The 71,840-nt window shown below is 44.8% G+C and overlaps 1 protein-coding gene and 1 long non-coding RNA gene across 4 annotated transcripts; one reads left to right on the forward strand and one right to left on the reverse strand.

Moving 5' to 3' along the window:
- Positions 1 to 5,317: 5,317 nt before the first annotated feature.
- On the forward strand, positions 5,318 to 31,045 carry LOC112546860 (uncharacterized). Its single transcript, XR_012902117.2, has 3 exons — positions 5,318 to 6,605; positions 28,211 to 28,266; positions 30,917 to 31,045. It is a non-coding gene; the product is annotated as an uncharacterized LOC112546860 (long non-coding RNA).
- INSIG1 (insulin induced gene 1) lies at positions 30,661 to 53,826 on the reverse strand. 3 transcript variants are annotated; one of them, XM_089776783.1, is made up of 6 exons: positions 53,605 to 53,826; positions 52,600 to 53,015; positions 46,820 to 46,944; positions 45,084 to 45,250; positions 44,108 to 44,207; positions 30,661 to 31,265 (listed from the first exon to the last, which is right to left on the reverse strand). In XM_089776783.1, the coding sequence occupies exons 2-6, from the start codon at positions 53,006 to 53,008 to the stop codon at positions 31,149 to 31,151; spliced, it is 918 nt and encodes a 305-aa protein (XP_089632909.1). In that variant the 5' UTR covers positions 53,009 to 53,015; positions 53,605 to 53,826; the 3' UTR covers positions 30,661 to 31,148. The 3 variants fall into 3 exon arrangements, with proteins under 3 accessions (XP_089632909.1, XP_006129389.1, XP_075778882.1); XM_006129327.5 differs by lacking the exon at positions 30,661 to 31,265 and adding an exon at positions 34,974 to 35,092 and having other exon boundaries at positions 53,605 to 53,818; XM_075922767.2 differs by lacking the exon at positions 30,661 to 31,265 and adding an exon at positions 35,109 to 39,813.
- Between the last annotated feature and the right edge of the window lie 18,014 nt (positions 53,827 to 71,840).

A 71,840-nucleotide genomic window follows, 5' to 3' on the forward strand; every position in this document is an offset into this window, starting at 1 on the left:
CTTTTACAAATTCATTTGTCGTGTGTTTTGAACACGGCCGCTGAGATGATTAAAGAACAAGTCACCTCTTGACAAAGTTACATACAGATCAGTTATTGTCCTTTCTGGATCCCCCACGTATTGTAGGAAGTAATTGCCTCAAACTCTTATTTTTTTTAAAGCCTGTATTCAAACCATTTCCCTGGGCTAGTATAAAGATTGGGTTTAATTCATTGAATATGCATTGTAAAAGTTTAACAGCAGTTGCAGCCAAAGGTTCAAAATTGCAAAGTTAAATATTTGTTTTTAATTTTCTGGCTCAAAAATTTTAACTAACAGGCATGATTTCTCCTGCTCTAATGTGCTTGCATAAATGGTTTTGTTATTACTACTTTCCTGCTGAAACAACATTTGCTTCCCATCCTGACACATCGTGTTTGAAATGCTAGCAGGCAGGAGAAATCTCCCATCTAATATGTAAAAAATGAAATGAACTTGCTACGCAGTAGGAAAAAAAAGCTTGGTTCAGCTATTTATATAGGCAGTTAGAAAAATTAACAAAACATGGCACTTCTATTAGTTTTTAATTAGATTTTCTGATTGTGGACATGTTTAAAGGACAAGATTGTATGTTTATAGAGTGAGATTTCCTCAAGGGTCTATTTGCTTTAATGTATTTACAATAACTCTGACGTTTAAACAATGTCACATTTTTTAGGAATGGCTAATGAAAGAATAATTTTAAGATTCAAAAAAGTTACAGAGAATAGTGCATTTCAATTTATCATTACGTTTTGCCCAGACATTAGAGCTATAAATATAGATCAATCCCTATATAGTTACGCAAATAATTTGTCTTCAGTACAAATCCGTTATGTAACCTAAGTTATTGAGCCTAGTATAAAGAATAGATTTTATTTGTTTGTGTTGCGTTAGGAAACAGACTATTTGTTCTTAATGTATCAAATAAACCCAAAATATACGAAAGAATAAACAATGATATTAGTAAACAAGTGGAAGCTGTAAGGGGTGAAAATAAGGTATCTCCAGACGATCCGATTTGCAAATAATTAACTTTAATATCCGGAGTATTGAAGTTAACACATTATTACTTTGTATTTAGCCGTAAACGAAATGCATTCATTTTTAAACTGCTTCCTGGGACAGTTTAATATAACTCTTGGAATAGTAAATGTTTTAGAGCGGCTCAAGGTGGTGCCTCCCCCTATCAGCTTGTGTATTTCAACTCTGAGGATTACCATACAGTGGTAATAACAAGTGCACTGGCGGTGTTCTGGGAATAAGTCAATGGCAAAGTCAAACTGAAGGGAGTTACATCAGTCAGCTGCATTTTTCCTGCATTCCTCTCAATATTTCCCTGGAAGATTAAGTACAGACTCTGATTTGTTCCAGACACGAGCTGCCGAAACGAAACCATTTGCTCCTCAAACTCAGTACTTGAACCAAAGTTGGGGGGGGGGTGTTGGATATTTCTACTGTCTCACGTTGATATATGTCCGGAGACAGCATAAGAATAGCTGTGTACAGTTAACTTCCTACTTACACTCTTTAGGCACATGCCACTTTTCCTGCAATGTCTATGAACAGATCATTAGACGTGTAGAAGGATATTTACACACCTAATAAACTGTCGGTCCAAGCCTCAAGGTCGAACAAACGTTGTCATGTTTCTTTTCGTTAGAGAAGGGTTTGGTTTACCCTGTGATTGAGATGACAAGTCTTCATGGTTTCAGTGTCACTGGGGTTTATGTACTTATTTTGACTAAAAGAAAACACTGGTATGGGTCAGGCGCTTCCTTGTGGTGTCATCGGCTAGTATGGTGGCTGAATGTTTTGATGATGCCAATGGTGAAATAACCAACAGCTGCATTAAAAGTTCCGAGTGATTAAAGCCCACAGACTAAACCACTAGAAATTCTGAGCCAGGTAAAGAGCAGCTGTAATTTGTGGAACTAGCTGGATACAACTTGGCAACCTATTCTTCATTTACCACCACTTTTTATATGCCATTAAGAGCTGGAGGTGGACTGGACATGGCTTTCTGGACCGGAGTAAACACAAACACGTGGCATTTAAATAAAAGGGGATCTCGTTTCTATGCATTGTCTTAACCATCGCCGCACAAAGAGCTGGCGAACTATCCCGCTCCAACTGCTCTGTGCTTCACAGTTCATCGGGCACCATGTTTGTTTTACGTGAGCGTTGTTCAATTCGTTTGCACTTCGGCGCTACATTCAGCTGAGCCGCCAAAACGAAAGAGTAACTCTTCTCCATCGCCATTCCTGCTAAACAGAATGCGGGCGCTGGGGCACCGTAGCGTGTAGACGAATATGCCGCTCCATTTGGGTTTACACGGCGCCCTGTGTGCTTATAAACAGTATTTCTGGTGTAAGCCCCTTCCTCGCCCAATCGTATTTCCCACTGTCGTTTGAAATGTATGTTTACAGTAAGGAATGAAAAAGACAATCTCTTTATTACCCCCAAAGTTACAATGACCTTTGGGTGGGAAGGGGAAGCAAAACAATATTGATTAGCTCCCCCCACTCCCCTTTCCGGTGTCACACTATCATATTTCACTGTGCAAAATGAACCATTAGTGGACACTATTGATTGAACATCGTGATGGATTCCTGGCCCCATTCACATGTCCCCGTGTAATGAATTCATCCATTTAAAAACATTACAAGGAATATTGGAGATTGACTGGGAGAGGAAGTGACACTTGACCCTCAGATCCTACACCCCAGAGGGGAGAGCCGGCTTTCAAAATAGCAGTCCTGCCCTGCTGCTAGTCTGGCTGGAAGCAGGCTGTCTCCGCCTCGCTCCCTTCCCCTCTCCCCCACCTTCTCCCTGCAGCGTTGCAGCCAAAGCCACTGAATCGGCAAAGAGCAGCAGCGAGACGAGAGCCACCGTAACAACAACCAGGCATAACAGCCCCCGCCGTCCCTCCCCCCGCACCCAAACAAACGCCCGGCTCCCGGGCAGGCAGCAGAACACGGGCTGATGTCAAGTAGGCGAGAACTTAGTTCTCTCCCCCGCCGCCACTCCCTGCTGACGGAGGGGTGGGGGTGGGGAGCTGCAGGCTCAGCGATTGCTTCAGCGCGGTCCCTAACACAAATCCAGCCGCGATGACCTCGCACAGCCAGACCTCCACCCAGCCCCTGCCAGCTCTCCGTGTCAACACTTGTCCCAGTGCACAAGGACGGGGCTGCCTTGGAAAAGTCCGCTCAGCGACCATGAATTCACTTCTCCCCCTCCCCATCTGCTTCCCACCTGGGACTTCATTCGCTCGCTCTTCTTTTCAGCTACATGAGCTCCGCACGCAGCGGATATTTATTGGCGTGTCATGAACAGCTCCCTCCCTGCGCCTGAGTGTTCAAGAATAAAGCAGCTCCCAAGGATTTGAACGAATCCAAGGCTTGTAAAGCTCTGTAATACTATTAAAGCCAATATGAGTTTAGGATGCAAAATTCATTAGTAGGAAATTACAGGAATGTCACATTTTTGCTTCCTAATTCCCTAGGTCTAAAATCCCCAATTACTTGTATTTCCGAGGTGGATAATGTCAGTAATCTCCTCACTATAGAAAAGAGTTTTCTTTCTTATAGACGAATGAAACTCAATCAGAAAATACATTCCCCTTTTTGTCTTGCCTATTAAATATAATTTAACATAAAACGCCCGTTATAATTGCTGATTATACAACAAGGTGGTCTCTTGTTTTTTTGCAAGCAACTAACAGGATTATCTAACAAATGATAGATTTCAAATTAACCATAAACATTACAATTTGAAAATCATTTAGCTTCCCATTTATCATATTAAAAACCTTAAACAAATGAATTTGTGGCTAGAGAGGATGGAAAGGCTCCTGAGAACTTGTTACTACTTTAAACACACACACACTTACTATTTAAGATCTATCTGGAAAGGTGGAATATTAGTTCTATATAATACTTTCTGTATTCACAGCGTCTTCGCACTTAGGGAGTGAAAAGTTTCCTCATTTTGTAAGTAAGGTTCCACAAAAAGAAAATTTTGCCCCTGGAGTATGTGTAAATATCTTTTTATGAAACAGTACTAAAGAGTGGAATTGTGTAATGGAAAATTGATAAGCCCTATTGAATACGGACTGAGAAACAGACTTTGTGCTGCAAGGAATAGTTTCCCAAAGCTGAAACGATAGAAGCTAAGATATGAACAGCCCTCGCTTGACATCATATTGGAAGAAATGAAAAACACATTAATCCATTTAGAACAAAACCAAAAGGGACAAAGCCCTGGTAGGTTCTAATCTGGTTTTTTCTTATTAACCACCTGTATTTGTTTTTGTAGCAATAATTTAGCAAGCCAACATGGATTTTGGGTGAGGGTTTTTTATTTGTGTGTTTGTTTGTTTGTTTGTCTTTAAAAGTCAATTAGAACCTTAGAGACTACTAGGGAGTTGCGCGTAATTTTTTTAAGCCAATCAACAATGAGTGTTGTTAGGATACGTTTTAATGACTTGCATCGCTGCAAACGCGTTTTAATTTCTTTATTATTCAATGGACAGAAAGAAGAGTGCTACTCGGATCTAATTATACATAGGGGTAAGTTACACGGCAATTTTGAGAGTGTAGACTGCTCATTGATAGGCATTATACACTTCCTCCCCACCCACACAATAATAGGATTGCATTATTTAGCAACATTACATTTCCCTTCACTGAACTCCCTGTCCACGAGTTTCTTGTCCCTCAAAGAACCCCGTTCTAAAAGTGCTACAGTGAGTAGGTTATAATTCCCTCCTTTCTCCAGCAGGGGACGGACTCGAGTCGTTTGGGTGTCCAGAGGAAGCCTACTCAGCTCAGCCCAGGACAAAGGTTGAATGAAGCACGAGCGACAGGCTGGCGAGAGAACAAACAGGCTAATGACCAGGCTCCATCGTCTGCTGGCATCTGATGGGGATACTCTGGTTTACTTGTCCTCACTCCTTCGCTTTCATGTGTGGCAGCCCTCTAGATTTCTGCAAAAGGGTCATGTAAACAGCTGGAAGAAACGCGATGGGTAATGATCAGGGTGCTCCCTTATTTATATGTTACAATCAAGCTAAGTGACAGCAGGATATGAAGTAGCCCCATGACTATGGAGCGCGTGCAATATCTTCAAGAGAAGAGAGCCGTTTCTGTCGACAAGAACTCTGGTTTATTTCTGTAGTCACGTCGGATTTAGATCAATGTCCCAGAGCTCGGAATCTGACCCAGGGTTCTTGTGGAGTGTAGAACCGGCGACGCATTCAGAGCTGGGGACTGTCGTGTTAGCACAAGCATGACTTACCAGACCAGATTTCTGATCATGCTGGGACAATTAAAAGGAAATGGAGAATTATAAAGTATCAAGTTATTAATAATTGGACCAGCGACTTTAAAATCTTTCCCCGCAAAAGTTTGTTTAAATGCTATTAAATAATGAAATCGCTCAGAAAAAGACCTTCGAGGTTTTGGGGTTTTTTTAACTGAAAGGGGGAAATATCCCTCACCCCACTAAATCAGTCCCGCTCCCGGAGAGAACAAATCCAAGTCCTTGCGCGGTAAGAAGCGTTTTTTAAGGAACGCCTGTCTGGGTGTGGCTGAGCACGTCTCTTATGCAGCCTTTCCACAAGCTCCCAACCACATAGCTTTGGAGCGTGGTGCAAGCTGGGGATGGGGAGAAACTTCTGCTTTTCCGGCCTCGCCTTCACCTCATATAAACCATCGAGCGCTAGGAGGTGGCGACCATTATCCGGGGAAGTGCCTCTCATTTTCTCTGCCATTGGGTTTCACTGGCTCGGGATTGTTCCGTTCTGTATTCATTGGGAGGGCGGATTTATACACAAACGGGGCAGTAAAATGGAGAAGCTGCTGCCTCCCTCAAACAGCCCAGGGGGGAGAGATCCCCACAAGCAGAGCTTTGCGGGCCGATCGGCACCGCGCTGGCTGCTCAACCTCTCCACAGGCTGACACATCCCGCGGGGGGATTTTAAGAGCAGAGCTTCACACGAGCAGTTAAGTTTGTTTTCCAATTCCCGCGCAGGCTGCTTCGTCGGGACACCGCTGGGAGGGGCGCTCCGGGAGTTGCGAAAACTTCCTGCCTCCCCGCGGTGCGTTTGGTGACTGGAGCTTTTAACCTGTCATTTGGTTTCCTTTCCGCGCTTTTCCCGGCTTTGCTTGATGCCAGCGCAGAGTTCTCGGGTCCGCTGCAGCAAACAAACTACCCGGGGAATCGTGGGGATGAGGTGCCAGGTGGCGGCTGTGCTGTAGCCACACCCCGCATAGCCAGAGGAGGGGAAGAGACTTTCCACCATCTCTTGGCAAAGGCGCCCCCGAAGCTAGGCAGGAGCGCTGCTGGGCAAGAGAGCCCCCCTGCCCTGCTGTGTGTGGACACGTGCGCTTGGCTCGCTTCCCGCGAGCTGAATTGTGACGCAAGCGTTCCAAGTTCTCTTCTCCGCCCTGCTCAAGGGGCGCTGCTCTGCTGCAGGAGCGCTGTAGCCCAGAGGAGATTCTGCGACAGCTGTGGCAATGGCGCTCGGAGGGGCTGCGGACCAGAACGGCTCTGTCGCCCGGAGCAATGATAAATGAATTGTTGGGGTGAGCCCAGAGCCGGTGGGGGCTCGCAGGAGACGGTGAAAGGAAGCGGGGTGGTTCTCGTGCAGTCGCCTGGAATAAGAACAAGACTGATTCAATTAGAAAGAGTTCCCGGGAGCCATGGCGATGGCAAAGATGGCGTTAAAATGGCATAACCACCTGTGCGAGAGGATGATACCCACCTGTGTGTACACAGGCACTCACAAGCTGCACAACACCCCACTGGCTCCTGCCAGACCTTTGGGTTGTCCTTGTTTTAGAAACTTTCCAGGGGCTTGCTGCAATTTACCTCACTCACCTTCTCAACTTGATGCCCCTCACTAGTCCCCTCAGCTGTTCTGAGCCCCACAAGCCCCTCCAAAGCCAGGGTGGTTGTCCAATGGATGAGATGGTGAATGCCAGTTGCCTTCCCCTTTCCCTTCCACCCCATGGTGTTTGGGAGGCCTACAACCAACCCTTCATGCCCCCATGCTCAGGGGTGTGAATAAATCATTCCTTCAATGACATAAATTACACTGACACAAGTGCTATTACACTGAATAGCGTTATGTCGGCAGGAGAGCACCTCCCCCTGACAATAATTCCATGGGTCACAGGGGCTGGAATAGATACGCTGAGAGCCCTTACATTAGAGAGCTTTCAACAGTGCAGCTGCATGCAACTGTGCTGTTGTAAACTCTCTAGTGTAGTAGTGCCATGAGTGAAAGTTGGTTGCCATACACCAAAAATCATAGATTCTGGTTGCTTCCAGTTCCACAAGACCAGTCATTTATCCCAGGTCAACTGGGATCTCAGATCTCACACCAAAAACAACATATGCAGCCAGTCCTGTAGTGAATTAATTTAGGATTTAACTAGGAAAAATAAACTAGTTATTTACTGGTTAAAGCAAGTAACACCTATACACAAATGTGTTGCAGTCTGTGGTTCCAAAAAGAGACACAGCTGTAGTATCCCATCAGCACTGAATGTCCTTAGGACTAACCTGGGTTTCCCAAGTGATCTCTGCTTTTATTTCCTAATCTGAAGTATTCTAAAATTCCTGTATTAGCTGTTTAAGAGCAATTAAAAATATAGGGAGATATGGCCTGTAGCCACATTTTCTTTTGAAGTTAGGGCTTTAAAAGTCTTCGCATTTTGCAACTGGTTGGGCTGCTACTTTTACAAGCAAAATTTCAAATAGCTCATGTTTCCCTTTCTGAAGTGAAATTCAAGCTGACCAGCATCCTGCTTGCCTGCAAGGAGCTGAGGAGCAGAGTGGCAGGGTTTCTGTAATGAAACCAAGGGTCATGATAAAAATAGGGAAGCCTATTATAGTAAGGAAGATGTCCATTTTACTGCTGAGCTCTGTTAATATTGTTAGCTGGCCTGGCATTTCCTATTCGACAACTACCACTGTCAGTGATTTGGGGCAGGAAATGCTTTCTTTGCTACTTGTCTGAAAGGTGCATAACACAGAGGGGCTTTGATCCTTGACTTCTATTTGTTGTAGCTATAATGTCAATACTAATACAGTAGAACCTCAGAATTACAAATACCTTGGAATAGAGGTGGATTATGATTCTGAAATGTTTGTAGCTCTGATCTAAACATTACCGTGCGTTCAAAAGTATACAACTCATCACTAACACAATACAGCTTTGGAACTGTATGTATGCAAAACAAAAGGCTGCTTTTAACCAATCTCATTTAAATGAAACAAGCACAGAAACAGTTTCCTTATTTTGTCATTTTTTAAAATTTTCCCTTTTTTATTAGTTTACATTCAACACAATACTGAACAGTATTTGTTTTTTAGTTTTTTATCTCTGTTGCTGCCTGATTGCATACTCCCAGTTCCAAATGAGGAGTGTGATTGACTGGTCGGTTTGTAACTTTGGTGCTCATAACTGTGGTTTTGACTATTTAAGAATATGTGTCTCTTGATAAAATAGTGGAAAGAGCATGAGGGGAGGGGTTTGAAGGGTTGTCAGTGTTTCACCAAAAGATATCACAAACGGAAGGACTAGTGTCATTAAAACAGCATGTTTTAAAGATCCATCCATGCTAAAGTCTTCAAAGGGATCAAGAAGGAAAAGGCCAATGAAGGCCTCTGTAATGTTCTTGAGTGCTTTGTCTAGCGTAAAATGTCTAATGAGGCAGTCCAACAGACCTCTGATATTTTTTCCCTCAGTTTCATCCTATTTTCCCTAGTGCCCAGATGGATCTGTATGTGGAGGAGTCCTCTGTACACGGATTACTCTTTTCTCTGTGAATGGGGAGCTCATCCTTTCTATAGCCTTGTTTTCCATCACCTCTCCCTGGACCCAGGAGACCTCTCCATGCTGGCCAATGGCTGTGGACAGAGTGGAGACGGGATGGACTGTGAGGTGTGGGAAGATCAGGGATGGAGCCAGAGAGAATGGACACCACTTTCATTGTAAAGAGAACCAGTATGTTACACAGCATAATATATTTGCAGCTACCAGTACTATTCCATGAGTCAATTCTGAGGGCTCATTCAGAACATACTCAGCTACTGTCTCTCTTATTGGATCAAATTATCTACTGTAGCTTATTAAAGTCTTGATCCTGTGAAGAATAACTTAGGTGTTTAACCATAGACACAGTCAGCAACTCCATTGACTTCAGGGGTATTGATTACTCACGTGAGTAAAGTTAAATACAAGTGTCAGTCTTGGCAAAATTGGATCCTAAGTGTAAAAGTCATGGTGGTGGAATAGCAAAGCAGAGAGGAATATAAAATCACTTTGCTGTTTCCAGCTTGGGAATAGATTAGCTCTTCATTCCCTCAGACAAGCAATTAAATCAATTTCCCCAAGTAGTTCCCACCCAGTCAAGAGTCCCAAAATATTAAAATTCTTTCCTCTCATATTATTTTCCAGATGTTCATTCTGTGCTTGCCTTTATTAAGGCTTCTCTTACCAGGGTGACTAATTTAATAATTAGCTCAGGTACAGGGTATAGCATCTGTTACACATTTTACCTGTGCCTCTAAGGCAAAGCTTCTTACCTTAATTTTTTTATCCAGCTCTCTTTTCCCTTAAAGGATTTAAAGGTCTTTAAATTAATGGAAAACCCTGATTCCTCAACCAAGTCAACATATGGCTCATTTGGACCTGCCTTCAGTTCTGGAGTTGGAATGTATTAAGAGAGAGATGAGCCAAATCCAGTTGTTACTTCCCTGAGTCTCACTGAAGATCTAACAGGAAAGATACGTTCATCTTTTCCTTTAAAAATATTTTCAAGATCTTCCCCTAAGCGTCACATTAGATGAGATGTATGACCCCTTGTATGCAAATCTCAGATCCAGACTTTGAGTTCTAACAATGCAGGCATTTTGGTAACACCCAGACATTGGCTTTAATATTGCCAGGTCATTTGCCATTATTTGTTGTGTTCTTCAAATCTGGAGCTCTCTTCTTTTTCTTAATCTTTAAAAAGGGACATATACTGTTCAGATTACAACTATACTGAGAAATCATATCATCTAGTGGATGGGGCATTGGGCCAGGACTCAGAAGTATACTGAATACCAAACTCCACCACAGACCTGCAATGTGACCTTAGGCAAATAACTTTTTCTCTCTGGGCCTCTGTTTCCACTCCCACCTTTGTCTTGGCTGTTTAGATCAAGTCCTTCAAAGCAGGGACTCTCTTACATATCTTTGTACAGCACCTAACACAACGGGACTATCTCTCTTTGGGGCCTCCAGGAGTTATTGGCATACAAACGATAATAACAATAAACCCAAATTAAACATATTAAGTCCAACTTTTGCCTTCAGTTACACCCATGCAGCCATGTTGGCTTCCATGTTTACTTCTAGTCTTTGATTACTGGGACAAATCTTGAAGTCCTAAATCTTTTTTCAGCCCAAACTCATTGAAGTCACTGTGCGAAAACCTCTTTTTTGGATGCTGAAATCAGCCTTAGTCCCACGTTTTCTGTACCTGATGTGCTTTAGAATTTTGTATTGACAACTCACAGATGTATTGTAGAAGTTATCAGGGAAGAAGCTGAAGGTTTTGACAGCAGAATAGGGAACACTGGGATTTTTGGGACTTGGGCTGGCATCAGAAGCTGTTTGGGATAGGGTAAATACAATAGCTGAGCATTTTATTAAAGTGAGCAGAGATGAAATAGTTAATGTTAATACTTAAACAATTAGCTGTAGGATTCAGAGTAAACAACCTATTGAAGTGAGAAGCAAAGATCACGCTTCTCCAGAACTATAGTTTCAGGCTATCTGCAGCCTCTTAAGGATAGCACTGTGTTAGTTACACACAGCTGACACTATAAAGCTGTTATTCCCAGCCATAAAGGCTAGAAAGATTTGGGTTTTGTTTGTTTAATGGATATTTGGCTTCTGGAATAAAATTCCGAAGAAAAGTGGATTCAGTTGCAAATTCTACAGCCAATTTCCCTGACTATTCCGCAGGGGAATTGTAATAAAGTGAACACTGGTCACTTAGGCTATGTCTAGACTACAAGTTTCTTTTGGAAGAAGCTTTTCTGGAAGAGATCTTCCCAAAAAACTGTTTTCAAAAGAGTGTCTACACAGCAAAAGTGCAACGAAAAAGCAATCTGCTTTTTCGGAAGATAGTGTCCACATTGATTGGATGCTATCTTGCATATAAGGCAACCTGGAACCAGTTCAGGCAGGTCATTAGGTCAGCAGTTGCTTCCTGATGCTGTTGCCTAAGGCTAGCTGAAATGCATGCTTAAAGGGACCCCCCCCCCGGATGGCCATTTCTCTACTTCTGCTGCTTGCTTGCTTGCCTCTCTGAGGGACAACAAAGCATTTGCAGTGCATGCTTTGGTTGCCCAGCTTTTGGACACCACAGCATACTCCTTGCCATGGAGCTGGAGCTGTCTCTGGGCATGCAATGGCCCCACACAGCCATGCTGCAGTTTCTGCAGGCTGCCTTCATGGCCCTGCATGAGCTGGACACTGGGCTCATCATTGAGACCCTCTCCCTGTGTGCGGGAGCAAGACCCTTGCACCTGTACCCCACAGTGGAGAGATGATTTTGGAGGCTGGACACCAGTTCTGACTGCTAGGACCAGCTGGTCATGGAGCGGTGGGACGACCAACAGTGGCTCAAAAGCTTCCCTGCAGACGGCCACCTTTATGGAGCTGTGAGCCTTGCTCGCCCCTGCCCTCCGGCAACGGGACACCCACATGCGGCCCACAATCCCCCTGAAGAAGCTGGTCGCTATCCTGTTTAGAAGCTTGCCACCCCAGTTACCGATTGGTGGGCAATCAGTTCAGCATGGGAAAGTCCACCGTTGGGGCCCTCCTCATGGAAGTAGGGCACTCTGGGGCTGCAGTCCCTACGGGGGGAGGGGAAGGGTAGTCCTGGAAAGGGGGACCATAGGGAAAGGGGGTTAGAGGGGTGCAGGGGTGGACTGGAGATGGGTGGGGAGTCCTGTCCCTGGGGGATTGTGCTGTTCCTTACAGCCCTTACAGAGCCCTGCTGCTGGGCAGGTGGCCTCATAGGAGGTGGCTCCTGGGGTGTTTGAGAGGGGAGCAGGCACCTCTCCAGGCTCAGGCTCTCCCTCTCATTCTCTGTTTTGTGTGTTTGTCTCCTTCTGCAAGTTGTGAGGGACATCAACTCCATCCTGCTGCACAGGGTCATCCGCTTGGGAGACCTGCACCCAGTCATTGCAGGATTTGCTGCCCTGGGGTTCCCCGACTGCACAAGCTAGTCCTACATGTGGCTCTGCCACTTAGCGTCCTCCTGGACCTTCTGGGCCAGGGTTTGTGGCATGTCGCGCAGGATGCCCACATGCTGCCTCAGAAGGTCCTCATGGACCCTCATGTGCTTGTGGCTCCCTCAGGGTTGGGTCACCCCTCACCGATGGCTGGTCTGGCTGTGGAGAATAAAGAGGGTGAGGTGGTCAGTCATGCATGCACACACTGTCCCTCAGGCCATGCCCTCCTCTGTGAGCAGCGACCAACCGTTCTTGGGCCATAGGATGGGGATGTCCCGGGAGCAAGGCCATGTGTGGACTGAACAGCAGGCCTCGAGGTGCACCAGGGGACTATGCTTCCTGCTCCTCCCACCTCCGGCCCATGAACAAGAAGGCAAGGGAAGTGTCCGGCCACAGTGGGATCCCATGGGTGGGAGAGGGGCCTGGAGCAGCCTGGCCTTCCATGGTGCACGCACACACACCTGCGCCTGGCAGCGCTGTCGCGGGAGTGGGTGGTGCCTCGCACTTACAGGCATGCCCGTGTGCTGTGTGCGGCACTCCTGAGTCTGTGTGGGGTTGTGCGTGCACTCTTGTGTCCAGCCTGCTTGCAGCTAATGGTGGGAGGGCATCCCCCCCAGGGGTGAGGCTTCCCTTGAGCCTGTGAGCAGTATCCCGGGGCTGCTTCAGGAATGCCTCCTGAGGCGGCATGATGCAATGCACTGACTGCAGCATGATGTCCAGGCTGAGAAAGCCGAGCAATGATTGCACCGCAGCCCCTCAGTGGTCACCTCCCCTGCCTGTGTGTGTGGAAAACTGCGAGCACTCCCCTGATGATCCCGCCCCGTCGTCAGAGGATGTCTGTGATGATCCCGCCCCTGGGGTACTGGCTCGAGGGTGAAGGTGACCGTACTGGCCGTATCCTCCTCCTCCTGCACCTGATGTTTCTCCGCCTCCTTCTCCTCAGCAGGGAGCTCCAGACAGGTGACAATGGGTATCTCAAGTGCCAAGTACACCACCATGGGTGGGAAAAGGGCTTCCCCCCCCCCAGGCTCTGGTGGAGCTCCTAGAAACAGGGGCAGGAGTGGGGTTCAACCCTGGAGTGAGAGCTGCACTCCCTGACCGTGGCATAGCTCCTTCACCTTACTCTGGACCTGTTCTAAGGTCTGGGGGTGGTGGTGATGGGTGGTGGTGTCCCCTCTCCACCAGGGCCTCAGCCACCTGGACATCCTACTGGGTCTTCTCCTCCCCCCAAAGCTCCAGGAGGGACAGGATCTCTGCTCCAGACCAGGATGGGTCCTGGAAGCCCTAGTGGAACTCCCTGTGAGGGCCATGAGGGTCTTGGGGGACTTGTGGCTGGGCCACAGCTCACAATGTGGGTGGCAGTCAGAGCTGCGCAGTGAGGTGCAGCTCCCAGGACTGGCTTCCTGCCACAACGCTTGTCCTGGGTGCTTGCAGCTTTAAGAGCTGGCAGGAGACAGGAACTATAGAGTTCTGATTATTTTGGGCACCTGTGTTATTTTTCAGAAAAAAGGCTTCTTCCTCATAGAAAGAGGTTTACCGCTGTAGGAAAACCCCCTCCATTCTTTTGACTTTCTGTCGAAAGAACGCAATAGCAGAGTGAACATAAGTATTGTTTTACTGGAAAAATGGCCGTTTTTTCTGGAAAAATGCTGCAGTATAGACATGCCCTTACAGGAGCTGCAACAGGGTTTATACCTTACACAGGTAATGAAAGAATTAACTGGACACAAGGCTATCAATGCACTTGATCACACCTGGAAGGTGGGCCAGGATCAGCTGGAGTTGTAGCATAATTTGGGGGTGAGCATAAAGCGAGGAAGCTCAGATGACAGGGAGTGAAGGAAAGTATTCTGTGTGATGGGACCCTCCCCCTGAGGAGCATCTGATGTGCTGAGACATCACTGAGCCTGCATATATGTGTGATAGCTTGAACACCTCACAATCCTATCTTGCAGAGCATGGCACTCCATCCAGCCCCAGCTCAGACAAAGGGAAGGGCCTCACCACCCAGCTTGTAATACCCATCGCAGGCAATACAGTGAAAGACAAATCCTCAGCAGACAAATACAGTCCTTTTGGGAGCCAAACCCTAGATAGATCCATTTTATGCTGTATAGAGATCCCTACTGTATAAGATCATGAAATCTATCCATTTTCTCAGTTTAAAGAGAGATACACACAGACTCTTTGCCCCCCCTCCCAGGTAATTTATATTGGGTTTATTAATAAACAAAAGTGATTGTATTAAGTATAAAAAGGTAAGATTTAAGTGGTCATAAGGGATTGCACACAGAACAAAAGTAGATTACTAAGCAAAATAAAACAGAATATGCAAGCTAAGCTCAATACACTAAACTAGTTACATATAATATCTCATCCTAAAAGTTATTCTAATAATCTTCTGACAGACCAGGCATCCTTCCAGTCTGGACCCAATTCCTTCCCCCAGTTCAGTCTGGTCAGGTCTACACTAGACATGAAAGGTCAGCTTAAAGTACGCAATTCCAGGTATATAGAATACGTAGCTTACCTTAAGACAAGCTTGGCATTGTCCTCGGTGAAGGAGGCCAATGGGATCAAATGCTCCGGTTGGCTTCCCTTACTCCTTGCGACTGTGAGTACAGACGCCAACTGGAGCTGTCCTCTGTGTTCAATTTACTAGTCTACACTAGACCCATTAAATTGAACACCATAAAGTGGATCTCCAGTGCGTCGAGTGAAGACGTGCCCTTAGTTGTTTCCAGTAGTCATTTTGGATGGGATCCTATGGGAGAACCGATGACCAGGATTACCTCACTCCCCACCCTTAAATAGGCAGAACTGCATAAACCCGGATCATCACAAACAGGTGTTTGTCTATCCTGCTCTTAAAAACCTCCAGTGACAGGAACTCCACAATCATTGTAGGTAACTTGTTTCTGTCTTAGAGTTGGAAATTTTTTCCTAAAATCTAATTTTCCTAATAACTTCCTCATTTCTTCTTGGCTTAATTTGGGAGAAATTAGGGACACAGGCAGGTTTAGTATGTAGTATTTTCTCAAGGTTACTGGGACAAGATGCCAGGAGAGGCTGTGTGAGGCTATGTCTAGACTACAAAGATAAATAGGAAAAAGAAATGCAATTTGTGTATTTTTTTCCGATTTACTTCCGAAAGAGGCTTTTCTGAAATTTTGCCCATCTACACAGGGCCAAATTTTGGAAAAAAAAATCCTCTTTCAGAACATCCCTTCTTCCTCAAAAAATGAGGTTTACAGGAGTGCCGACAAAATGCGTCTGCTTTTCCAACATTTTTTTTGGAAAAGTGGACGCATTCCTTGGACATGACCGAGCTTTTCGGTATCCCAGAAAAGCTCTGCAGTCTAGATGTACCCAAACAGAGGTAGGGAGAAGGCCTAGTGACAGACTGGAAAAGAGCAAGGAATTCCAAGGAGGGATAAGGCACGATAGAAAAGGCAACACAGCGATGGTGTGTGCTTGAATCCTGGTGTACACAGCTGTGCTTTCCTGACTCAGAATTCCAATGCGGATTGGAGGAACTCCCCCTGCACTCACCTGCATCAATGGAGTCTTGAAGCTGTGGCCTGGGGAGAGCCAGGGAAGGAACAGTGAAGCCTTGGGAAGATGAAGTGATTGTTTAACCCAGGAAGGGCAGTGAGACACAACTGCTGCACTCGTTAAGAGATTATTTAAAGATGCCAGAAGGAGAGTTTTAATAGCCCCGTGGTTAGAGCATTTTCATGGGGTGTGGGAAACCATGGTTCCAGTCCCTTCTGTTTACAAAAAACAGAATATCTTCAACAGAAGAAATTGAGAGGACTTCCCTACCATTTCCACCACCGAGTAGCTGGAGCATTCAGCTGGGAGGAGAGAGCCCTGCTTTCAAGTCCCTGCTGCTCATCAGGTATAATGGAGAGTAGAACCTGGGTGTCTTATGGTCCATCTTAGTGCTGTGACTATTGGAGTAAGGGAGCAGTAACACTTCCCCTTCATTTTTTTGTGAGAAAGGGCTGATCTGGCTTTGGTGCCTTCCTCCAGGAGAGGGTGCAGAGCTGTGAACCTCAAGTGGAGACCTAACCTCTTTTGAGGGGTGGGCTTAGGCTCCCTCATCGCCTGGGCAGTTCCTATTAGTTAGTTTAGGCAGCTCCTTGACAGCTGGCTTTGAGAAGTCCTTTTAGCTGCCCAGTTCTCCCCAGCCTGGGGAGACACAGGGAGCCGGGGTGCCTATTTCAGAGCTTTCCATTTGGCCTCAAAGCATCTAAATGCTAAGCATGGCAAAGCTGAGCCTAAGTCCCCTTTGTGGATGTAGCCTACATTTTCCAATGTTTCCTTCAGTGCCTAACCTAGGATGCCTTTTAAGCAGCCCAAATTTTTAAAGGGTGTGTACTTGGTGTGTACATGTAGGCTACGTCTACACTGGCATCCTTTTCCAGAAATGCTTAAAACCGAACAGTTTTCCGTTATAAGTATTTCCGGAAAAAGCACGTCTACATTGGCAGGATGCTTTTCCGGAAAAGCACTTTTTCCGGAAAAGTGTCCGTGGCCAATCTAGACGCGCTTTTCCACAAAAAAGCCCCGATCGTCATTTTCACGATCGGGGCTTTTTTGCAGAAAACACTACTGTGCTGTCTACACTGGCCCTTTTCCGGAGCAGTTTTCCGGAAAAGGAGTTTTGCCCGAAGAGGAGCAGCATAGTTTTTCTGGAAAAGCACTGATTTTACAGTAGATCGTCAGTGCTTTTCCGGAAATTCAAGGGGCCAGTGTAGGCAGCTGGCAAGTTATTCCGGAAAAGCGGCTGATTTTCCGGAATAAGTGGCCAGTGTAGACACAGCTGTAATGTATAATAATCATGTACACATGCCAGTGAGAAAGAGTTAATCTTAAAAAAATAACTTGCCTCAGTTCAGCAAGATACCCTTGAGGCTAATATGTCCTCCAGTATTCCTAGCAGAACACTGTGAACAAGCAAGTTAGTCCCTCACTATCACCCCTAACTTAACTATAGCATAGGGCTAGCTCGCTATCATGTTATTATAAAAGTTCCCTTTATTTCTGGCTCTTCTCTTCTGTGGTACATTTGCACCTGTTTGGTTAGATAGAAAATAGAGTGTTTTCTCCTATTCAACTTCATTTTTATGCAAACACAAAGCACAGCAAGATCTGAACTTTCTGGGGCTGAATCCCCACTATTGCATCTGCATGAGACTAGTATCACTACACTGACACCAGAATAAAACTGGGGCCACCAAATGGAGAATTATCACCAAATTTCCGAGCACAAAACTTGCCCACTTGCTGTCCATTATCTTTAGATTTGCTTCTCCTATATTAGCCAGCAGAGGGAGCTCATACTGTCTCACGAAGACTTATAAAACAAAGAAATGACCTAATCTCTAGGTCTGCAGAGTTCAAAGTGCTTTCTTGGGGTCATATTGAGCTCTGTGTGTGGTGGGGCATGCAGGAAATAATTGTAAATTTCCAAACGTTAGCTTCTTGATCTTTTGTTGCTTAAGCAGAGCTAGAGAACCACTATTTTGCCAGGCCTGTTTCTAGATGAGAGAACAGCAAGCTTTGCTGGCCATAGGGAAATATGGAATTGCGGCCACTGATTTCTTGGTTGTTTTTTTTTAAGAGCAAGATATAACTCTTCACTGTTGTTAATAGACTCTCTTTCATGGATGCCAGAGTAAAGAGAGTGAATAGTACTTATTACCCAAATTGGGTAGGGGTTGTGTCCCTAGCCTCTGTCTGTCAGGAGCTGGAAATGGATGACAGGAGAGGGATCACTTGATGATTACCTGTTCTGTTCTCTCCCTCTGGGGCATCTGGCATTGGCCACTGTCAGAAGACAGGATACTGGGCTAAATGGACCTTTGGTCTGACCCAGTATGGCCATTCTTATCTTATGTTCTTATGTTCAAAAGAAAAATACTCAATTTAGCTAGTGTGTAAAATATACATGCCAAATAGTGGTTTTGCTAGATGTCGAGGCTTGACTCCCGCATTGTATTGCCACCCCCATGTAGCCGTAGATAGGAGATGTCTATCTTCTCTCCCTCCTCCCACCATAGTTAAAAAAGGAGCTGGAACCAAATAAACTGAGAAGGCTAGAAAAGCAAGATTGGCTCTTTCCCCACCAACAGGGAGCTCTGGAAATAGATCTTCTAGTTACCTTCCCTGCTGCAGTGGGAGGAGTGTCTGGAGCCACATGTATTGAAATGGCAGCTTTGTAGATATAGTCAGCTACATCCGCACCATCTGATGATTCAGTCTGTTGCTTAGCTATGTCTGTGGGGCACGCAATGTGGCAGGAGGGAAGACTGAGTTAGCAATAACTAGCTGGGTAACCTTGACAGTGGTTAGAAGGATGGGAGGATGGTTAGTTGGAGATAAGTTAATGGTCAGACAGGGTATGTCTACACTACAGCATTAATTCGAACTAACTTAATTCGAATTAGTTAATTCGAACTAAGCTAATTCGAACTAGTGCATCTAGACCTAAAAACTAGTTCGAATTAGCATTTTGCTAATTCGAACTAGCATGTCCACATTGAGTGGACCCTGAACGGAGGTTAAGGCTGGCCGGAAGCAGTGCTGGCAGGGCATCAGATTAGGACTTAGAGCGTGGAGCTGCTGTCTCAGGCTAGCCGAGAGCTGTGCTTAAAGGGACCCGACCCCCACCCTGGACAGACAGTTCTCAGGGGTGCCCCGCTTGCAAAGCAGTCCTGGCTTGGAGTGCCCTGAGTGCCCACACTCGGCACATCACAGCACTCAGCCATCAGCCCGGCTGCACTTGCCGCAGGCTGCCATCCAGGGGGTTCAATCAGGGGCTGCAGGAGAGTTTCCACCCCGAGGAGCCCGCAGAGCCACCCCAGTCCTCCTCATCGGGGGCTTGTACCCCATTCCTCCCTCACATCCTTCCACTTACCTGTCCTTAGCCCCCCTTCCTGATGTACAAAATAAAGGACACGTGTGGTCAAAAATAGAAACTCTCTTTATTGAACAAAACTCGGGGAGACTGGGAAAAGGAGATGGGAGAGGGGAAGACAGAGGGTGAGAGAGGGGAGGGCAACTAAAATGATAAGGGGTTTGGAACAGGTCCCATATGAAGAGAGGCTAAAGAGACTGGGAGTTTTCAGCTTAGAAAAGGGGGGATATGATAGAGGTCTATAAAAGCATGAGTGGTGTGGAGAGGGTGCATAAGGAAAATTTCTTCATTAGTTCCCATAATAGAAGGACTAGAGGACACCAAATGAAAGGAATGGGTAGCAGGCTTCAAACTAATAACAGAAAGTTCTTCTTCACAAAGCAAATAGTCAACCTGTGGAACTCCTTGCTGCAGGAGGCTGTGAAGGCTAGAACTAGAACAGAGTTTAAAGAGAAGTTAGATACATTCATGGAGGTTGGGTCCATGGAGTGGTATTAGCCAGGGGGTAGAAATGGTGTCCCTGGCCTCTGTTTGTGGAAGGCTGGAGATGGATGGCAGAAGACAAATGGCTTGGTCATTGTCTTTGGTCCATCCCCTCCAGGGTACCTAGTGTTGGCCGCTGTCGGCAGACAGGCTACTGGGCTAGATGTACCTTTGGTCTGACCCAGTACGGCCATTCTTATGTTCTTATGTTCTAAGCTCAGGGCTCAGGGTTGGGGGTCTCACTGGACCACCTTGATTTTCATGCAAACCTGCTCCTGGGTGGCCAGGCTGGCAGCTATCCTGCCCTAGACGGTCACTTTCCTGTGCCTAGTGCGGAGGTCATGGATGTTGGAGGCTTCCCCCCAAACCTCGATGAGGTCCACGATCTCCGCACTAGACCAGGTGGGCACCCGCCTCTTGCGGCTTCGGGCAGGCTCCTGGGAGCCGCCAGCCTGGTCCCAGGAAGAGGCGGAGGGCTGGGTGGCAGCGGGTGGCTGGTTCGTGCCGTGCCAGGTGCAGGGTCTGCTGGCTGGGTGCTGGCAGGCTTGCACCTGGCACGGGCACCGTAGCCAGACCGTGACCCTTTAAGGGCTCTGGGGCCGGGAGGGGGGCAGACAAGTTTCCCTGTTTGTGCCCAGAGTGGCCACCAGGGCAAGCTGGGGAGGGCTAGCCTCCCACTAGTTCGAATTAAGTGGCTACACAGCCCTTAATTCAAACTACTTAATTCGAACTAGGCGTTAGTCCTCGTAGAATGAGGTTTACCTAGTTCGAATTAAGTGCTCCACTAGTTCGAATTAAGTTCGAACTAGTGGTTTGTATGTGTAGCACCTATTAAAGTTAATTCGAACTAACAGACGTTAGTTCGAATTAACTTTGTAGTGTAGACATACCCCCAAAGACTAAATGCAAGGAAAAGAGTGATATGAACTTCAACCTACATGACATTTTAGATACTGTTGTTTAGGGTGGTGGAATAATATTTCAGATTGTCTTTAGGAACTTTAGTCTTTCAGAGGTAACGCATGCTTTAGATTGTATCTCTAGAAGTTAAAAAGTTTATTAAGATCTGCAAGCCTTTACTCAGCTCCCTAGTCCCATTAAACCAGAGGGATTCTGGAGATGAGTACAGATTTGCTGACAAGGCCCTGTAACTTGAAGCAATGAAATGACTAGGGTGTCCATTGTGTTGCTGGAAGCTGGTTTGAGACATCTTGGTTAAATATGACCCACATCCCCAAAGGTATTTAAGTGCCTAACTCCCATTTATATAAAAGGGAACTAGGTTCCTGAATACCTTTGGGTATCTGGGTCTATGTTTCTCAGTTCTGCGTATCTATAAAGAACTCCTACAATGGCAATCAACAAGCTATATGTGACGTAGTGTGGGTACCTTGCTGGTTGCTAGGCTTGGGTTGTGAGTGACCTCCACTGGCTGCTGGCTGCAGCACGGCCCAGCAGGGCAGGGGATGAGTCATTATGCAAGGGGGCTAAGAACCTGTCTGACCAGTTATCTCCCAGGGAACAGAACAATGGGAAGAAGGGGAGTGGAGCCCTGGCTGGGGTCAGGGCTGGAAGTGAGTTATTTAGGTTTCTGGCTGGTTTCATGGAGGAAGCAGCCTAGGCAACGGGCTGGGATTTAGAGGCCCAGGCTCCCCCATCTCAAGGGGGGCTGAGGCATCCTAGGCCTGCCCTGTAACCAGATTACATCTGTGCTGTGCTGTATACTGGAGAAGCAATAAACTCCCTCTGTTCTACTGGCTGGTGGAGTCTGTCCATGCCATTACAGGGGTGCAGGAGATGGGAAAACCCCAACGTGCTGTCACACTATACCTACAGTGACTAAATAAATTCCCTTATTTATTCTTGGATCTGGACTTCTAACACTCCTGTCATCTGAAGAAGTGAGCTGTGCCCATGAAAGCTCATGATACCATCTACATGTTTAGTTAGTTTTTAAGTTTATTTGTTGTTTTTTAAGCTTTTCCTGTTACAGACTAACTCGGCTACCCCTCTGAATACAGTGACTCTGTTAGCATAGATGAGGTAGGAAGTAACTAATTTGCAAAGTGTTATTCTTCTTGCATACAGAATCCCATTTGTATCTTTTGGATCCCAATATAAATCTAGGGTAGCTTTATGTTTCAAGGTACAAAATTACCATGTATTAGGGATAAGTGAACACTGTGATCAAATCCAGGTGATATTTGAATGGTTCAAACCACATAGTACATGTTGATGCAGAAGGCAATCCACTGAAGGATGGTCAGGTTGGGAAGGGGGGGGGAGGTCATAAATATGCGAGGGAGAGCAGCAGGGGAGAAAGAGTAGTCCAATGTCTGTAACCCCTTCCCAACTCACCTGCAATACAAACACAGCTGTCAAAGACAAGGTAGGAGAATAATTCTGGGAGGAGTAAGGCATTCAGAGAAGGACAGCAATTGAAATTCTCAGGTCCTCAGTTTTTTTGAATAACATTCTTATCTCCTAAATAGGACAGCCAGGAAAAAATGGTTACTTACCTCGTAACTGTTGTTCTTTAAGATGTGTTGCTCATGTCCGTTCCAATTAGGTGTGCGTGCATTGCATGCATGGATTCCGAAGCTTTTTCCCTTAGCAGTGTTGTGCCATTATACCGGTGCATATATACACCTGCTGGCCCTTCACCCCCTCAGTTCCTTCTTGCCAGAGTCCTCCGATGAAGGGGAGGTGGGTGGGATTGGAAATGGACATGAGCAATACATCTTGAAGAACAACAGTTACGAGGTAAGTAACCGTTTTTCTTCTTCGAGTGCTTGCTCATGTCCATTCCAAATAAGTGACTCCCTAGCAGTGCCCTGGGAGGTGGGGTCAGAGGCTCGCACTACCTACATCACAATAGACCGTGGCATGGCCCTGCCAATGGTCACATCTGCCCTGGCCTGCTAAGTAATTGCATAATGCTCCAAGAAGGTATGCACAGAGTTCCAAGTGGCCGCCCTACACATGTCAAGGATCAGCACCTGAGCGAGGAATGCCGTAAACATCGCCTGCACCCTTGTAGAGTGCGCTATCAGAGGAGGTGCCAGTCTACCCGAACTGTCATAGCACTCCTTAATGCATGATGTAATCCAGGAGGATAGGCATTGGGCTAAAACCGGTGACCCCTTCATCCTCTATCGAAATAAAAAGTTGTGGAGATTTACGAAACTCTTTCATCCTCTCTATATAGAATGCTAGGGCCCGTCTGACATCCAGGCCATGCAGGGCCTGTTCCCTAGGTGAGGCATGAGGCTTTGTGAAGAAAACTGGCAAGTAAATATCCTGTGATATACGAAAAATTGAGAGCCCACCTTAGGGAGGAAAGCCAGATGGGGACGCAGTCTAACCTTGTCCTTAAAGAAAACTATGTATGGGGACTCTGAAGTGATGGCCCTCAGTTCCGAGACCCTCCTTGCCAAGCTGATAGCATTCAAGAAAGCCACCTTCCGCGACAGATGTTTCAGACAGTAGGTGGCTAATGGTTCAAAAGGTGCTCTCATGAAACCTGTCAGGACTAGATTAAGATCCCAGGGTGGCACCGGGGGCGGGAAGGGGTGGGAGGGGAAGGGGGGAGGCGTGTATAGGGAAACAATCTGTCCACCCCTTTCATGAAGCATTTTACTGGTAAACACAGACTTGTGACCTTCCCCAGGGTGAAAGGCTGCAATCGCTGCTAAATGCACCTTCAGCAAGGAAGTAGCGAGGCCCTGGTGTCTAAGGTGGAGCAAATAATCCAATATTAGGGGGACTGTGGCACGCATTGGGTTTATCCCTCTTTGCTCTGTCCACAAGGCAAAACGCCTCCACTTGGCCTCATACAGTGCCCTGGTAGAGGGTTTTCTACTTTCTAGCAACACCTTGTTCTAGCAAAGTTGTTCTAGCCCTGTCAACCACACAGATCCCATGCTGCTAGGTGAAGAGCTGGTAGATTCGGGTGGCACAGTCTCCCTTCTCCCAAATCCTGGGTGATCATGTCTGGGACTATTATTAGCATCACCAGGTCTTCCACCACCAAATCTAACAGGGTGGTGAACCAGTGTTGGCGAGGCTACACCAGTGCCACCATGATGACCGCTGCCGCAAAACTCCTGATCCTGATGAGGGCCTTGTGAATTAGTGGGAAAGGGGGAAATGCATACAGCAGCCCCTGTGGCCAGTGGATATGCAGTGCATCCCTCTGAGACCCGAGACCTTGGCCCATGAACGAGCAGTAGCTCTGGCATCAGGCGTTCCTTCATGTAGCGAACAGGTCCAGATGAGTATAACCCACCTCTGGAAGATTTCCTCTATAATATCTGCCCTGATGGTCCACTCATGGGCCCGAAAGGACTGACCGAGCTTCTCTACCAGAACATTGCTGAACCCCGGAAGATAGGTCGCCTCCAGGTGGATGTTCCGGGCAATGCATAACTTCCACAGCTCTAGGGCTTCTTTGCAAAGGGGAGAGGAAAGAGCTCCATCCTGTTTGTTGATATAATACATGGTGGTCGTGTTGTCTGTTAATACTGCGACCACTCTGTTCTCCAGCTGGGGAAAGAAGGCCTGGCACGCCAACCTGACTACCCTGAGCTCTTTGACATTTATGTGTAGGGAACTCTCCCCTGGGGACCATATACCTTGAGTCCTGAGGATTCCTGTATAGGTTCCTCAGCCTGTGTCTGAACCATCCATATACAGCTGCACCAATGGGCTCTGCTTGACAAACGGGACCCCCTCACAGACCATCTCCTCCTGCCACCACCAGTCCAGGTGGTGACTTCGGCAGCGTAACCACTGCATCCAGAGGTGACCGTGCCTGGTTGTGGACACTGCTTAACCATCTGAAATGCATCCCAGGATACTCAAGGAGCTGATAGAGGAGGTATCGGAGCCTTTAGCTATGATCTTTGAAAAATCATGGAAGACAGGGGAGATTCCAGAATACTGGAAAAGGGCAAATATTGTGTCCATCTATAAAAAGGGGAATAAAACAACCCAGGAAACTACAGACCGGTCAGTTTAACGTCTGTCCTAGGGAAGATAATGGAGCAGGTAATTAAGGAAATCATATGCAAACACTTGGAAGGTAATAAAGTGATAGGGAATAGCCAGCATGGGTTTGTGAAGAACAAGTCATGCCAAACTAATCTGATAGCTTTCTTTGATAGGATAACAAGCCTTGTGGATAAGGGAGAAGCGGTGGATGTCATATACCTAGACTTTAGTAAGGCATTTGATATGGTCTTGCATGATATTCTTATTGATAAACTAGGCAAATATAACTTAGATAGGGCCACGATAAGGTGGGTGCATAATTGGCTGGATAACCGTAGTCAGAGAGTTGTTGTTAACGGTGCTAAATCCTGCTGGAAAGGGATAACAAGTGGAGTTCCTCAAGGGTCTGTTTTGGGACCCGTACTATTCAATATCTTCATCAATGATGTAGATATTGGGATAGAGAGTACGCTTATTAAGTTTGCAGATGATACCAAACTGGGTGAGGTTGCAATTTCTTTGGAGGATAGGGACATAATTCAAAATGACCTTAGCAAGTTAGAGAAATGGTCAGAGGTAAACAGGATGAAGTTTAATAAAGAGAAATGCAAAGTGCTCCACTTAGGAAGGAACAATCAGTTCCATACATACAAGATGGGAAGCGACTGTCTAGGAAGGAGCATGGTGGAAAGGGATCTAGAGGTCATAGTGGACCACAAGTTGAATATGAGTCAACAGTGTGATGCTGTTGCAAAATAAGCAAATATGATTCTAGGTTGTATCAACAGGTGTGTTGTAAGCAAAACTCGTGAAGTCATTCTGCTGCTCTACTCTGCACTAGTTAGGCCTCAGCTGGAGTACTGTGTCCAGTTCTGGGCACCACATTTCAAGAAAGATGTGGAGAAATTGGAAAGGGTACAGAGAAAAGCGACAAGAATGATTAAAGGTCTAGAGCCGTGGTCCCCAACACGGTGCCCGCGGGTGCCATGGCGCCTGCGGGAGCATTTGCATGCGCCCGCCAGCTGCTCGGGGCTGGCCTGGCCCCGGGCACATGGCGCACGGGCGCTTGCGGGGGGAGGCACTTGGGGGGGGAATGCCGGCCCCGGGCGCGCGGCGCTTGCGGGGGGAGCGCCGGCCCCGGGTGCTTGGCGGGGGGAGAGCCGGCCCCCGGCGCGCGGCGCTTGCGGAGGGGGGGAGCGCCGGCCCCAGGCGCGCTGCACTTGGTGGGGGGAGCAAGCGCTGACCCCGGGCGCGTGGCGCTTGCGGGGGGGGGAGCGCCGGCCCCGGGCGCACGGCGCTTGCGGGGGGGGCGCCGGCCCCGGGCGCGTGGCGCTTGCGGGGGGAGCGCCGGCCCCGGGTGCGCGGCCCTTGCGGAGGGGGGAGTGCCGGCCCCGGGCACGCGGTGCTTGAGGGTGGGGGCACCGGCCCCAGGCGCGCAGCCCTTGGAGGGGGCACCGGCCCCAGGCACGTGGCTATGGGTGGGGCCCCGCCCCCGGGCATGCAGCTATGGGTGGGGCCGCCCCGGGCGTGCAAGTGTCCCCGCCCCCTGGCACCCAGCGGGCAAACGGCCACGCCCCCTGGCGCCCAACAACCTCAAAAGGTTGGGGACCACTGGTCTAGAGAACATGACCTATGAAGCCAGGCTTCATGAACTGGGCTTGTTTAATTTGGAAAAAAGAAGATTAAGGGGGGACATGATAGCGGTTTTTAAATATCCTAAAGGGTGTCACAAGGAGGAAGGAGAAAATTTGTTCCTCTTGGTTTCTGAGGACAGGACAAGGAGTAATGGGCTTAAAGTGCAGCAGGGGAGGTTTAGATTGGACATTAGGAAAAAATTCCTAACTGTCAGGGTGGTCAAATATTGGAATAAATTGCCAAGGGAGGTGGTGGAATCTCCCTCTCTGGAGATATTTAAGAACAGGTTAGATAGACATCTGTCAGGGATGGTGTAGACGGAGCTTGGTCCTGCCTTGAGGACGGGGGGCTGGACTCGATGACCTCTCGAGGTCCCTTCCAGTCCTATGATTCTATCTCTGTAGGGGTCGGAGCTTCAGCCTGGCATGGCTCACCATAGAGGTGCAAGCTTCCATCTAGCCCAGTAATCTCATACATGTCTTTGCTGTGGTTATAGGGGACCTCCGGAGGTCCATGATCATTGAGCTCATGGTCAGAAACCTGCTTCTGGGCAGGGATGCACTTTCGATGGTAGAGTCCAGGCAGGCCCCCACAAGCTCCATTATTTGCGTAGGGTCTAGAGTGGACTTCTCCTTGTGCACAAGGAGGCCTCGCTCAGAGAACCACCTCCTGGTCACTGCAATATGTCTTATTACTTGCTCTCCAGATGGCCCTCTTATCAACAAGTTGTCCAGGTAGGGAAAGACCTGGATCCTGAGGCACCTCATAAAAGCCGCTACCACGGCTATACATTTGGTAAAGACTCATGGGGCTGTGTAGAGGCCAAACTGTAGGACTGTGAACTGAAAGTGATTCCGATCTACTGTGAATCAGCAATGTTCTGTGGGCAGGGATCACTGAAATATGAAAATATGCACCGTTTAGATCAGGAGCAGCATACCGGTCTTTCTGTAGGGAAGGGATAATCGAGGCTAGGGTGACCATCTTGAACTTTGTTTTCTTTACAAATGAGTTCAGGTTCCTCAGCTCCAAAATAGGGCATTGTCCCCCTTTTGCCTTGGGAATAAGGAAGTAGTGGGAGTAGAAACCCCTTCCTCTGAATTCTTCGGGAATAGGTTCAACTGCTACCACTGGAGGAGTGTAGACACTTCCTGTCTTAGCAGAATCTCATGATAGGGGTCCCTGAAGAGGAATGGGGAAGGGTGGGTGGGAAGATGGGATGGAAAGGAAGGGGATGACGTAGCCCTTTGCTACTAGGTCCAAAACCCATGGTCGGATGTTATCTGCGACCAGGCCCGGTAGAAAAGGGACAAACGGCAACCAAAAGGGGGTAAAAAGGAACTGAGGAGGTGGGGGGCTAGCAGGGGTATATATGTGCTGGTATTCCGGAGCCACACTAGGGAGCTCCCTGGCTGGCCCAACGGATACTGTTAAGGGAAAAAGCTCTGGAATCCATGCATGCGGCATGCACACACCTAACTGGAATGGACACGAGCAAGCACTCAAAGAAGAACCAGCATGTGTCCTGATAGCTAGAAGCACTAAAACTTTATTTGTTGTGTCTATATACACTCTCTGACATGACATCATCATAACCAGGGCTTGACAAACCATGGCGAGATCTACTCACCAGCACCGCACCGCGCATGCGCCAGACAAGCACTGCGCATTTGCGCAGTGCTGGTGAACGGGGCAAACGGAGAGACCGGCTGAAATCTACTCGCCATGGGCTAGATGAAACAGCGATTTGTCGAGCGCTGATTATAACAATTGTCCATCTAACCTGTTAATTGGTACCCTATTTTTAAAGAAGGATGGCTAAAAAGATAATGTTATTTTCTCCCTTCTTTTCAGAATTAAACCCAAACTTACAGAAATCAGATCTACTTTTAAGGAAATTTTGCATGCAGGTAACGTATGAGAGAAATTGAGGAACAAATTTTGACACGTTTCTAAATTAATCAGGAAAATAAAGGAACTTACATTATTGTTAATATTCGTATTCTGGTAATGTCTAAAGGCCCCATTCATAGATCAGGACCTTGTTGTGCATGGTATTGTACAAACATATAGAGCAAGAACATAGACCTTGTCCTAAGAAGCTTACAGTCTAAGTGTGTGTTTCATTTGGCACACACATACCCATGTGTGTAACCAAGATCTTACCAGACGGTTGATAACTTATCTGCCTAACTGCAGAAATATTCAAAAAGCAGATGGGAGTAAGGAGCATTTTTATGAAAAAAAATCATGTTTCATTCTGTCAAATTCCAACACATTTCCAGTGCCCAAAGTTTTATACTGCAATAACGCACTTACTGAGAACAGCCCCTGTGTTCTGCTGACTTCAATTGAGCCTACTTGTGGTAGTAAGCATTTCTCTCAGAAGCATTTGCAGGATAGTGCCCTTAATTATCTTTGCCACCCACAAGGGTGCTATGCTTGCTTTTTGTTCAAGTAGTATAATATATAGTAGTAAGCCTCATTTTCATGAAATGGTGTATTCATATTTTTATATGCAGTGATGCACAACTGAGGATTTCAATTTCATTATTCATCTCAGTATGTTCTTATTGCATTCAGGGAATGGTAAAGGAGCCCTTTGTGGCTAATTTAACACCTACAGATTCCCAGGGTTTTAACCAAAGAGTTTGTAGCAGTCAGTGGATAGTTCCTGCTGACTCATTCATAGGATGAGTCATTCCACTTCTCATTAAGGTTAAACTTTTCCATTAAAGTTTTATACACACTTCCTTTTCCAATGCCATCAATTTTATTGTGGGTTAACTTGTACTAACTAGTTCTTTAAGACAGAGGTGGTGAACTATTTTGGGTTGGGGGCCGTTGACCCACAGAAAAATCAGTCGGGGCTACACCCAAGTGAGAAGCCAAAAAAACAAAAACAAACCCTCACTGACGTGGCTCCTGACTGAGAAAGACACTCTCCATATTCCCCTCCCACACCAGAGACAAGTGGGGAGGGCAAGTAGTAGATCTTGTGTGCTCCAGCCCTGTGGTGGAACAGCAGTGGGGGGGTTGGAGCACCAGCATGGGCTCCCCAATGCTGGGGGAGAGCTTTGAGCCTCGGGGACTGGATCCAGAAAACTCATCCAGCCCTCAGGCTTGAGGTTCCCCACCCCTTCCTTAAAACAACAAAAAATGGTCCCAATCTTTTTCATTCCTTGTCAGAAAGAAAACCCAAAGAAAGAGCTTGTGTAGGCTGTATGACCTTCCCACATCTTCCTTGGGTAACCACCACCAGGTGAATTTAAACTTGGGACCTCTGAAGCTTAGTATAGGAGTCTCTACCCTTTGAGCTAAAAGCCACTGCATGGGACAGTGAACCACACTAGGTGTGTGGGTTACACTTGGATAGGCGAGCAAGTAACTGGCAGGTCTGTAGATAAGGAGCCCACACTACAGTATAGTTATAAGCTGATTTTTAGAAATTATTGCAGAACTTAGCTAAATAAGAAATAATGCTGGGCCTAATGCGGACTGAATAACAAAGCCCCCTTACTGTGCTTCCCTTTTGAGAACTTAGGAGTGGTATTAGCTTCTTGCCCATGTGCAGTGGTGGTGGCTTGTCTTGGGGAAATCTGGGTTAAAGGTCTCTGAAATAAAGGAATTAATTTGTGATGCAGCTGTCACAATTTAATGTTAATTACACCTCTATGGTGCACTTCAGGCATGCCCAATTAGGTCTCCAACTATCACCTCTCTCAGGGTGGCCAACCCATTTACCAAAGAGAGAAATTCAGCCACACCTGAATTGTCAAGAAAAAAAAAAAGCCAAGTACAGACTTGTCAAGCAAAAACAAAAAAAATTTTTTTTAAGGGGGCTGCCCCTTTAAGACATCTTGGGCGCCATTTTTAAAACCCCGCAGCTCCGACTGGAGAAGCGGTGTGTGTGTGTGTGGGGGGGGGGGGGGGGGGGGGTAGGTAGGTAGGAGTGGCTTCACGGGGCTGCATTTTTGGAGGACAAGAGCCGCATGAGGCTTGAGCGGTAGGTTGGCCACAGCTGACCTATCTCAAGGCAAGGACTTTTGTTCCACTATCTTCTTAGCAGGGGTTCTAAAGCCGTACAACTCTGCCTTCCACTGCACTATCCGCAACAAGCCTGTCTACCTCAAGGTCAGTGCCTGCTGTAGTAAGATGAGGACTTGAAACATAAACCTAGGTGTAAAGACTTTGCTAATAGGGTTGCCAGATAGTTTCAACAAAAATACCGGACATGCTTGACATTACATCACAATCTACATTACATCTTATTTAGAAAATACCAGACATTTATATTTTCTCCCCCCCCCCCCCCCCCGTACAAGGTGGATCTAGGTATAACACCACATATGTCAGGAGTGATGTGTAACATTTTTTTTCCTGACTTTGTCCAACTGAGGGGGCAATGTCTCTTTCCTGGCATTGACTGAGTTAGTCCATTGTTAAGGGGTACCTATGTGTAGTGATTTGGTAGAGTCTACTGACAACTATTATTGTACTTCATTTGACAGTAAACCTGGCCAGATGCTTTCAATCCTTTTCTGATTTTGTGGTTTTTAGATGCTCTCTTGGGAGTCTATTTGCACAAGCAAACACAACACAGAGAAGAGCATATGCATGCAGCTGAATGGGTATTTATCATTGAAGAACCAGGCCCCCTGACAGGACACCACAATGGTGACTTCTGACTACCATACCTGCACTTCACTTTCTCTCTGTGAAGAGTGTATTGCCAGCAATTACAACTTATCACATAGCTCTTCCTTAGCAAGCACCTTTATTCTTAAAAGCATTACAAAGAAAACAATAAAATGTGCCAGGAGTCACCCACCAGTCTTATGGGGCTCAAACAGGCTGAAGACTTTCCATGCCATCCACAAGGGCCGAGGCCCACCGTCAGCAGAAAGTCCTGTTTGTTGAATCAGAAAAAAACCCTTGAGTAAGTCTTAACTGCAGACTTTTTTGTACCAAAAGCTCTTTTGTCTGTTGGGCTACGTCTAGACTGCAGGCTTCTTTCGGAAGAAGCTTTTCTGGAAGAGATCTTCTGAAAAAACTTCTGAAAGAGGGCATCCACACTTCCAAAGCGCATCGAAAAAGTGTTTTTTTGGTAAGATAGCATCCATTCAGTGTGGACACTATCTTACACTTGAGCTGCGATTACTATGATGGAGTGGTCACCAGAGAACCAGTGCTTTTTCCTTTTTCCTCTTACTCTTAAAGAACTCCCTCTTCCCCATCCACACACGCCTTTTTCCGAAAGAGCTCTTTCGGAAAAAGGCTTCTGCCGTGTAGAAAGAAGTTTACTAATGTCAGAAAAACCTCTCTGTTCGTCCGATTTTTTCCTGAAAGACGCAATTGCAGTATGGACGTAAGTGAAGTTTTTCCAAAAAAACGCTATATAGTGTAGATATAGCCTTGGTCTCTGGAAAATCCAGTTTGAACCAGTATATGCAAGGGTCACTGGGAGGACATCTCCATAGGTGTTTAAACCTAAGTGATTTGCCTTAATCATTCCCTGCTGTTTTAGTTCCGTGAGATCTGATATTCCCCATGGAGTAGAATAGACATACATACAATCTCTGGCCCACAGTGATACATACACAATACAGTGTGGTCCTCCAGCAGTATTGCATGTAGTCGCAATATGGGTCACAACTACATCTGTAAGATTGTTAAAGGTGTACTGCTCTTTTATATTGTGAACCTGAATAGAATAGTGTTGGGCTCCAGCCTACTTCATTTATCTCCACCCTACTAAGAATGTTAAGAGGCGGGTAACTGACTAATTGTGTAGTCAATATAATTTGTATCATTATTATACAAATGATACAAAATTGTATAATAATTTATACAATTATAAAAAAAGGGTGTTCTGTCCTGGCTTGTATCACTCCAGGAGCAACCTTCACTGTGGCTCTGAAGTTTTAATGTAGTAGGAGCCAGGTGTGCTGGCAGCCTGGCTCCTACATTTAAACTGCAGAGCTGTAGTGGGGCTAGATCCGGACTGGCGTGACCAGGACCAAGCTGGGACTGCTGCGGCTCTGCATTTTAAATGTAGTAAGAGTCGGGTGGCTCTTACTACATTTAAAATGCAGAGCTGCAGCAAGGGTAGCTCATAGGCCACCCAGCACTGGCTCCTATTCCCCCTCTGCTGCCTCTCATACAGAGACAGTGGGAAAGTGAGTAGTTGAGCACTCAACTACAGTTCATTTTATTTTTAAAAGCCAACTGCCTCAATATTTCATTTAAATTTTAAAAACTGTGTGTTAGATGTAGTACTTGCTGCCCATCACAATTCATGACTGAATGACTAGCCAGGTTGTTCACATTTAATACGCTTTTCTTAAAGAAAATCCACAAAAATAAGTTACTTGGTCTTAAACCTTTAATAGTAAAAAGGTAAAACCAAACACGCTGCTGAAAACTTATCAGTAAGAAAGAGAATTTAAGTGTTCAAATCCTGAATAGTGCAAATTTCATTCACTCTCCCACAACTGGTCACTTTGGTTAATATACTTAGAAGTATTGGCAAAACTGAACTTTTTACTTACATTTTTGGCTGCATTATTTCTAACACATACAGATTTAGTTTGTCTTTTAGAAATACATCTTAAATACTTACTGCTGTCTTGATCAAATATTTACAACTCATTGTTCCCTTTAACCACATCTGGTTATTTAGGCATGTACACTGGTAACATTTATTTCAACTTAACAGATTTTTCCAAATAGTGCACACAGCCATTTTATCCTGATCTTAGGCCTTGATCTTGAAAGCACATATGCACATACATTTCTCAGTGTCCTATTGCACCTAAAATGATTATCCTTATCAACAGCTATTTCCATTATAAAGGTTTGCAGTAGGAGGCCTTATACCACTGATACTCCATTGAAGCAACCGTAGTTACTGATTTACACTGACTAAAGCAAGATCAGAACTGGGCTCAGTTTCAGACAGCCTGTGTGCTAGTCTTTTACTTTTGTTTACTCCCTACCTCTCAAATTCAGGATTTTGAATTCTGCATCAAAGTATTACTATTTCCCTCAAAAAATTACAAACACTGATATTTAGTCTCAATGTCTCTTTTGCTGATTGCTCAGCCTCTAAACAGATGTCATAGGCTAGATCTAAGGCTACATAAGACTGGAAATGAACAAAAATGCATAATACAAAAGGCAAATTGATAAATGTACACACACATCATAACCACAAAACTGGAGTATTTCTAAAAGTTTGGATTCAAAGATTGGGGGGGGGGGACAACAATAAGCTAACTCTGCTAGCTAAATTATTGCTGAATTGTTCCTCCATGCAGCATTGAAATGAATTCAAGAACCATTCTCTATAATATCTCATAAGAAATAATGAATATTGAAGAGAATATGAGGCTCAGATTTTACTGTACATTGCACTTTAATTTCAAGACCTAATACTTGCTATTTAAAGTCTACTGTGGTCTAAGCTATTAAATGTATACATTGTGCTCCCTAGAACTAAATATTTAGAAACACCAAATGTTTAATGTAGTGACATAAGCACTATTTTTTACAAGGCAATCACAGATTGCAAGTTTTATAGGATTGTGAAAAAATAAAGTAACGATCTCTCCTAAAATTGAACTGAGAAAGAACCTAGTAACGATGTTTCATTTATTAAACAGTAAGGACAATTCTAGATTGCTTCTGCTTCCATTGAGTTCAGTCAAAACTCTGAGTGGAAGCAAGATGAGGCTCATCATCTGCTTATTAGGGCCTGATTCAATTTCCAAGGAAATAAATGCAAGTATTTCTTATTAATTTTAATGGAAGATGGAGGCCAAATTCTGAGCACTTGCAATTCTCACTAGTAATAGAGGGACTGCAGGCACTCAGCATACCTGAGGCCCAGATCCAGTAAAATACTGAGGTATATACCAAACTTCAAGCAAGCATGCTTAAAGTACCTTATGGAATTGGGGCCAGATTTTGGCCCTATTTTGGCAAGCATACACATAAGGTTATTAGATAGACAGATGAGCTGGAATGAAACTGTAAAAATTTCATTTACAAATTTTAGCTGTTTAAAGCAAACTACATGAAACAAGATTGTCTATAGTATTCACCTAGTGTTATGAAGTGAGTTATAGATTCTATACTAAGTTACTTCAAATATGCAGTGCAGCATTACAAATATGGGCATGATTCCTTCATATAACTCAAAGCATTGCATTAATGCTTTTGATTTAATTTAGATCGCTTATTTTTAAACAACCCCTTTAAAAAAAGATTTAGATAAATACTATTCCTATTAAACCTCACTTCATCTTTTTTAAAGCACCATCAATCTACTTCCTTTGGGCACTGATACAAGAGCTTGTAATTAAATTTTAGTTTCAAGGCTTTGAAATATGGCAGCTGCTTCAATAACTTAAATTGGAATCTGGTAATTGGAAAATTGCCACCTAGCCAGAACTGCTGTATATAACTTGACATGAAATTCTTCCAGGGAACAGCCAGCACAAATACTTATGCAGTAAATCAAGGTAAGATTTCAAGATAAGCATTTCATTTCACATGGCTATTCTAAAATGGATTAGTATTTTTCACAAGTCACTTGTGCAGTGCGCCCATAGAGATTTAGAAAAAATAATCCTCAGTCAAAAATAAGAACACATCTTCTTAATTTTGTTTTCATACTGGCACCATGTCTTTTGCTCCAAGGATCTAATCAGTGTGTGGTTTCTCAGGGATACCCTGTGGTTAAAAAAACAAAAAGAAAAAAGTGATTAATACAGTACACTGTACTGCATTTTATTATGACATACATTAGCTAGTGAGGTGTACATTACAGTACTCAATGTTTCTAGTATTTTTAGAAATTATTGAAATAACTTGAACAAATCTGGACCAGTATATGGGTTATAGGCCTGGGAGTTTAGAACACTTGGGTTCTAATCTGAGCTCTGCTTGTGATGTGCTATGAGACTTTTTAAACAAGGCACTTCACAATCTGAAAATGGGAATGGTATTTTTCTCTTTGCACAGAAAGTTTTCATCCATAGCCCTAAACTATTAGCTCTACATATTAATGCTTACAAAATTAGATTTAATGAGTAGCATTTAGAATAAGCTCCCCAAACAATTAATAGACTTTTAATACTTCAGAACTTTGAGCAGAGTATAAGTCCAGCTCAATGAACTTTCATCAGTTTTAATACAACATTATGTGTCATGCAGACCCCAATCTTGGAGAAGCACATCCATCTTTACTTCAGGAAAACCCTTTTGCTTCAACTTTAAGTATGTACCTTTAAGCATCTACCATGCACTTAACCCCTACTACTCTAACAGTGTTTTCCAGAACTGAACCCACATATTACAATCTAAAAATGTACTATGGAACTATCCATATAATGAATTGGGCGGAAATGATTTTCTATTGAAGACTAAAATAAAGCACCAAATTTGCTTTTGTTCTCAGTTAAGTGTGCTCATTTTTATGAATCACATTATTCTGACATTAACTGTCTACATCAATTGCTCATTGTCAAAACTGATTTATTTTAATATTGTAGTGTTCCAACACTAGCTCGCATTTGTTGCAGACACTCCAATTTTTTCCTAAAATCTTCTTACTGTTTTCTTTAGAATCTATTAGCATCCAAATGTTAAACTATATTGAAATTGGTCATGCACGGCTGTTTTGTAACCTAACATTTGTGCCAAGAAGCAATATAATTTTCAGGGCAAAGCCTTTGTATGAAAATGAAAAAAAAATCCTTGGATGTTCTGACATGGTTTGCACTTCACAACTGGTTTGTCTTAAAAGGATTAGATTGGGCATTGATATCTAAACCTGATTACCTGCTAGTTCAGTTAATCTGCATATTAATACCATATACTACAGGGCCCTACGTGTTGTACTGCTTGCCCATCCAGAACAGTGCAGTCCATGGAAGTTTTGGAATTGCAAGGAATAGAGGATAGATCCAAGTTTGTGAAATAAAACTCCAGAAGATATAACCAAAGGGTTACTAGTGTGGTTCCCTACTATTCTAGTTGGACAAGAGTTCTCAAAGCTATTATTCTCACATAATGTGAAGTATTTCCAGACAGTAATCAAGGAATATTAAAATCCAAGCAGTTTTAAAGAGAGACAAAGGTACAGCCAGGATGACAGTGTTGAAAATGGACATATCTTTGTGAAAGGAATCAAGGTTGAATTTGGAAGTTGTTTATAATTTATGCAGTCTTCTCCTTTATGGCCCAAATTAACTGATACTATAAGCAGAAGGATTATGCTTCAAGCAGGGTACTTTAAGGGGCGTCTATTACAGAGACTAAGCAAGCTGAGGGTACGTCTACACTGCACACTTATTTTGGAATAAGCTATTCTGAAATACTCCAAAACAGCTTATTTTGAAATAGTGCATCTATACTACAGGGAAGCCTCAAAATTAGTCTGAGACCAGCTCCCCTAATGTGGACACGCTACCTCAATTTAGAGCCACAGGAAGCACTAGGGAGTAATTACTCTGAATAGCCCTGGGGAGGAGCTATTTTGAAATGGCAGCCATGGAGTGTCCACACTACAGCTATTTCGAAATAGGCATTATTCCTTGTGGAATGAGGTTTACAGAAGCTAGAATAAGCCATCCATTATTTTGAAATAACGGAATTGCTGTGTAGATGCTTGCATTGTTATTTAGAAACATCAGTTATTTCAAAATAATTGTACCCTCAAAGCACTACTGATTTCACCTGTAACAGTCAGAAGTGTTAGATAACACATTATAAAAAAATCACACACAAAAATAATTAGTACTGCAAAGTAAAGCATTCAAATTAGAAAGTGCCAAAATTAACATTCTCCTTCTGTGTATTCATAATAATAGTCTTTACATGATCACATTTATTTCCCATCAGATCCCTGCTTTATTCAGTGCATTAGACTGTGTGTGTTCATTTAGCAGGTAGTGATTCAATATTTCTTTTTACTTTCATCACTCAATGTGTAGCCCCAGGCCTTAATTACTGCACATAATCTAAGTCCTATATGGAATACAGAATTCTTCATTTCCTCACAGGCTTTTTTTTTTAAATGTTCATCTGAGCACTTCATAAATATTAATACATTTATCTTTACAGCATCCCCAGGTGAGGGGATGATATCCCCATTTTATAGATGAGGAACTGAGGCACAGAGATTAAGGCACAAATAAAACTGGGCTCCCAGGGGGGGAAAAAAAAATAGCCACCTCAGAAAAGTTTGGTTTAGGTGACTTGTTTAGCATTACAAACTCTGTAGCAAATGTTAGGATAGAATTCAGCTTTCTAGGGTGACATTTAACAGCCTTAGTCAGAAGTAAAGCCTCCTCATAGAATTCTCTATTTCACACAACTTGCTGCAACAAAGTGATACAAGAGCCCTAAAGTTATTTTGTGGGAAGTATAATAAGCTCTCCTAGGCTCTATTATTTTTTGGAAAAAGATACACAAATAGTGGTTCTCAATTTGCGTATCTTTCTCTGATTCTTTTTTTGAAAGATGCTTTTCTGACATTTGGCCTGTTTACACAGGGCCAAATGTGGGAAAACCTCCTCTTTCAGAAAAGCCCTTATTCCTCATAAAATGAGGAAAACAAGGCTTCCAAAAGAATGTGCCCACTTTTTCAGAAACTAATCCGAAAAAACAGATAGGTTCCCTGGACACAGCAGAGTTTTTCTGGGACACCTCTGGCATCCCAGAATGTCTGTAGTGTAGACATAGCCCCAGACAAGTTACACTAGTACTGAGAAACTCCTGTTGCGGGAGCCCCATTGTGCTAGGTGCTATACAAATATATAATCCCTACCTAGGAAAGCTTATAATCTTGGTTTGTGAAAAGATACAGCAAGAGTAGCTTCAATAAACTGGTGGAGAGAGATAGAGGGTGACTAATGAAAATGTTTTAAACAGCCCAGCTCGGTACATGAGTCCACACTTTGGGGTTTTTTTCTGGAGTGGGGGGATGGGGAGGGGGGTTGAAGGGAGGGTTCAAAGTTAGGCCTGAAAATTCCTATTGAAAATTCCTATTGCACTTTATTATGCCAGGGATGAATTTGTTCTAGAAGGTTGATTTTAAGTGAGGAATGTCAAGTGTGAGTGGGGGCTAGAGATTAGTCTCTAGCTCTACCTAGCTACTTGCCAAATTAAGATGCAACAGGTGCCCTGTAAGGTTGCTCAGTACAAATGTTTCTCAAGGTAAGGCTCAGGTAGGTGTTCACTGGCACAACCAGGGCCTACTGTATTTTAGGAGTTTACCAGCTACCATCAAATTAAGTATCTGATGTCATAACTTGTGTTGCTCAAAAAAAAAAAAAAAGAGAGCAAAAGTACCTTTATTACCTCCCATAAATGAACAGACAGATGTTTATGAAAGCCTTATTAAGAGGGAACTATAGTCATTAAATCTTAATCATATGGTCACATTACTGTTGCAAGGCAGTCCTAAAGAGAGGCACACCTGTGTGATGAGCAAAAAGAAAGCCATGCTTTTAAGTAGTACAGACAAAAAGGGAGGAGTCCACTTAATTACAGGAAGTGAAGTTTCTCACAACAGAAGCAGCAAGCAACAATACTATAAGATAGTCAACCTTTGTTTCATAACGAACATCATGTGCTAAGTCACAACAATCAAGTTGTTTCCTCAATGAGCCAACATTGAAATCATCCATGTTGTTATAGGGCAGTAATCATGCTGGAGTTCTGACTCACATGGTTCCATTATCCCAATCAAATACAAAGGGGGCCATACAAGATCTCTAGAATTAACTTAAGGTATGAAGTCAGTAGTCCAGTAGAAGGAACCAGAGGAGCATCAAAGCCCAGAGGAGATGTTTGAGGGGAACTCTGATCAAAGTGTTAATTTGTCAATACACCCAAACTCCATGAAGGGGATTTGTTTAGACTCTATAGAGTCAGACACCATCTAAGGCTGTGACAGTCTCCTACTCGCATTTTAAAAGTGAATAATTCACAAAGAACAGTTGTATAGCAAAGTTTTATTTATTTTTAACAAAGGATGAACCAGAGGGGGAAACTGTTACCATCAATTTCAGCAAGGCATGGAGTTCACTCAGTCATTAGTTGCAAGTTTAAAAAAAAAAAAAAGTCACATGCTATGGAATAGGATTATGACAGACTTTGTTGCATTGCATTTTTCAAGTTTATCTGGATGCTATAGGGTGCCAAACAAATACAATACACCTAGGGTGCATTTTTATTTCTTAATCTCTTTGCTGTCTAATCATGGTAGCAATACAAAAATGGAGACTTTGCCATCCACGATGCTTAACTGTTTAGCTCCAGATGTGGCAGGGGTGGTGGTAGCAGTAGCTTCTATTTGGAAACCATATTACTGTCTTAGAGAAATCAGGAGTAGTTGTAGCCTCAGTCTCAGGTATTCTGCTCACTATGAAGTTCTCCATGTGTAACTAGAACACATTTAAAATACTGGACTCCAGAAGATTATAACAATCAGAAAACTAGGGCAGCCTCACACTATGTTCTTCACCAGACCAAAAATATATACAGAGGTAGAGAAAGAAGACATGCTTCTAAAAGCTACACAGTACAATCAGGAAGTGTAGAAAGGTACAATTCTGACAGCGAGTTGAAGGCTTACATGCACTGGGCTTGATTCTGCATTGTCGTGAACTTTCTCTAGTCATTTATATACAAGCAAAGTGGCATAAGATGCTACCTTTCTGATTTGGTAGAATTATACACACACCAAATCCCTTAGCTGTGACTAGGCAAAGATGCAATGCAGTGGAGAATTAAGCCTCCATTTCAACACTCACTCCTTTGATCCAGAATGTTAAGATAGGGAGGAGTCTAGTCCTGTTATTTAAAATTATAAGAGAAGACTTTTACATAAGATGTACAGATGGCTTTCTTAAACACACTATAGTAATCTGGTTACTGGAGAAGACCTTATAGTGTCAACATGGATGGCAGCACAATCAGATGGGTTATACACTTCAGCAGGTCGAACTCCAGGTTGTGTCCAAAGAAGGGATGTAAAATACTATTTAATTGGCTAACCCAGATTGTTTAACTTCTTAACCAATTAGAGGCAGGTGAGTGGACTAGGGCAGCTCCCCTGCTACAAGCAGAGGTGCCCAGGCCTGTGGAGACAGAAGCTGTGCTGGTTGGGATGTTGGAGCACCCTTGTCTCCTGTGGGCCCCCCATAGAGCTGGAGCAGCCCCCTGTCTGTTGCAGTTGGGGAGCTGCCCCATCCCCTACTGGTTAAACCTTCACATCCCTAAGCCAAAGCCAATTTAATGAACGTCATATTGCTCCAGATTACAAGAGATGGCAAACAAGGCAACTTTTCTTCCACTGAAAGAACTCTTTAAGGCTGTGTCTAGACTGGCAACTTTTTCAGCAAAAGCAGCTATTCTTGCGGAAAAACTTGCCAGTCGTCTACACTAGCCGCTTGAATTTTTGCAAGAACACTGACGATCTCATGTAGGAAATCAGTGCTTCTTGCGGAAATACTATACTGCTCCTGTTCGGGCAAAAGTCCTTTTGTGCAAAAGGGCCAGTGTAGACATCTCAGATTTGTTTTGCGCAAAAAAGCCCTGATTGCGAAAATGGTGATCGGGGCTTTTTTGCACAAAAAAGCATCTAGATTGCGGAAAAGCGTCCGTGCCAATCTAGATGCTCTTTTCCTCAAATGCTTTTAACGGAAAACTTTTCTGTTAAAAGCATTTGCGGAAAATCATGCCAATCTAGACGTAGCCTAAGTGTACAGCTTTTTGTTTTAAGATTGGGGTGGGGAAACCTTTTTTGGGTTGGAGGCCACTGACCCACAGGAAAAAAAACGGGGTGGGCGCACACACACAAGTGAAGCAAAAGACCCCCAAACAAACCCCCACTGACGTGCCCCTGACTGAGAAGGAGAAAGACACTTCTTGCACAGCAGAGCCTTGGGGACCCAGGCTACTCGATTGTGTGCTCCAAACTGGAGCACCACTGCAGGCTCCTTAATGCTGGGAGGAGAGCCAGAGGGAAACCAGAGGCTGCATCTGGCCCCAGGCCTGAGGCTCCCCACCCCTGTTTTAATTAGTTCTAAAAAAGCATCTACCACTCATATTTATAGGATTTCATATTTATAGGATTTCAAGAGCTTTCAACTGGCTCACTGTGTGGCTATAGTGTAGAGAACGTTGTTATAAAAATAACCATTTAGTTCAGGTTAAATTTAAACTATAATAGTGTATCTTCTCCCACCCTTGTTTACAAATCTGTTAGGTTCTTCCACAGAAACCTGATGGATCACTGAATGATTTTTCAGATCATCCAAAAAGCATTAGAGAAGATCTAATGGAACAGGTTACACAATTCCATTTTCAGTTTAACCATTCATATTTTCTTATAACTTTTAGTGATAATGGATTTTTCAAAATTATAGTAAGAGCTGGCTGGAAATCCCTTCCCATAAAAAAAAAGTTTCACATTTTATCAAAAAAGTCAAAGTGCAATATTTTCAAAGGAAGAAATTTCCATAAAAATTCTACTTTTGGAAAACTACAACGGAACCTTCAGCTTGCTGCCTGCCTGCTAGAAGGCTATTGAACAATTTTGCTTTTTCCTTGCAAGAGAGGAGTGAAAACACTTTCCAGGTGAACAACTGTTTTGATTTTTTTCCTCAACGCAAATGAATTCTTTAAAAAAAAAATCTGAAGTTTAATGCAGAAAGTTTCTATTCCACAAAAAAAGATTATTTTTCAGTTATTTCAGTGGAAAAATCTCCATCTCTAGTAATGATAGCAATAAAGGATTCTTATTTGTTACAGTAACTCCTCATCATCCCCTTTGTCAAGTTTTGCCCTTTCTTTGTAGAACTTTAATTCTGGTATTCTTCCTGGAAAACCCATCCAATTCTGTATTTGGTCAGCATTGCTAATTTAGTGTTACCAGTGTGAAGGGAGGGTCTCAGATTTCTGCAGCAGTTTGATTTGTCTAGACTTGAGGTGGGGACAAAGACAACTTCCTCATTAATAAGAATGCTGCACAATGCAGCATGAAATATACACAACAGCAGCTGTATATCCTTTATTATGGAGGTACCAGTTGCAACTCAGTAATTTAAGATCTATTTTGGATCTAAAGCAAGGAGACAGTGAAGAGATCTTTCTGTTTGCGCTTTAGAATGCTCACTCTAAAGATACATTACATGCACCACTCTAGAAACACTAATTTCTTCTTATCTGGGTTGTGTTCAGCATGTCATTCTAACGGAAAGGAACAGATTATATTGTTACTGGGTTTTTAAAATTATATTAATGGTTGGAGATTAAAAATATCATTAATGAAAACTGATACTGAACTGACTGAAAAGTTTGAGAGCATGAACATAACCATGGGACCCAGGACCAGATGTCATAAACGAGTACCTTCAAAATGTGCCCAAAATTCTGAAGAGAGGTGACCTCCAGTATGCTCCTTCACTCAACTTTTTTTATACCTCCCTCTTTTCTGCAAGACTCCCTAATTAGGTCAGTAATAGGCCCTATGGCCTTTTGACATTATTTGACCCTTCTCTCCAATCTTCCTAATCTGACTTTTCTGCAAGCCACTGTTGAAAACTACTGTCCCAAAGGCATGGATGGGGTCAGTCAAGTTCAACACCTTAGTATGCCTGGCTACTATCAGGTATGTTGAACTATGACCGTGTTCACACTAGCAAGACAATAGTTATCCAACACTGACTTGAGAGCTGAGGTAAAGGCATGAGAGGCCTGCTGTGTTACATAAGCTACATAACACTAGAAATTCACCTCCTTTTAGTGCCCACATGCCATTCAACAGTTTCTCCTCCTCTTTCAGGGAAATCTTGAACATTGAACCTGACATTTCAAGTACTTGAAAGCCTGTTCCCTTCTTTTGGGAGAGGTTATACTCCTCAATCACATCAGCATTGCAGGATAGTGGAGATAGTCAATTGAAGGAGGCTTCCAAGACCAGGGAATTGTGGTTGAGGAGATAGAAGACAAATCAGTGCAGTATTAATTAGGACTACCAACAATGTCAGAATTCATTTGACAGGCAGGCTTTAAGCTGATGTGCAAGCCACAGGAAAAAGATAACTTCTTTTAACTGTTAAATATTGCTGTAAATAAAGTTTCTATGGTATCTATTTAAGAATAAAGTATATGAGGTCATTATCCAGCATGTACTATCTCCTTATATTTGAAATTATAGTTATACAGGAGTAGGCCTTGAACCACATGTTATTGAGACAGCATTCATTTTCATACTAGGATTAAAGAAGCTAAAGCCAGCTAGTGCAACTTTTTATGAAAAACTGAATTTTAAAAAGAGCAGTTTTCCCTCTCCAAACTTTCTACTTTTCACCCTTCCCATCCCTCCTCTCCTCTCTCCGTAAGGTCTTGTCTACTTAAGTGTGAAGATAGTCACTGGAGAATAACTCCTGTGGTCCTGCACTTTGCAACATTAAGATTCTGATTAAGCTTGCAACCAGTCATGATTCAAAATGCCACTGGAAGCACTCTGATTAAGGAGAAAGTCTAGTACTAATGAATGTAACAGAATTCTCTCAGTGGCAACATGCTAGATTTCTAGGCTCAAGTTTCAGTCCTTCAGAGGAGACTTTGTACAGCTTACTATGATGTCCTCACAGGCACCATTTCCATGGACAAACATGTATGAAAGATCTTCCCTTTTAAACATCCAAAGGCCAATTATACAATAGTTACCATAGCCAGTTGTCTTCCTATGTTTCCTACAGTCACGCCTCCTGAGAAAAATATACATGGTAGCCAAGAACGGATGTAAAGAAAATCAGGTGATGTATACCTAAAGCAAACAAAAAAGTTATTAAATTAGAAAAAACCCAACAGAAGTGGAAATATAGTGTCTTGTATAGAAGTATAATAGTGTGAGGAATTTAGCCCTGCCTCAAAGTGGTGATAGCAGGACATAATCCTCCTCTTTTAAAAAATCCAATGTTAGATTAAGGTCAGTTTCCAGCCAAAGAAGATTAAGCAATTCCTTCTCTGTGGAGCTAGTCAATGGCACTTCAAGGTCAGAAGGGGTGACAGGGAGGAGGGGGGAGAGAGACAGAGGCTGCTGTCATGGAGCAGCCTCTGTCTGTGGCGAGCCAGGGCCCACCATGGACACAGGCTGCTTCATGGTAGCCTTTCCTTCCCCTTCCCCACGCTGCTTCCTGATAGTGGCAGCAGCATGGAGAGGGGGCAGGAGGTACTATGAAGCCGGTGCTGTGGGGAGTTGGCTTTTAAGCCAGCTACCCCCAGGACTGGCGCCTGCCTGCCCTCCCCACTGCCTCTGTATGAGGTGCATGCGTGTGGAGCTGGCACACGTGAACAGCCAGCTTAAAATCTGGCTCCCCATGCATATCGGCTCTCGCCTGCCCCTGCACTGCTGTCTCTATCAGAGGCAGCAGCGCAGGAGCGGAGCCCAGTCTTATCAGTTAATCATGTAGTCATCTACACGTTGACATCCCTAGATTCTGTATGAGAGGACACATGACAGTGGCATTACAGCATGCTAAGGGACTGCCCTTAGTTCAGAAGTGGTAAATTACTCGTGTATATAGGTTACAAAATATTTTAATTTTGAATTTCAAGTTATTGTAGTTTCCCTATTTTACAAAAAGAAAAATTCTCTAGAAGTCAGGTTAGTTAAGTGCTAAGTTTGAAATGTTGTACTTACTGATAAACACCATTATATACGAGAAACTGGGTGATCAGAGTAGCTAGAAAGGCTATTGTAATTCCAAGACCAAGACCACTTCTTGAACGATCAAATGTCCACCAAAGGCCCAGTGACAATGCTGCTAGAGTCAAGGAGAGTTGAATGTTATTTGCAAAATCCAGTTTCTGATAAGACCGTTAAGGAAAATTCCTTACAGATTGTTTGAAAAAAATTTGTGGCAAACTTCTTTCTTGTTGTCTACATGAGATATTAAAGTTGACCATTTAAGAGTGACAATTGATTCTGGATGCTCAGTGAGACTTTGGAGATGATTTTCAGAGACCCTATTGACTTTCAGTTGGAGTTGTGAGCTTTTAACTGTGACCATCAGGCCTGAGCTACTCATACCAAGCACCCAAAGATTAAGGAATCCCAATGTAGGGGGATTTTTTTTTTAAATTGGCCACAACTTTTAAGACCTTTTCCCTCCTTTCTGTGGATTTAAGTCTTCTGCTGAAATAGTATCTATTTTAATTTCAATAGAATGAGCATCCATACAGGTTGAACCTCTCTAGTCCAGCAACATCTGTGGTCCAGCATGATTTTAGTTAGCCAGATATCTACTTATCATGGGTGTGACCAAGTTTCCCATGGTTCCATAAAGTTGGTCTACAGCAACCAGTCCTGACTCAGAGTTCTGTGCCTGATAGCTCTAATTTACTTCTAAATGTCTTCTAAGAGCCCAGTAAGAAGTGGAAGTGTTTGGTAATGTTGATAGACAATATTGACCTCCTGTGGTTTGGCAATTCGGTGGTTCAGCACCAGTTAGGTCCTGACTAGAGATTCAACCTTTACCAGCAATTTGAGACTACAGTTAGTATTGGTGAGAAACCAATCTTTGAGCATTAACCATTATAGCAGCCAAAAGGTCATATCTCTAGTTCAAATGTTACATTGATTCAACTGGCACACATTCGAAAACAGTTTGACAGATGGAGAATATGATCTGTTACAAATGCATACTTGAAGTTATAGCTATAAAACGTGTATAGGTTATGAACTCTAGGGATGTTAAATTTAGCTTTAGATTAATTGGCTAATGGAATAGTCAATTTGCATAGACTATTTGATTAGTCAATAAGGGCACCTCCACCTCTGAAGTGCAGCAACAGCCCTAGGACTGTTGCTATACTCCAAAGGCGAAAGCACTGCATGGGGCTATTGGGGGGTCCCAAGCGGTTCCCACTGGCCCTGTGCTCACTGAACCATCACCGAATGAAGCCTGGGATCAGCAGAGGTCCCCACCTGACCCTTGGCTCCAAATGGCGCTGCCACTTTGAAACACTGCGTGGAACCTGGGCCAGCTGGAGACTCTGGGCTCCACATGGCGTTTCAAAGCAGCAACGCTGCATGGAGCCCAGGGTCTGGTCCAAGGCTCCATGCGGCACTGCTGCTTTGAAGAACCCTTTCCTCTTCTCCCTCCCCTTGTTGCCTCTGATAGAATCAGCAAGTGTGTGTGTGTGTGTGTGTGTGTGTGTGTGTGTGTATGTGGAGAAGCAGCCAGTTGACTAATGTGACTATCCAATAAGCATTTGTTGTTCATATCCCTAATGACCACATCTCTTCCATCAGCATTAAGTCTGACCTGTGTAAGTCACTCAATATTGAATGGGAAGACAAACCACTGCTACCATGGTTCATTATAAATAAACATTTAAATAAACATGCAAAAAAGTAAACTAGATCAAGGATACAGCACTTGCATGGTTAATACCAACAAAAACTGCTATGCATCGCATTACACTGGCCCATTCTCTCTTGAATTTGTGTGGTTCTCCAAGATGGCTGTCAATACAGGGGTACAGCAGGCCAACAACAGCTGTAAGAATGAAAGGAGACAGCTTGTACATAGCATTTACACAATTAATATTTCTGCATTAATTTGGCAAATAAATGCATGGCAAAGCCTTCTAAGCAAAGACTTGTAATTTTATATATAGGGGTACTACCAAATTCATGTCTGAAAAACATGTAATGGACTGAAATCTGGTTTCCCCATGAAATCTATAGGTAAAAGTCTACAGCATTTCTCAAACTGGGGGTCCTGTCCAAAATGTGATTGCAAAGTGATCACAGTATTGCCACCTTTGCCTAGCTCTGAAAGGAGCGAAGAAGTAATCAGGGAAGAGTGATTACCAGCTGGGCACCCAGCTTAGAAAGCAATGCTGCAGCAGCACAGAAGTAAGGATGGTAAGATATAGTGCAGTCTCATGATTCTTTCTGGGTGATTTTTGTGATGGCTCTGCCTTCAGAGATGGGCACCCAGACAGCTGTTCCTTGGCCACCCAGCTCTAAAGGCAGCATAGAAGTAAGGATGGTATAGAAATGAGGACTACTCCAGAGTCAGGGGACTTGCTCTTAGGAGAAGGAACAGTTTGTGTGTCACTTTGTATGGCTTCATCTGAATATTACCTGTTACACAATGGTCACAACTCAGAACATTACTGAAAATTTAAACAGTGAAGACTAATATTCCTTTACTTTCAAGAGTTCAGAGTAGTGAATAGGGAGGTTAGATAGTGATTAATTGAATAGTTGTATAACCACATCGAATTTTAGTGGTTACATGACAATTCAATAGTCCCTGGGGGCAGAACTGGGGGCAGAACTGGCAGCCAGTGCACTCCTGGCCTCACTCCCAGGGAGCACCCACCACCCTGTGCTGCTGCCTCTGATTCAGAGGCAGCAGCATGGGGTAGCAGCAGCCCCTGCCTGCGGGGGATCCGAGCTTCACGCAGACAAAGGCTGCACTAGCATCCCACAGAGTGGCTCGCATGAGCCGATAGGTGTGGGGGGCTGGCTTGAAAGCCAGATTCCCATGTGTACCAGCTCCCCCCGCACCTCTGCTGCCTTTGATACAGAGGCAGCTGGAGGGGGAGGGGGAAAGAAGTGCATGTAGTCAATAAGATTAACCAATAAGCCTAGGCTTAACGGTTAACCGTGTATTTGCCTACATGTTGACAGCCCTAATAGCGAAGGCACCATCCAGTAACAGCTGAATAGGCATGACTGAGTTATAGGCAGCTTGAGTTTGGGCCGGATCCAAAGACCACTGAAGTCACTACAACTCATGACTAGGGATGTTAAAGTGTAACTGTGTACGTGGTTAACTGATGAGCCTGGGTTCATTGGTTAGCCTTCACGGTTACATGTAGGCTCATGGTACACAGTTTGCCTCTGGAGAGCCAGCTGCCCTCCCCTCTGCATCAGAGGCAGCAGAATGTGGGGTGCAGGAGGGACAAGCAGGAGCCAGAGCACAACAGCTCCAGGGATACTAACTGCCCTCCTCTGTGTGTAACCACTGAAATTTTTGCAGTTACAGGGTTTACTTTATAACCGTATTTTAACATTCCTGATCAGGAGCACAAATACTGTCTGGACTTGAATCATGAGCAGAACTTTGCCTCCCACCCTAGCTATAAAAAAAATTCTAAGGTTGTCACTCTGAAGACTAGAATGTCTGAATAAGTGTGAAGTGATGAGAACAATGGCAAGTATGGTTGAACACTTTGTTTAGAATATCACCAGGTTCAGTCACCACTGAGATTCATGATCCATCACTAGCCACTTAGTTCTTAGCTATAATCGACTTTACAAATCATACCCATAGTATGGACTTTCAGCTACTACATCTATATAGAAGCACTAGATCACGGTGACAGTTAACAGCCAATTACCAGCCTTATTGCATACCTAATCTGTATATAATAATTTCATTTGTTGTAATGAGTCAGTGATAGGAGGGAGCCAGAACAAGATGGATTATTTGGCTCAATTGCCACAATTCTTCAAAGGTTGATTTACCACGTATACAACTCAATGCAAACTCCCCAATGCAACCCATTCATTAAACAAGTCAATATAACCACCAACACAAGAGTCTATGATAGCCTGTGAAAGAGTGACATTCGAATACTAGATGGATTATAAATGACCCATTTCTACTCCCATTCAGGTCAAGAAAATAGTAGGTGCAAACAATTTATTTTGTTTTAAGAGTTGGTCAAATTCATGAGCGCATTTTTATGACCAGATAGCTTTTGATAGAAGGGGGAAGGCTCAACAGCACTTCCAGTTTGTCTTGGCTTCAGCATTCTAGCCTACCCCCTGCTAGCGTCAGGCATTCATTAGTCCCCCTTATGGATATCAGATATACGCCGGAAAGATGGTTTTAAATACCACATTTCTAAAGCATCAGGGAGGACCACAACTGGAGATGGGACCACTCCATATGGCACAGAGCATTCTCTCCTCTGGTGCTTGGATAGCTGTTCTTATTGACAGCCATATGTGGGGTCAGGAAGGAATTTTCTTCCCCAGATCAAAGGCAAAAATGGAACATTTCCGCCCTCCCCCCAGGTCACTGCCATTCTTTGCAGCAGAAGGTGCAAGTGACATGCTAAGATTAGCAGGAATGATTAGAGCCAGATATAGTGGGAGCCTTGAGCACTTACGCAATCGGGGCCCTCATTCTCTGTCTGAGGAACACAATAGTATAATTTCCAGAAGGCTGTAAGACTTTGGTCTTTTTCAGTTACTGGACTTGGTGTGTGGGAGGTACTGCTGCCCTGTGATATACAGGAGGTCAAACTAGATGATCCAGTGGTCCCTTTTGGCCTTACACTGACTCTAGGTAGAGTTTTGTTACAAACTTCAACAGGAACAGAATAAAGCCTTAAATGAGTCAAATTCTGCTGACAGTTGTACCAATTAAAGTTATATTCCATTGTAACTACAGACAATTTCACTCTAGGTGGCATCTTGTTTTTCATGGCCACATGTTAGAAAAGGTAGAAGTCACCTCTTATTTCCAGAATTTATTCTGACTATGAAAGGACTGTTAGATCTCATTTCACACATGTTCTTGGCCATGCGCTTAAGCTTCAAAGTTGTAGCTAGCTAGAAGAGATACATACAAGCTTGGAATTTCAGACTATTCTAGAATGTTATATGAGCTATGCCATTAGGGCAGCAACTAGTTTTGACATTGAGAATCAGATTGCCTGATAAAAGATGTCTTCTCTTTGGTGTCTATTGTGATATTCACTCTTAGGCAGAGTACTTTGCTTTGGAAACAGTATTAATGGCTACAGCAGTGGTCTCCAACTTTAGGAGAGGAGGCATGAGATAAATTAATTTAAGTGAATTCTAGGATCTCTCTCAAACCTAAACACCCTTGCCCTGCCTCCTTCCCACCTCTGAGGCCCCACCCCTGCTCACTATGCTCCTTCTCGCAACCTCACTCACTTATCAGGCTGGGGGCAAAGGGTTGGGGTGCAGTGGGTGCAGATGCTGATCTTGGGCTAAAGGATTTGGAGTGTGGGAGGGGTTCAGAGCTGAACCTGGGGCAGAGAGTTGAAGTGCAGGAGGGGGTTTAGGGTGTAGGCTCTGGGAGTGAGTTGGGTACAGGGGGATTCAGGGCTAGGGCAGGATTTTGGGGTGCAGGAGGGGTTAAGGATTGGGGCCAGAGCTCAGAATGCAGGCTCCAGCTGGGCACTGCTTACCACTGGTGGCTTCTGAGGGCTAAGGCAGGATCACCTCTACCCTGGCCCTGCATCACTTCCAAAAGCAGCCAGCAAACTCTCTCCATCTCTGCCCCCACCCCACTCTGTGGAGATGGGTACAAGAAGGTGGGAGGGGCACCCCTCCTCCTCCTCTTCCCATGCCCTGTACAGCAAGCAGGAGGCTCTCGGGGGGGGGGGGGGGGAGGGCAACTCCAAGGCAGAGAGCAGGAGCAGCACAGCAGTGCTAAAGGGGCAGATGAAATGCCAGCACTTGATAGCCTCCCAGCCAAACCTGTCAGGATCACCTGTCAAAGGTTCCAAGATCTACCAGGAGATCCCAATCTACTGGTTGGTGTCCTCTGAGCTACAGCTTCAAACAAATGTCTTTGCTTAAAAATTACTCAGCAGCAACTAAGGATCAGCTAAAACTAGATAGCTTATTAAACTTTGCTTTTGTTTAAAAGAACAATACAAGCTATTCAGTATTTTCTAACATCTTTGGGTAGATGTTAGTGTACAGTGGTAGAGGAACTAAAGTCGGTGTGTGGTAAAAATGGATTCCCATAATCCTCTGATCAGCGGACACAAAACTCAAATGAAAGTTTTCAATTTAGTCCTCCTGAAGAAAAAGACTTCAGGTCTATCTGTGATGATGTAATTTTCTATGTATACTTACTCACAAAGAAAAATGCTCTGTTTAAAAAAAAATTCCAGCATTTCCAGGGTTCTTACAAGAATAAGATTGAGAACTTTATCTCCAGCCAGAGCTGAAAAGGGATTTTTTTTTTTGTTAATGTTGCACGTTTTACTAGGCCAAGCAAAACAACTCGGAAGGGCAGGATTCCTTTTCACTGATTATGGGGTTTCCATAGCATTCTCAGTTTCCACAAGCCAGACTATAGATTTTACTCTTACTTTAATGTACTAACACAACGTTATAACATTTGGATTGCAGATACTATGTGGGAAGGTTTAAGTTAAGATTTTTTTTCTATTTGTGTTTTAAAATGGCCATGGGAACATTTCTTTATTTTATTTGTTGTAAATTTGACCTGGTATTTCCATTGTAATCATTTCCCCAGTGCCACCTGTATATACCAAGTGTACAGTATCAAGATGTAAGATTATTAGTAACAATACCGAGGTCAGCTGCCCATTTGTTTCAATTGAACAGCAAAGGCCTCATATTCATTGTGTGTTTTGTTACAGACTATGCTGTTTGCAAGTACTCAAATATTATAAACAGAGATTATGGCTGTTGGCAGTTGCACAGCTCTAGGCAGAAAACAGGGCAGGCAGCCAGAAAGGCTTTCCTCATCCCCCGCTGACATGTGACTTCCTTGTTTCTGATTCTGTTTGTGGCCTGTTCACTCAGGCAGCCAATAGTAACAGAACCTTGCAGGCTCACCAGTTTCAGAGGGAACCAATCATATAGCAAGCAGTGAGGAGAGCCATGCCTGCTGCTGCACTAGGTCCTAGCACTGTTCACAGGCCTGCCAGAAAACAAGATACTCAGGATATACTCCTGATTCTCCACTTGCTGTCTGGTGTGTGAGCATCTCTTGGCTCACAGGAGAAAAACTCTGAACACCACAGTCTGCAGAAATTGCATCAGCCCTGAAGAGCTGTGTGTAGAGAAATGGCTAATTATTTCTTCAGAACACATAGCTGCTGAAATACTGACCAGCTGAACTGAGTATTAATACCTCATATACATGTCAATGCAGTTTGAAAAAGCAGTACATCACCTTTGAGTACTTTGTGCCACATATGAAATTAGTTTTCTCCTGATGTGGGGAAAGCTGCACCAAGTCCAACCCCCCCTCCCTTCTCCCCACAACTCACATCAGCTACATTCATGTGACGTGTGGCTAGCCCCAAAACATGCAGATCACAGATCCTTAGGGCCTGTTCCCTCCTTCTCACACTGCTGCTGACTAAACCACCTCCCAGTCAACTACAGGACTCACCTGCTGCTGTCCCACAGCAAGGGGGCACCCACCAGGCAGAGGAGAAGATAGTGGCAATAACTTCCTCGGGGAACAGGGTCACGTTCCTCTGTATCTGCAGTAAGTTCAACACCAGTGCCATGAAAGCACCCACAGCAAAGAGCACCAGGCTCCGTTGCACCAGATGTTGGTTCAAGTTCAGGCTGCTGTTGCTGCTACTAGTATTGCTTCTGAGAATGGAAGTGCTAGGGGTCCGTGTTCCATGACCCACCAGAGTCCGTGGGGAGCTTGAGACAGAAGAGCTCAGCATCTCACCCACCCTGGCAGCTAGTCCCACAGCAGTTTTCCCCAGTTGGTTTTTATGCCTTCCTCTAGCAGTGCAGGAACAGCTCCAGCTGCAGTTCTCCAATCTGGGCATTGGCTTCACCATCTGGGTCCTACCATTCACATGGAGAGAAAAGAGTGGCTTTTAGGGCCCCAAAACAGGGACAGTCACTCAGGCCTAAATCCTCTGCACTTGTGTGCGTGTTTGTGTGCATGTGTACATACACTCCCAAGCAGAAATGCCTAGCATTTGTAGAACACCGACCATTGGAGGAGCCCAAATTAATTTAGATCCCCACCACTCACCCGCTCATTTTACAGCTAGAGCGTGACAAGGCTATGGAAGGGCCAAGAGCAGGTCAAACAGTGCAGCCTGTCCGGCGCGTCTCAATCCATCGGTCAACCCGACTCCCCCTCTCAGCCCAGGATGACAACCTACCTAGGCCCCTCTCCCACCTGCGGGCGCTATTCTAGGAGCAGGGGCGCCCGCTGTCCCAAGCCCCTCCGTGCATGCAGCGCAGTCCCTGCAGGGGCCCGGGCTCCCTCAGCCCACGGCTGGCAGCGCCCGCCCGCCAAGGGCAAGAGGTATGTGGTAGCGCCCGCCACGCTGGGGGGGAAGGGATCCCCATTTCCCAGCCTCCCCCCACCAGGGACCAGCGCAGCGACTGCTGTGTCCCCTGCCTGCCGCGGCTGGGCACCCACCTGCAGGGGCGCTGCTCGGGCTTCCTCCCGGTCCTGTCCCGTCCGGCCGCTGTAGTGGTCTGGGGAAAGGTTTATAAGCAGCGAGCCTCGATGTCACGTTACCCGCTCCCGACCTACCCTGGAGGCAGAGGGAGCGCCGGCCCCTACCCCTCCCCTCGGAGCGGTGGGGGGAAGGGAAGGAGCCTCCGCGCGGCGCCGGGCACAACATTCGGTCTGGTGAGGCTCGGCAGCCAATGAGAGCCAGGCGGCCGATATGACGTGCGGGACACACCACCCGCCGCCTTCCTCCTCGGCTGACAGCTGCGAAGCTTCAGGGCCGACTGGCGGGAGGAGCTGGCGCGCGGCTGGGCGGGGCAGGGAAAGAGAAGAGCGCGCGCTGTGCGCCCGGCCGTGGCGGGGAGGGTGAAGGGTCCCCAACGAACGGAGCGAACGTTCCTGGGCCAGTCCCAACGGAAAAAGCAACCGGCTTAAACTGGCTGAGGCCAAGGGTGGTGGGGAGGTCGCGTGGCACCTGAGGGGCTGGGCAGGGCAGATGCCATAAAGACCAGAATGGACCAGGATGCTCAAGTGTCTGGTGCGCCTAACGGGGTAAGGGGACAGATAGGTCCTGTTGCCTTCTGGGCGCTAGTCCCCATCACACCTGGTAATAAACCCTGACAGCTTCTATTGCTCCAACTCTCGCCCTCATTCACCGTATGCAAAGTTATCAGTGGCGAAGCTGTGAAACAGCCTGTCCTGCTCTGACCCCCAGCAGCTGTTGCCTGTGTTATGCAGGAGGTCAGAGTAGATAGAGCCTCAGAACTGGCTCTTCTGTTCTTAAAATCCAAGTTCATGAGCAATCCATGAGCCTGGAGCAGCATTTTTTTTTGCCCAGAGCTTTCAAACTGGATTCACTAAATAAAACTGAAGTGTAGTTACTCTCACTTCAGTGGAGAAATCCTGGATCTTGATGTGCCAAATGCAATAGAAATGAAAAACATACATGATTCCTGCCCATTTTCAACCCTAATCCCTCAAAATTCTGATGAAAAATCTACAGGCAGTGCATTGATATTTTCAAAAATGTCTAAGGCATGTAGTTATTTTCTATTAAAAACGTTTTAAATTAAGCAATATATGTCAGAATTCACTAGGCAGCTTTGTTCATTTCAATCAAATACTTATCTGTAAAAGCCACATCTATAATGTAAAATCAACATCAGCTAGACAAGTTCCATAGCAAAATTTCCATGTAAAGATGTGTAAGTGCCTTGTATTTAAAAACATCAAAATGACAGATGTAGGTTATCTGGATACAGATTCATTTGTTGTAAAAGAATGACTACAACTTGTCTATCTAGAAGGCAATCTAGGTTTAAAAAATGGGAAGACATAGGTCCCTATTTGGATTTTTCAAGTGCTGCTGTGCTAGGATGTTTGAGGGGAAGAGATTTTAAGTGGATTAGGAACAGTAATGCTTGATCTTTGTTTATGCACCATCTATTAGGATCTTTAATTAGAACTACCTATTCCGTGCCGCATGTAGCCGTGGGAACGGAGTTCGGACTAAGGGGGATTTAAAAATGGCGGCGCCCGGGAACATGCAAATGAAGCCCGGGATATTTAAATCCCAGGCTTCATTTGCAACTCCGCTTGCCCTAATTACCCTACCTAGCTCGAACTAACAAGCTAGTGTAGACATACCCTATTTTGGTAAAATTTGGGGATCTTGAGGCATCTCAGGAAGGGGAGAGGGAAAGTGAAAGTGAAGGAATTAGGCAATAGTGACTCAGCCAAAGGGCTACTACCAGAAAGGTGCTGAGAGGGTGAAAACATTACATCCAGGAAGGAAGCCCTGTCTATTCCAGATTGGGAACAAACTAAAAGACATTAAAGAGGACATCAAGAGAGGCCCTGCTGGACTGGTACCCTGGAAGGATTTCGCTTTATTTTGCACACAGACTGTGCCTGACTTGACCGGAAGGTTGAGTCACTGAAGAGCCTCCATAAACAGAGTGTAGGCCAAGAGGTGCGAATGAGAGGGTAGTGCAACACCATTATAATAATACGTCACAGTTAGTGGTTCTTCAATTTCACATTTAAATTAAGGGTGTTAAGGACTGGTCCACTAGTCGATTCCCCGCTTGCTGCCTCTATAAGATAGAGGCAGCAAAGGGAAGAGGGAAGAGGGGGTACTTCAGAGCGGCAGCACAACACAGTTGAGCCCGGGCTCAGCAGTGCAGCACTGCCGCTTTGAAATGCAGAGGCGGTGTTCAAAGGGGCAGTGCAGCACAGCTGAGCCTGGGATCAGCTATGCAGATCTGCCCCTATGAAATGCTGAGGGCGTCTGCGCTGAGTGGAGCCCAGGGTCAGCGGGGGACTCCAGCTGATCCCGGGCTCTGCGTGACATTTCTGCGGAACCCGCAGTCACCTAGGGAATCCCCAGATGACCCCGGGCTCCGCGTGGCATTTCAAATAGAGAGTGCAACATGGAGCCTGAGATCAGCGGGGGACTCTGAGTTCTCCACTGATCCCGGGCTCCATGAGGGTGCTTCCTCTTTGAAATGCACAAGAGCCCCTGCTAGGAACTCTTTTTATTTCAAAGCTGGCACGCCTGCGTGCAACCTGGAGTCAGCGGGACTTCCCACTGGCCTGGGGCTGCAAGTGTAATTCCTCATTCCTCCTTTGAAATGTACAAGAGCCCCAGCGGGCTCTTGGGTGAATACCATTTGGTCATGGTGACTTATTACTGTTTATCAGTTTTTTAAAAAACCTCCTCTTCTTACACCTCAGTCTGGGTCAGTTCCTCAGATTTGTAATTGGAAAAAGAGTGGCTCGGGTGTGCAAATCTCCCTTACATCCTTTGCAGTGAATGCAAATAATTCATTTAGATTCTCCAAAATGGCCCCGTTTACAGGAAACTATTTTGAAATTAGCGTTACCTGGGGGACTTAGGTAAACAATTATTGTGGAAGCCAAAACCTGTAGTAAAGCCTAAGGCCTAAGACAGGTTGCCCCCCCCCCCCCCCAGAAGCCAGATTCTGCCTGGTGTTACGTATCTAGTCACCGTTGGATTGGGTAACCACAAATCAGGCGAGAGACCAATTTTTAGGGCCAAACCATATATTTTGAAAAGTCAAACGCACAACAACAACAATGACATAAACCCACCCTATCCCAGAAGAGAAAGAAGATAGATAGGTCCCGAATACCCAAGGGGTATACGTTACAATATCAGAGGCGGCGATTGAGGCCTGCGACCTTCTACCCTGCGGCTAATGTGAAGCCTTAGGGGAGGACGGCAGGCCATCCCTCGCTGACAGGGAGTAGTCCAGTCAAACGAGTCCTCCATAGATGGGCCCTCGCCTCCAGTGGAAAAGGTAAGTTCCTTCAGGAGTTGGCACTCGATAGTCCTTCGACTCACAGCCCAATCCAGTAGGTAAGGATGATGGTAATAAAGTCCAAGTCCATGTGGCAGAAGCCAGCAACCAATCAAATGGGGTATTCCCACACCCACGGTGGCTATCTCACCACGACTCGAGCTAAATCCTTGTACCAATATCCATGAACCAAAATGGAGCACCACGGGAAACAGACAAACATTGACAGGCCTTCTAAACGGTAGACAGTGATTGACAGACAATAGTACAGACGGACAGAGGCGAACCAGAACCCCTCTTTGGTCAGGGCTTATAAACTCTTCAAGGCGGGAAAAGGGTGGTAAGGGTTGGGTGCACAGAATGGTGCTGTGTGCAATGTTCTAGGAGGGAGGGGTGCACAGTTTCTGGGTGGTGTGCAGCTCATTTGAGTGCCTAGTGCATAGTTTTGAGCTGAGTGCATAACTAAGTGCGGTGTGCACTTAATGTTTCGGCGGGAAAGAGTGGCAAAGGAAGAAGAAAGAAAACAAGATGGAATCTGAAGAGACTCCATTTTAACAAGCAATTGCTTTAATTATCCTTACCCAGGCAACATTAGTAAGTTCAACTTAATAACTCCTGAAAAAAACAACAATGGTCCTATAGCACCTTGGGGTATGTCTAGACTACATGGCTCCGTCGACGGAGCCATGTAAACTAGTTTACCCGGCATAGGATTATTTAAATCCCTGCTTCGTTAAAATAAACATGGCCGCCGCACTGTGCCAACGATCAGTTAATCCGGCACAGCATGGTAGTCTAGACGCAGATCAGTTGGCTGGGGAAGCCTTTGCTGACTGATCCTGTAATCCTCGTTTACGAGGCATAAGGGATCGGTCGGCAAAGGTTTCCCCAGTTGACCGATCCGCGTCTAGACTACCGTGCTGTGCCAGATCAGCTGATCGTCAACACAGCGCAGTGGCCATGTTTATTTTAATGAAGCAGGGATTATTTAAATCTCCACTTCTTTGCCTATGCCGGGTAAACTAGTTTACATGGCTCCGTCGACATAGCCATGTAGTCTAGACATACCTTTAGAAACTAACCAGAAGGACCATTGTTGTTTTTTAAGTTTTTTTTAGTCATTGACTAACACAACTACCCCTCTGAGACTTAATAACTCCTGATTTAACAATTTTGAACTAGCATGTCTACACTATTGGGAAGCCTCAAAATTAGTCCAAGGCAGGCTTCATTAATGTGGATGGTCTACCTCAGACTTAGAGCCCCAGGAAGCACTCGGGAGTAATTAGTTCGAATTACTCTGAGGAGTAATTATTTTGAAATAGTAGCACCAGAATGTCCACTTTATTGTTATTTTGATATAACTATTTCAGAATTAGCATTACTCCTGATGAGAAACAGGAATATAGACTTTGAATTCCATGACCCATTATTTCGAAATAATGAGCTTGGTAGTGTGGATGCTCTGCTTATAAATTCGACCTCAGAGGGGTTATGAAATAAAGTCCTATTGTAAACCAGGGCTTGGGGTGATTGTACTAGCATCTTGATCATTGAGAGTCTCCACTGTTTGGCAGGCTTCCTGCTTCTGATGTACTTTTAAAAAATTGCTGGTTTTTTTGTTTCTTTTGTTGCACTATGAATTCTTTCTGGACTGCCTAATTATATTTTTACACTTTACTTCCCAGAATTTATTATTCTTCCTGTATATTGATTAGTAGGGAAACTGGTCAAGTGCTGTTCTGCAGCCATTATTGCTGAACTTCCTGGGCCCAAGAGATTATTTACAGAACTGTACATGTTGGGTTTCTACTTAAGTGCTATCACAATAGCGTAGAAACTTGTTAAAATGGGCCTCAGATTTCACTTCCATATTGCATCTATTGGTTTATTTTTTGTAGCAGTAGTTCTACTGCGGGGTTTCATCCATGTAGGCATTTATTGTGTAGGAGGCCCACAGAACTGTTCCTTGTAATGCTTTTATAGCCAATCTAAAGCACACTGATATACCTGAGCGTGGCAATAAATACATGTAATTTAGGGTGTGTTCAGTATCCATGAATCATTATACAATATTGATTTGGAGCTTTATTGAAACACCATGAAAGACAAGTGTCACTTCAGTGCAACAATAGAAACCAATGTACTGAAACATGTCAGTACAACAGAATGTGGCAGCATGGAAGAAAAATAACACTGTAATTTATTTGATGACTAAATGTGCCCAAATCATTTTTGAAATAGTAGCATTGGGTATGTCTACACTACAAAGTCAATTCGAACTAACAGACGTTAGTTCGAATTAACTTTAATAGGCGCTACACATGCAAACCGCTAGTTTGAACTTAATTCGAACTAGCGGAGTGCTTAATTCAAACTAGGTAAACCTCATTCTACGAGGACTAACGCCTAGTTTGAATTAAGTAGTTCGAATTAAGGGCTGTGTAGCCACTTAATTCGAACTAGTGGGAGGCTAGCCCTTCCCAACTTGCCCTGGTGGCCACTCTTCTGCCCCCGTCCCGGCCCCGAAGCCCTTAAAGGGGCATGGTCTGGCTACGGTGCCCATGCCAGGTGCAAGCCTGCCAGCACCCAGCCAGCAGAACCTGCACCTGGCACGGCACGAGCCAGGTACCCACTGCCACCCAGCCCTCCGCTTCTTCCCGGGAGCAGGCTGGCGGCTCCCAGGAGCCTGCCCGGGGCCGCAAGAGGCGGGCGCCCGCCTGGTCTAGTGCGGAGATCGTAGACCTCATCCAGGTTTGGGGGGAGGCCTCCAACGTCCACGATCTCTGCACTAGGCACAGGAAAGCAGCCGTCTAGGGCAGGATAGCTGCCAGCCTGGCCACCAAAGGCCACCTGCAAACCCAGGAGCAGGTTTGCATGAAAATCAAGTTGGTCCAGTGAGACCCCCGACCCTGAGCCCTGAGCTTACAATGGCCGTACTGGGTCAGACCAAAGGTCCATCTAGCCCAGTAGCCTGTCTGCTGACAGCGGCCAACACTAGGGACCCTGGAGGGGATGAACCGAAGACAATGACCAAGTCATTTGTCTCATGCCATCCATCTCCAGCCTTCCACAAACAGAGGCCAGGGACACCATTTCAACCCCCTGGCTAATACCACTCCGTGGACCCAACCTCCATGACTTTATCTAACTTCTCTTTAAACTCTGTTATAGTTCTAGCCTTCACAGCCTCCTGTGGCAAGGAGTTCTACAGATTGACTATGTGCTTTGTGAAGAAGAACTTTCTTTTATTAGTTTGAAGCCTGCTACCCATTAATTTCATTTGGTGTCCTCTAGTCCTTGTATTATGGGAACTAATGAACAACTTTTCTTTATGCACCCTCTCCACACCACTCATGATTTTATGGACCTCTATCATATCCCCCCTTAGTCTCCTCTTTTCTAAGCTGAAAAGTCCCAGTCTCTTTAGCCTTTCTTCATATGGGACCTGTTCCAAACCCCTGATCATTTTAGTTGCCCTTTTTGGAACCCTTTCCAAGGCCAAAACATCTTTTCTGGGGTGAGGAGATCACATCTGTACACAGTACTGAAGGTATGGCGTACCATAGTTTGATACTTCCCTTCCTCCTTCTTCCCCTGGCTTCCCCCTTCCAGCTCCCTCCTCCCGGGTTTCCCCTTCCCCTCTCCCACCCTCTCTCTTCCCCTCTCCCACCTCCTTTTCCCAGTCTCCCCAGAGGTTAATCCCCCCTCCCCCAGTTTTGTTAAATAAAGAGAGTTTCTATTTTTGAACACGTGTCCTTTATTTTGTACATCAGGAAGGGGGCTAGGGAGGGGTAAGTGGAAGAAGGTGAGGGAGGTATGGGGTACGAGCCCCTGAGGGGGAGGACTAGGGTGGCTCTGCGGGCTCCTCGGGGTGGAAGGTCTCCTGCAGGCCCCCGATTGACCCCCACCGGATGGCAGACTGCGGCAAGTGCAGCCAGGCTGATGGCCGAGTGCTGTGATGTGCCGAGTGTGGGCACTCAGGGCACTCCAAGTCAGGACTGCTTTGCTGTCCCTCATCGAGGTAGACAAGCAAGCAGGGAACCCCTGAGAACTGTCTGTCCGGTGTGGGGGTTGGGTCCCTTTAAGCACAGCCCTCGGCTAGCCTGATACAGCAGCTCCACGCTCTAAGTCCTAATTTGATGCCCTGCCGGCACTGCTTCTGGCCAGCCTTAACTTCGGTTCAGGGTCCACTCAATGTGGACATGCTAGTTCGAATTAGCAAAACGCTAATTCGAACTAGTTTTTAGGTCTAGATGCACTAGTTCGAATTAGCTTAGTTCGAATTAAGTTAGTTCGAATTAGTGCTGTAGTGTAGACATACCCATTGTTTCTGCAAGTATGTTCAATCGTTCTGATAAAAATCAGGATGATTCCACAATATGTGGGCCTAGCAATGATATGCCATAAAGATAACACATTCTAAAGAGTTCCTTCTAGCATTGAATAAGGACTTTTATTAGAATAAACTTTCACAGGAACTGGACCCTTAATATTGAACACAGCTGCCAGCAGAAATAAGAATGACCACTAAACTTGCTACATTCAGAGGTGATGGCAAAAATCTCTTTGCCCAAGCATTTCCATAATAACACCCTCTAGCTCAGGCATGGGCAAAATAGGACAGGTGGGCTGGATCTGGCCCACCAAGCCACCAGATCTGGCCCATGGATGCAGCAGGGAGCCTCAGGCAGACTCCCTACTTGTTCTGCCCCCTTCTGCATGCCACTCAGAAAAGTGGCTTCCAGGCTGTTTGTGTTTCATAGCTGGGGCGGGGTGGGGTAGGGGAAGAGGTTTCATGCACTCTCCCCACCCCTAGCACAATTCCTTTGGCCAGTTGCTGGCCAATGGGCGCTGCCTGTTTGAAGAATAGGCAGCTCACAAAGCACCACTTCTCCCTCCCCTCTGGCTCTTATTCACAGACGCACATAACCCTTGCAGGGGTTGGGACAGGCAGTGAGCCTGCCTGGGAAACATGCAGGGCTGGTGGCTGGGAGTCACCTAGGTAAGTCTCCTGGTAAGATCTTGCCTCTGACACCCCAGCCCCTTCTTCCTCCCCAACCCTCTGTCCCCCTGGCCCATATAATGCAAGCCCTCTTCTCCCCTCATGCACCTATATTCCTCCCCAGATCTTGCACCCCAAACCCCTGCCCTAGGTCACAACCCAAGCCCCTGTACTCCTCCTGCACCCCAGTCCCATGCCCCAGGTCATAACTGCCTCAACCTAAACTCCCTCCCAGACCCCACATTCGCTCCTACACCATAATCCTTTATCCCAGCTCCCTTCCGCACTCAACCTTCATTCCTCCTTCATTAATATCATGGAAGATTGTGTCCCTTGACCACTTTCCAAAATCTTGAAGTGGCCCCCCATAAAAAATGATTGCCCACCCCTGCTCTAGGTTAAAGATTAATTTTAAAAAACTTATGTAAGCCTGTAGAGGAGCAAGGGCAAGAAAGAGAGAGAGAGTGTTACCAATTTTTAACTTAGAAGATGCTCAAGTACTATGATTATGAGGCTATATAACAACATGGAAGAACAATAAAGAAAACACTTATTTCAATTAGTTTTCTTTTTGCTTTCCCCCCTCTTTATCAACCATGCTGAACAATCCTTGGTAGGTTTGTATTAGTTTGTATTTTTCTCTCTTTTTAGGTCAGTAGCTTTCAGGACATGTTTTAACCTTATCTTATGTTTTTCGCTGACTTTCCATAAACTAAAATGTCACCTAGAGAAATTTCCACTCTCTCATCCTTGTAGAATCTAGCTTATTTTTCCTTTGGATGATTTGTTGGGCAGGTTGTATTGTTGAATAAGAGTTGACCAAAGCAATATTTTGTTAGTGTTTTTTTCAATTATTGTAAAAAGACATCAGATAACTTGACTCAGTTTATTGAAAATAGATTAATCAGAATGGTTCATAAATTACCAGATACGGAATACTGGTTTGTGGCAGTTTCAATCTGGTTCAAAAGTATGAATCCAATTCAGCTTATATTTATAGTCGTTTTATTTACAATAAGTAGAAAACTAATATCCTTACTTCCCTTTCTTGAAATCTAGTTTCACTCTTATTTTGTACAATAAAAAGAGATCTACATTAACATGCCAGATTACAATAGACTGGAGTACAATTAAGCACTAACTTAGACTTGCCCACAATTTAATATTAGGCATGTCAATGTGTAGTCGACTGTACAATTAACTGATAAGCCTAGGCTTATCAATTAATCTTGTTGACTGCACACATCCCCCCATCTCTGATATCTCTATCAGAGGCAGCAGCCTGGGATGGGGTAGGGGAGGCTGCCGCGAAGCAGCCTTGTCTGCATCAGGCCCAAGTCCCCCACAGACAGAAGCTGCGCTGCCTCCGATGGAGCAGCCTCTGTCCACAGTGATTCTGGGCCTGCTGTGGACAGAGGCTGGTCCCTGGCAGCATCCCTTGTCCGTGGAAGATCCATGCTCCCTGCGGATAGAGGCTGGCCTCTGTCTGCAGGGGGCTCAGACCCACCGCGGAAAGGGGCTGCTACTGGAGCAGCCTCTGACCACTGTGGGCCCAGGCTCACTGTGGACAGAAGCTGCTCCATGAGAGGCCGAGCAGCTTCTGCCCGTGGGGAGCACGGACCCCCTGTGGACAGGGCGGCTGCCAGATCAGCCTCTGTCTGCAGCTAGCCCGATGCACCCTGGATAGAGGCTACTTCATCTCTGTGTATGCTCAAAAACTTCTCAGCAATAAGTTGATCCAATAAAACATATTATCTCACCAATCTTCTCTCTCTGTCTTAGAACTGATGTTGATACAACACTGCAAACAATGCAATAATGAACTTTTGTTCTACTGTTCTCCTCATTCTCTCCAATTTTTCCTACATTTGGGAAGTAGAGATATTGTCACCCTCTGTACTGTGCTGAGCACAGAGGGTGTAGTGCCATCTACCAATAGGCTCTGTATTAGTCATCTTTAAACATTCTGTTTTCACGGAACACCATCCAGTGTGCCCTCAGCAATTTATGAGGCCTTGCTTAAAGATTGTGATTTGGTGTAGGAAGTAATTTGCAGTGGCCTGAGACACATACATCTCATCTTTTCGTTACTGTGTTTAAGTTTTGAATTGACAAAGGTTATGTATGTCTGTGGCTGTTGAGAGCTACCCTGGGCTGCAAGCTAGGGGTGGACCTCATCTCCTTCGGGCTTAAAAGTCTCCCAGTTATCTCTGTTGCTGAATCACTTCTAAATGTTACAACAGTGTTGCCAATATGGAGATTAATAGTCGAAGTATGTTCAGGAATGCCATCTCTGGACACATATCACAGGAAAGAGGCATTATTTCTCCTGTTGTATTATGCAAGCAAGGTAGTAACAAACTTCAACAGGCCTTTATTTACCAAAGGTGAAACCTCTTTACAAAGCTGCTGCTGCTTCCCTCTGTAGCTCTCACTCAGGCCTGGCCCATTTCCTCCCCCCTCCTTCCTGTTTCCTGTGCTTCCAGACTCCCAACAGCCAGTGCTCCGAGTTCTAATAATTACAAGAAGCATCTAAAACACCACACTTCCTCCTTCTTTTTTGAAAGACATATTTCCATTTTCTTCTCTCTTTTCTTTTCCTTTTTTTCCCAGTTAATTTTGCATTGTCCTAGTTTTTTAAATTAATGTGACACATATTAAATGGCTTAGAAACTGGTAGGGTCTCAATGTGATTGTAGACTGGGAGTAATCATTGAGTGTTTCCAGTGAGGTCCCATAAGGATTGGTTCTCGGTCTTGTTCTGTTTAATTTTTTTATCTGTGATCTGGAGAAAAACAAAGTTACCACTAATAAAAGTTAGCAGATGACACAAAGGTTGGGGGACTAGTAAATAATGAAGAGGACAGTCATTGATACAATGATCAGGATTGTTTGTTAACCAGATGTGTATTAATATATTTAAATGTATTCATCCAGGAACAAAGAATGTAGGCCATACTTTCAGGATGGGTGGTAAGCAGTGGCTCTGCAAAAGGTTTGAAGGTCATGATGGATAATGAGCCAACTTGAACTCACTGTGAGCAAAAGAACTGATGCTATCCTGTGATGTATAAACACGAGAATTTTGCATAGGAGTTGAGAGGTTTTTCTATATTTGTCAGTAGTGCAATTGCTGTTGGAATACTATGTCCAGTGCTAGTGCACACAATTCAAGAAGGGAATTGATAGATTGAGTCATAAAAATGTTTTCTAATCTTTTATCAGTCCTCACAGTGATAGATGCAGGGCTTTCCTTCGCAACGTTGCTAAATCAGTGTCACTGTGATTGATGCAGCAGCATCAGTTTAGCTCATCGAGGGTGCATCTACACTGCATCATTATTCTGGAATAACAGCCGTTATTCTGAGATAACAGTGTGAGTGTCTATACAGCAATTTCATTATTTCAAAATAAAATCAAAATAATGGATGGCTGTTTCCGTCTTTTGTAAACCTAATTACACGAGAAATAGCGCTTCTTCCGAAATAGCTATTTTGGAAGAGGGCATATATCAATGTGGCACAGGGAGTTATTCTGAAAGAAGGGACCTCCAGGAAATCCCACAGGTGCCCTGCTGGCCACTCTGGCCACACTCCTCAGAACTCTATAGTTCCTCTTCCTGTGAAGCCCCTAAAGCTGCAGACACGGGGAAAGGGCTTGTGGCAGGAAGCTGGCCCTGACAACCTCCAGCCACGCTGCTTCTGCCACAGCATAACATCTGGCCAGCATTGCAGACCCTCAAGCCCCCCAAGAACCCCCTGCTCATCCAAGGGAGAAGTCTGATGACTTCCAGGAGCCTGCCAGATGCTGCAAAAGGCATGCACTGTCCTGGTCTGGGGTGGAGATCCTGGCCCTCATTGAGGTGTGGGGCGAGGAGGAAAACCTCCAGGATCTCCACTCCAGATGGCATAACGCCAGCATCTATTGTCGGATGGCCAATAGCCTGGCCACCAAGGGCCACATCAGGAACCAAGAGCAGGTCTGGAGCAAGGTGAAGGAGATCCGACAGACCTACACCAGGGCAAGGGAGCACAGCTCCCACTCCGGGGCAGAACTGCACCCTTGCCCCTATTATGAATTCCTGCACCGCATCCTGGGGAACAGTACAGGCCCTTCTGCAACCCTGGTGGTGGACTTGGGACTGGAGATGCCTGTGATCGCCCGCCCAGGGGCCACAGTCAGGGATGAGGAAAAGGAGGAGGACCCCGACACAGCCAGCACTGTGACCACACTCACCCTGGAGCTGGTACCCGATGGCCTAGATGTGTCCCAAGCATCCTCCGAGGCTGGAGAAGGATCATCAGGTGAGTGGTCTTAGTTTTCTCACACAGATAGGGTGGAGTTAGTGGGCTTTGAGGGTTGTGTATCTGGATTCTGACACAGTCCTAGAGCTGAGCTTGTTCAATATCTGTCTTGCTCTTCTGAGGGCCTGTTATTCTAACTCTGTGCTCTATATGGGGAAGACCAGAGCTTGTGGTCCAGCAGGATGGGGGGAGCTCCAGAGAGTAGTTTTGTGGGCTTAATGGCATGATCAGCACACCGGGTGACAGTCCCAAGGGGTTGTCTGTGGTCAAACCCATCACACTCAGCTCTACCCACTGACTTCAGTTTGCCTCTCTTTCCAGCCTCCGGGTATCACCCTACTCTCTCTGTTCTCAACCGTGTCTGGTTCCCCTCACATGGAGCTAAAGTTTTGCTGTGGGGCCCCGGCCCTACCAGAGACCAAGCAAGGAGGGAGCTCTGCTCTGCTCCAGTTGGTGGTGGGCCAGGCCATTGTGCCACTAGTGATGGTCTGCGCTGTTCTAGGCTCTGGGATGGAGGCGGGGAGGCTGGAGTGGAGCCAGAGCCCTCAGCCAACTGATTGAGGAATGAGTGGGCAGATGGAAGGAGCTAAGGCTTGGAGTCAGGAAGAATCCCACCAGCCCAGCGCTGGGGACGTGCTGGGAAGGAGAGTTGGTTCTGTGGGCAGCCAAGGGAAGTCCCATCACAGATAGTGAGGGGAAGCCTAAGCCCCTTGTGGTACCCCCTGGCTACAGAGCCTTGGGCTTGTTTTCCTAGCTCTGAGGTCAGCTCTTCCTTCCATATTGTGGGTGCTACTAAATACACAATAATAGTACTTCTCAATATTCCTTTTCATTTGTGTGACACAGGTGAACATGTTGTGTAGCGTTAGATATGAAGCAATATCCATTCTTCTCTATGACTTGGATTAATATTCTAATGCAGCTCCTATCTCTGGTGCAGTGTCCGTCTTGATTTTCATATGTATTCAGACCATAATTAGTAATCTAGCACACTGTCCTCCCCTTCCTCTGTCTATCCCCTTTGAGACAAGGTCCTCCTGCAAGTCTTGTCTTCTCTGTTCCATCCAAAACACTTTGTATTTACTTTTCTAGTATATTACCCTTTTCATCAAATGTTTGTCCTACCAACTTATTGTGTTCTTCACTCTGTACTGTCTATCCTTAGTCTTTGTCTATATATTGGGCTAAATCTTGCCCACCTAACTCACACAAATACTTTAACTGACTGCTCATATGAGTAATGCCAATCAAAATTTGGCCAGTTGTTTGACCTACTGGTATTAAAGTAAAGGAGCTCCTGAAATTCTGGGTATCAGATGGGCAACATTATAGAGATGGTACCTCCCACCCCCACCTCCACTGCTGCTCCACACTCCTGGATCTGCCAGCTTTGAATTCTTTCCACTTGCAGGAGAGAAGACAGTCAGGCCCCTGAATAACAAGTGGCTAGGGATCAATCAGGTTACCTATGATAACAGCCCTTAAACTTTAGTCATTGGATGCTAAAGTAGTCTTCTGATAGTTGAAATGGGATGTACAGAAGAGGCTTAGGGAAGAAACAATTCTGTATATTTGAATTGACAGCAGCTCATAAATAGCTAACAGTTTGACGTAAAGTTAATTTTGTACTTATTTCCAAGCAGATGTTTAAAGTCCACAGCTGAATTTGCTGAGGAAGGTCATTAACATTTCATTTTCTATTAGGAAATATCCTTTACTGACACATTTCGCTGACAAAAACAGAAAGTACGGTTTCTTCCAGAAGAGGTGTACACTCCAAAATAAACTCATTTAATACAAAGTTAGCTGAATGAAAAAAGTCATTCAAAATTTGTTAAAAAGATTTACCGTGTGATGTAATGTTTATAGTCTCAGGTGATTACACAGCTCGGCTTGAAGTTTAATGATCTTATTGATATTATCGATCTGCAGAGTAGTAATCATAGCAGGAATTGTAATTTTTTTTACATGTGGCTGCAGGCCACGTGTAAGGTTTACACAGTTGAAACATGTCTGTTCCTTTAAAACTGTAGCAAAAGTGTGCATCAGTGCCTTTTTAATAATGCATGTTTCAGAAGCAGAGGAAGGGGAGTCTGCAAATGCCTACACATGTGGGAGCTTACATCTGACTGGCATAGCAACTTGTCTTTGTAGCAGGCAGTGAAATGTGTCATTGCTTTAGCAAGAAAGTGCTGTTCAGTTACATATAATGAAGGAGAAATATCTCATCCTACAATCGAAATGTTATTTTATGTAATGCTTTGACTCAAACTTCATTGGGAATCCTTCAGAGGAAGTTCAATTGATTAAAGAAGTAGTAATGACTGACAAACACAATTACGGTCTTCCAGGGGAGTACATCAGCTCATCTAAACCAGTGTTGCTCAACTTGGAGGTTGTGATTCCCCAGAAGGGTTTGCCTAAAATGTACCTTTTCAACTGGTCCTGGGGCTCTGGAGTTAATGTGTAGCTGTTGCTTCCATTCTGAACACTACAGAAGCAATTCTCCCTGCTTCTGTAGCCCTTTAGCCAGTCAAGGGATAGTTTTCTCTCAGTGAAACCTGGAAGCTGCTCTAAGCAGACATGCTCACAAGTTCCAGCTAAGGGGCATCCTGCAGAGTAGGTGCTGAGGGCATCAGAGCAGGATCATGGTACTTAGTATTAAGGAAATATTAGGGTACCTTTGGTTTGTTTAAAGTAAACCAAGAGCCTTACTTGCCTAGAATTAGAAAGATGCAAAAGATGGCTTACAGCAAAATGTTGGAGTCAGTTCCATGTCTGGCTGCTCCCAGCGTGGGCAGAGGAGAGGCCAGCCTTGAACTCACCACCTTCCAACCAATTGCCCTAAGCTACTCCAGAACCCACCCCATCATTCTCCCATTGCATCAGTGGTGCCTGCACATGCTGACCTCCTGCTTTTACTGCACTCAATCTCATCCCTATCATTGTAACATTGCCTTCTTTTCTAATCTCCTTGTCTTTATTTCACTCTGAACAGGGTGCCATTCAGATGGGGGGGGGAGGAAGGGAGAGGTTCTAGTTTAAATCCTTTAATTTCATATTCAAGGTCTGCTTAAAGCACATACCTGAGCCCTAGATGCAGCTCTTAACTGCAACAGAACTTGTGCTGATTCTAGCTTAGTCTTTGGGGCAGGAAGGCTGTTTCTAAACAGAGGGAGGCAGGGCAATTAAGATAACAAAAGGCTTGTCATTAAATGATCATTAGATCATGAATACATTGCCAGATACTCCATTTAAAAGAGAGGAAAGAAAGGGTAGAAATGGTGAGACTGGAGAGAGTTAAATAGTGTACTCCAGGGGACTTTTTTTGGTACTAGTATTGTTCAGCTTACTCATAAATGATCTGGAAAAGGGGGTAAACAGTGAGTTGGCAAAATTTGCAGATGATACAAAATGATGCAAAGAATTAAAGATCTCATAAAACTGGGTGACTAGGCAACACAATAGTGGATGGAATTCAGTGATGGTAAATTCAAAGTAATGAACATGACAAAATATAATCCCAATTGTACATACAAAATGATGGGAGCTAAATTAGCTGTTACCACTCAAAGGATATTGGAATCGTTGTGGGGGCTAGCTCCCTGAAAACATCTATTTAATGTTCAGTGACAGTCAAAAAAGCTAACAGAATATTGAGGAATCATTAGGAAATAAAAAGACAATAAGACAAAAATATCGTATTACCTCTATATACATTCATGGTAGAATCATAGAATCATAGAATACTAGGACTGGAAGGGACCTCGAGAGGTCATCGAGTCCAGTCCCCTACCCCCATGGCAGGACCAAATACTGTCTAGACCATCCCTGATAGACATTTATTTAACCTACTCTTAAATATCTCCACAGATGGGGATTCCACAACCTCCCTGGGCAATTTATTCCAGTGTTTGACCACCCTCACAGTTAGGAACTTTTTCCTAATGTCCAACCTAAACCTCCCTTGCTGCAGTTTAAGCCCATTGCTTCTTGTTCTATCCTCAGAGGCCAAGATGAACAATTTTTCTCCCTCCTCCTTATGACACCCTTTTAGATACCTGAAAACTGCTATCATGTCCCCCCTCAATCTTCTCTTTTCTAAACTAAACAAACCCAATTCCCTCAGCCTTCCCTCATAGGTCATGTTCTCTAGACCTTTAATTATTCTCTTGCTCTTCTCTGGACCCTCTCCAATTTTTCCACATCTTTCTTGAAATGCGGTGCCCAGAATTGGACACAATACTCCAATTGAGGCCTAACCAGCACAGAGTAGAGCGGAAGAATGACTTCTCATGTCTTGCTCACAACACACCTGTTAATACATCCCAGAATCATGTTTGCTTTCTTTGCAACAGCATCACACTGCTGACTCATATTCAACTTGTGGTCCACTATAACCCCTAGATCCCTTTCTGCCGTACTCCTTCCCAGACCGTCGCTTCCCATTCTGTATGTGTGAAACTGATTGTTCTTTCCTAAGTGGAGCACTTTGCATTTGTCTTTATTAAACTTCATCCTATTTATCTCAGACCATTTCTCCAATTTTTCCAGGTCATTTTGAATTATGACCCTATCCTCCAGATTAGTCGCAATCCCTCCCAGCTCGGTATCATCTGCAAACTTAATAAGTGTACTTTCTATACCAATATCTAAATTGTTGATGAAGATATTGAACAGAGCCGGTCCCAAAACAGACCCCTGCAGAACCCCACTTGTTATGCCTTTCTAGCAGGATTGTGAACCATTAATAACTACTCTCTGAGTACGGTTATCCAGCCAGTTATGCACCCACCTTATAGTAGTCCCATCTAAGTTGTATTTTCCTAGTTTATTGATAAGAATATCATGAAAGACTGTATCAAACGCCTTACTAAAATACCATATCCACCACTTCTCTCTTATCCACAAGACTCGTTATCTTATTAAAGAAAGCTATCAGATTGGTTTGACATGATTTGTTCTTTACAAATCCATGCTGGCTGTTCCCTATCACCTTGCCACTTTCCAAGTGTTTACAGATGATTTCCTTAATTACTTGCTCCATTATCTTCCCTGGCACAGGAGTTAAACTAACTGGTCTGTAGTTTCCTGGGTTCTTATTTCCCTTTTTATAGATGGGCACTATATTTGCCCTTTTCCAGTCCTCTGGAATCTCTCCTGTCTCCCGTGATTTTCCAAAGATGATAACTAAAGGCTCAGATACCTCCTCTATCAGCTCCTTGAGTATTCTAGGATGCATTTCATCAGGCCCTGGTGACTTGAAGGCATCTAACTTTTCTAGATGATTTTTAACTTGTTCTTTTTTTATTTTACCTTCTAAAATTACCCCCTTTCCACTAGCATTCACTATGTTAGGCATTCCTACAGACTTCTCAGTAAAGACTGAAACAAAGAAGTCATTGAGCATCTCTGCCATTTCCAAGTTTCCTGTTACTGTTTCTCCCTCTTCACTGACCAATGGGGCCTACTCTCTCCTTGGTCTTCCTCTTGCTTCTAATGTATTTATAAAACATCTTCTTGTTTCCCTTTATTCCCATAGCTAGTTTGAGCTCATTCTGTGCCTTT

This window comes from Pelodiscus sinensis, chromosome 2 (assembly GCF_052426305.1).
Source record: "Pelodiscus sinensis isolate ZL-2025 chromosome 2, ASM5242630v1, whole genome shotgun sequence".
NCBI lineage: Eukaryota > Metazoa > Chordata > Testudines > Trionychidae > Pelodiscus > Pelodiscus sinensis.

What these genes read in the sequence shown, in the direction of transcription:
- INSIG1 (XM_075922767.2), bottom strand. Translation starts at nt 53,008, where the DNA reads ATGGTGAAGCCAATGCCCAGATTGGAGAACTGCAGCTGGAGCTGTTCC. An exon ending in GTATTAACCATGCAAGTGCT is followed by an intron (nt 45,251 to 46,819) that starts GTATCCTTGATC and finishes CGGTCTTATCAG; the next exon opens with AAACTGGATTTTGCAAATAA. An exon ending in TAGGAAGACAACTGGCTATG is followed by an intron (nt 39,814 to 44,107) that starts GTAACTATTGTA and finishes AATGTGTTCTAG; the next exon opens with TTACACATGGAGAACTTCAT.